Source organism: Gordionus sp. m RMFG-2023, chromosome 4, assembly GCF_954871325.1.
Source record: "Gordionus sp. m RMFG-2023 chromosome 4, tfGorSpeb1-WG-v2, whole genome shotgun sequence".
In the NCBI taxonomy this organism is placed as follows: domain Eukaryota; kingdom Metazoa; phylum Nematomorpha; class Gordioida; order Chordodea; family Parachordodidae; genus Gordionus; species Gordionus sp. m RMFG-2023.
In genome coordinates this window covers 15,357,034-15,429,122 of record NC_088778.1, presented here as the reverse complement: position 1 = coordinate 15,429,122, position 72,089 = coordinate 15,357,034, and the positions used below count along the sequence as shown (strand labels likewise).

General features: G+C 26.7%; 3 protein-coding genes across 6 annotated transcripts; 1 reads left to right on the top strand and 2 right to left on the bottom strand.

Annotated features, from left to right (window-relative positions):
- Window positions 1-26,204: 26,204 nt before the first annotated feature.
- LOC135927867 (adenosine 3'-phospho 5'-phosphosulfate transporter 1-like) lies at window positions 26,205-47,550 on the top strand. 3 transcript variants are annotated; one of them, XM_065464094.1, is made up of 3 exons: window positions 26,205-26,224; window positions 44,658-44,803; window positions 45,353-47,550. In XM_065464094.1, the coding sequence occupies exons 2-3, from the start codon at window positions 44,668-44,670 to the stop codon at window positions 47,161-47,163; spliced, it is 1,947 nt and encodes a 648-aa protein (XP_065320166.1). In that variant the 5' UTR covers window positions 26,205-26,224; window positions 44,658-44,667; the 3' UTR covers window positions 47,164-47,550. The 3 variants fall into 3 exon arrangements, with proteins under 3 accessions (XP_065320166.1, XP_065320165.1, XP_065320164.1); XM_065464093.1 differs by lacking the exon at window positions 26,205-26,224 and adding an exon at window positions 26,268-26,329; XM_065464092.1 differs by lacking the exon at window positions 26,205-26,224 and adding an exon at window positions 27,013-27,167.
- Window positions 47,551-60,682: 13,132 nt separating this feature from the next.
- On the bottom strand, window positions 60,683-62,624 carry LOC135928427 (uncharacterized). The gene is made up of 3 exons (XM_065464887.1): window positions 62,403-62,624; window positions 62,210-62,360; window positions 60,683-61,539 (listed from the first exon to the last, which is right to left on the bottom strand). Exons 1-3 carry the CDS (start codon window positions 62,531-62,533, stop codon window positions 61,318-61,320), a joined length of 504 nt encoding a protein of 167 aa, XP_065320959.1. The 5' UTR covers window positions 62,534-62,624; the 3' UTR covers window positions 60,683-61,317.
- Window positions 62,625-62,815: 191 nt separating this feature from the next.
- Window positions 62,816-70,957, bottom strand: LOC135927869 (deoxycytidylate deaminase-like). 2 transcript variants are annotated; one of them, XM_065464095.1, is made up of 7 exons: window positions 70,923-70,936; window positions 70,799-70,871; window positions 70,413-70,467; window positions 66,717-66,820; window positions 64,327-64,462; window positions 64,059-64,272; window positions 62,816-64,018 (listed from the first exon to the last, which is right to left on the bottom strand). In XM_065464095.1, the coding sequence occupies exons 2-7, from the start codon at window positions 70,865-70,867 to the stop codon at window positions 63,976-63,978; spliced, it is 621 nt and encodes a 206-aa protein (XP_065320167.1). In that variant the 5' UTR covers window positions 70,868-70,871; window positions 70,923-70,936; the 3' UTR covers window positions 62,816-63,975. The 2 variants fall into 2 exon arrangements, with proteins under 2 accessions (XP_065320167.1, XP_065320168.1); XM_065464096.1 differs by lacking the exon at window positions 70,799-70,871 and having other exon boundaries at window positions 70,923-70,957.
- Window positions 70,958-72,089: the final 1,132 nt, after the last annotated feature.

Sequence of the window (72,089 nt, the reverse complement as noted above, 5' to 3'; positions counted from 1 at the left end):
AAATCATTTGATATGTTGAGAGCATCTATATTTTATATAATTAGTTTTTTGTTATAAAAATGTTACTTTGAAAATCAAGAAAATGGGGCGAAATATATGAGCAAAGAGGGGATGTGTAAACTGATTAACTTTGAGTATCACCTATTTTAAAATTTTTGTTTAGATAATGATTTTATAATATGTTGTACCTAAAATCAGGGGTGTCGCTAGCTTTTACAATCTAAGGGGGCTCAACTAAAAAAAAATTTATGGGGGACGAAGACACCCATACTCCTTAATTTGCGGGCCTTCGGTCAGATTTTATATTAATATTTTAAAATTTGCCAACTCTGAACAATTATTCTGAATTTCATATTTCGTCATTTATTATATTTGCATACAAAATAAACTAGCATATAAATAATAAAAACAATACAAGACATTTCTAAAAATAATATTTTTTGATACAACATCTATTTATTACAGTATAAAGTATTTTCGATTGCTGGTATAAAAAAATTTTGCGTCTAAAGAATTACAAGTGATAAAAAAGGTTAATTATTTCATACATATGTCTCAATTGATAATGGTTTCTAAAACCCACATATAATATAATTCTTAGCAACTTACATTGAAAAAAGGTCATGAAACTAATATAACTCTCTGTTACCATTTTAGACAATGTTTTATAGAAAAAATTTATAGGCCTAACCAAATCAACAATTCTTGAAGAAGAGAATATAAACGACCAATCCAAATCATAAAACTATATGGTGGTTAGAGCTTCCTTTTAGATAACATGATGGAAGCTAGATAACTAATCGAGAGAATTATTGTGTGATATATTAAATTTCTAAAAGATTATCTTCTATTTTTAATGATATCTAAACGACTATATAGTTGACTATTATTGCTTATCTAGAATATGCCATATGCTTTCAGCAGCTGTCACGGGCGTCGCTAGCCTTTACAGTCTCAGGGGTAGTGTTGTTAAACGGCTCGTTTTGAGCCGATTTTTAAAAACGGCTAACTCACTATTTTATCCAGAATAATATAACTCAAGCCTGAAGATTTTGCTCGTAGAAGGAACAACGGTCTAGGCATATATTATCGAAATCTCGAGGCTTAGATAATATTTTTCTGCCTAAAAAATAGAGTTAGCCGTTTTAAAAAATCGGCTCAAAACGAGCCGTTTAACAACACTACTCAGGGGGCTCAACTAAAAACTTATGGGGAAAGAAACTCCCCATACACTCAAATTTGCCCAGCCTTCGATTTATATAAATATACTATATTTTTTTTAAATGGACGACAACCTCGTCATAAATCTACCAAAAACATTTTACTAGCCGCCCTCAAAAAAGTTAATATCCCATCTACCCTCGAACCAGTGGGTCTTTCAAACGAATACGCCATACGCCCGGATGGTATTTCTCTCATACCCTGGTCTAATGGTCTTCCGCTAACATGGGATTACACTTGCGTTGATTTTGCAGCCAAGTCTAACCTCTCATTTTCTGCTATCGGAAAGGCAGAAATCCTTAAAAAAAATAAATACGCTGGCCTTATGTTCATTCCTATCGTTACCAATACCCTAGGCATGTTTGTAAACGAGGCCCTCAATTTCATTAAAATCACAGGAAAAAAAATGAGACAGATCTCAGGGCACCCCAATGAAGGATTTTACCTTCGCCAGCAGATTTCCCTGGAAATTTTCCGGTCTAATTTTTTAAGTATTCACTCTTCTCTTGGGTGATATATACTCCGCTTTTTTTAAATATATATTTTTTTTATAGTCCTTTTTAATGTCTTCATAGATTATATATATATTATATATTTATTTTTTTATATTTAATATATCCATTTTATTTTTTAATCCTCTGTAATTTAATGATTATGAATAAATAATAAAGTATTTTCCATTTAAAAAAAAAATCTGCTAACTCTAAACAATTATTCTGTATTTCATATTTTGTCTATTATATTATGCTTACAAAATAAACTAGCATATAAATAATTAGAACAATACAAGACATTTCTAAAAATGATATTTTTTAATATAAAATCTATTTATTACAGTATAAAATATTTTCGATTGCTGATATAAAAAAATTTTGCGTCTAAAGAATTACAAGTATAAAAAAAGGAAATAATTCATACATATGCCTCAATTGATAATGGTTTTTAAAATAATATAATACTTAGCAACTTACTTTGACAAAATGTCATGAAACTAGGCATGTGCGCCGACAGCATTTTCGGCGGCGGCGTTTCTTTTTTTAAAATGATCGGCTGGCGGCGGCGAATCGATTTAGACGCCGCCACAAATTCGGCGGTGGCGCGGCGGCGACAAATATTTTTCTAACTTAAATTTTTTTAATTAAATTTATAAATTCATTGGAAACACTTTTAAAATAAAATTTATACTTTATTATGTTTATAACTATAATTTAATGATTTTATAAAGTTATAATTATCATGAATAAATATTATTTTATTAAGATTTAAAGGACATAATAATGATCTTTTAGAGTTCAGAGTGAGCCCAGCAAAATACAAGCTCGCTGGGTGTGCTCGTAGCTGGAACGCACAGGACCTTTCTACCTAATATTGAGTTTAGGAAGATCCAATGCTCTTATCTTCCAAAAATCTAAGACATCTTTTATCTCCAAATTATAAGGCGAAAATAATGAATAACACTCTTTTTCTAAATTAGTTAAATAGTGTTGTTGTTCCAAGCTATTGTTTTGAATAGATGAATGTTTCGTAGCCAATGACTTAAGATCATCGAGTTTTGAAGCAACTTCCGTCGTTTCACATTCGTTTAATTCGTCCGTGTAAGGCCGTAGAGAGGTAGCGTGTTGACATAAAAATTCAACCGGAGTAATATTTTTTCCTTTAAATATTCATTTACTATGTTTATTGATTGAAAACGAGGATCCAAAAGTGCTCCTAACACCTAAGTAAATTAATAAAAGAAAGAGAAATAATATATAAAAATAATTTATGTATTTTAAAATAGTACCTGAAGATCGAGTATTGGAAATCTATGATCAAATTTAGTAAGCACTATTTTGTTTAAGGGATGCTATGGGAGGACTATCATATTAATTTCACTACGAAATAATAAGGCTAAATTTATAGTTATTCCTTTTTGGCCAGATAAAAATTCAACAGTTTTTTTTGGAGGTTTTAAGAAAATTTAAAAGTTCATGCACCAACTATACCAACGGGCACATTTAATTTTAAGGTTTTTTGTTTTTTCTCATATGATTTTTGATTTACACTATCATCACAAAATGCAAACGATCTTCATAAAAAGAATCATTATCACCCAAATCTAAAATATCCGATATATATGATATCGATTCAAAACATTTTCTATTTTCTATATCGTTTATATTTTCAAAATCCACTGTTTTGAATCTTAAGGCAACTATAACTTCTCTCACTTTTTAATGAGATTTTCTATTTTTATTAACTTTTTTTTATTCCATCGACTGTCACTAGATTATGTAATCCATGCCCCAAACATAAATGATGGTCATATTCTCCTAGACGAACACTTTTCTTTATATTGGGTCCTGCGTCCGTAACCATTTGAATTTTCTTGGACCCTAAATTAAATTCATTTTCAACCTTTTATATCTCGGAAAAAATAGTTTCAGCGGTATGTTTTTGAGTGACATGATGTGTCGCCAATGTATAAAATATAATATTAAAATTATTATCTATTTCGTGAAATGTAAAGGTGATATAATTTCGCCGTCTATATTTGTCGGTCCAAGTATCAAAAGTTATAGCACAAAATTTAGGACCTATATTATGTTGGCATATGTATGCTTTCATTGATAAATACACATCATCTAATCCACTCCGGCTTAGTGTAGTTCTATATGGTAATTTTTGGTATCTGAAATAATGCTATATTTCCATATAATAAAAAGTTAATAATAAAAATATCATGTCGTAAAAAATTCTAAATGAGGGATGTTATAAAATAATTTAATATATTAATAGTTATAATAAAAATTAAGATTGCCCTTGCCCTATAAAAAATTATAGTGATTTTACAAATAACCTTTAGAAAATCTTGCACTCCATTATTATTTATAAAAGAGAATGGCATTAAATCCTTGCAACACATGAGAACATAATTCTTTACCAGAATCCATTTTAGGGTCAGTTGTATCTTATGGGTTTGAAAAATAACTTTAAATTTTGTTTAGGTATTTCTTCTTAACATGATAAATCATGTTTGTCAAGTAAATGTTTTATTATATTTGATGTGCTGATATTTTTTGAAAAAGATTTGATTGGATAACTAATTAAAAAAACAAATATTTTTAAAATAATCAAAAAATTTACTCTGAAAATGAATAATTATTTTCATCCTCACCATCTTTATCAAGTGCTATTTGCAAGCATATATTACAAAAGACTTTATCTGTAGTAACACTGGTACTCTTATTATTTGTGTCAGTTTTTAATATTAAGGATCCAAAATGTTTCCATGCAAAAGAAGGCTTTGCTTGCAAGGATATACTATATTTTGTTACAGGGTATTGCAATGCTGCATCCATTATAATTGATTAAGTCCTGGTTTTTTTTATATATGTTATAATGGCAACAAAATAAAAATCATTAATTAAAATTTCCTATTATGATAAAAAATAAATTTTATATAACGAGTTGTAAATAATTTGAAGCATCAAAAATTAAAAGAATAAAATATAGAACCTTTTCAAATTTAATGTCCTAATCTTATTTTATCTATCAAGTTGGTCACAAACCTGCCCAAAGTGAGCGATATGGAAATCTATAGCAAATAATATTTATTAATTAAAATTGCATTTTTTAATAATTCAAAAAATTTTTAATATTTTTCTTCTAATTACAATTCATAAATAACATATAAAATAAATTAATAATAAAAAATATGTATCACGCCGCCACGCCGCAGAATTTTTACATCGGCGGTGGCGTGTTGAGCGTCGACACTTTTTTGGCGCGTGGCGTCGGCGTGGTCAGAATCACCGGCGGCGGCGCATTTGACCGGCGGCGCACATGTCTAGGTATAAGTAATCAGTAATATTTAACAAATAATATTGGTATTATCAAGTAAATGCTTTAAATTTATTTTTACTCAAACCATAGCACTTAGTTTTAATGGATTATACCTGGCCTGAAGGGATGAGGGGGTAGGAAGAATAAAAATTGGATATTATTTTCAAATAACAGGTAACATGCATAAAAGTAAGAAGAAAATTTTCATTCCCAGTCATTTTTGACAAGCTATTTACTAGTAATATATAAACGACTACACTTGACCATTATTACTCTAAAATATGCAATCATATGCTCTCAGCAGCTGTAGTAATAATCTTAACTTACATTGCCATACAAATAATAGATGCTGGTTAATTTGCAGTCATAGCTATAACACTCACAATGTTAACTCATCATATTTTATTATATTAGATAAATTGATAAAACAAAAACACTAAAAATCTTTAGTAGAAATTATGTAAATATATTGAAGCCTTAAATTATTTACACGGCAAGGATACCATATTGGAAATGAAACATTTTTGAGTGATATAATGAAAGCTATTAAGATTTTATATATTAATGTGCACCACCTCGAGTTGATATATTATATCTTAAAATAATAGTAGTTTGTAATAATATCAAAAATATACTCGTATTAAAAATTTAACTCAAAACTGTTTTTCAAATAAGAAAAAATATCTTTCCTAAAAACACATAAAAAAATCATTAATTGTAGGGTGAATAATAAAGTGTTTAATTTTTAATAAAATTTTTAAATAAATAGATGGCGTTAAAGAATTGGATGTAAATTGTTACTTTTATATTTATTATCAAAAGCATTTATTAGGAAAATTTATTATTAAATGTAATATATTATATAACTGTCAAATACGTCTGTAAAAGTGGCAATTTACCTAATATTTTATAAGCTATTATATATAATAGAGGATTATAAACTTATATGTCTAACTTTTTATTAAAAAATCTTCTATACTTATTTGGACCTTGAAATTATTTTTAGGAAGAGGCATGGTAATTAAATTTAAAAATGAATAATATAGTTGATTAGTGATTTTGAACTCGGCTAATTACAATATTAAATTTTTTAATTTTAAATTAATAAATGATTATATTTATTTAATTAGGGTTATGTAATAAATTAAAATAAAAGTTAATTAAGCTTCAACTGTTAATGCTAAATTAATATTTAGTGAGTGATATTGATATTCTATTTTTAACATAGGATTTGATTGCAAGCTGACAGTGAAAATATAATTTATAAGTATAAATCTAATCTAATAATTAAAATAGTATCATTTATTAAAAATTTAAATAGTCATATTAATTTTTAAATAATAAAATTAAATCTATATATTACTTAATAGAATTATAAAAAATTCGTTCAGGAGGCAATCAAAACAATTTATTTTTACTTCAATAGAATATTAAGAAGCCATTAAAAAAAAATTTTTTGCTTCAGGGAGCTATTCAAATTTTGGGGTCTCGAGCCCCTGCGCGCCCCTTCCTTGTGACGCCACTGTTTTAATTTTATATAAAATTCGTTAATACTTTCGTATAACAAAGGATTAACGAATGTGGTACCTAGCCAAAACCCATTAGCGGAATACAAATGTTCCAGCCTTTATATATTTTGGAATGAAAATTAAATTATATTCATTTCATATAATCAAAAATATAAACCTCTTAATTTTAGCTTAAACTATCATATAACTCCTAAACTAGTGTTCGGCCCAACTTAAAGATTTACAAAATTATTAATTAGTCTAATAAATATTAAATGATTTTTATGGCTTTCCATTTTAAATTTCCGGTTTTTGTTAAAGCTATTTAAAAATTGATCTATATGCCGATTAAAGATTTATATTTTTAATCTATATAAATAAATTTAAATTATGCCTAACTTAATTATACTCGGTGATATATTTATTTTTATTTTTTTATTTTTTTTTCTCTTTAGCTTTCACCTTTTCCGGTGGTAAGCTCCTTCAACATCTCTCTCCACTTTATGTTATTAATACAATATCTTTTATCTAAATTATACTTCTTTATATTGGCTCTAACTTTATGGCCCCATTGAAGTTTTGGCCTTCCTCTTTTACGTTTGCCCATCACTTCCAAACTCTTAACTTTATTCCCTATGTAGTTCATAGGCCTTCTCATTGTGTGCCCATACCACCTAAGTCTGTTTACCATTAACTTAGTCTTAATGGGCACTACCTTTAAACTACTTAGTATTCTTGTACTGCGCACTTTATCCTTTCTTGTTACCCCAGCAATCATCCTCAGCATTCTCATCTCCATGGTTTGTAGACTTCTCTCGTCTGATTCTTTGGTTGGCCATGTTTTCGAACTATGTATAATAGTTGATTGTATTATGGAACTGTAAATTTTTCCCTTTAATTTGTGTGGGATTCTTTTATCAAATAGCACTCCAGATAAAGATCTCCACTTTAGCCACCCTTGATTAATCTTACTCTTTATCTCTTTTTCTATTGTGCCGTTTGTTTGTATAGTGGAGCCCAAATATTTGCAGCTTACAATTGCCGATATCTGTCATTCATTTATATCAATACTCTCTGTTTCATCTCCTCCTATCACCATATACTCCGTCTTTTCTCTATTTACTTTTAATCCGTGCGTTTCTAGGATATTTATCCAACTCACTAGTCTTTCTTTCATTTCATCCTTAGATTCGGCAAGTATCACAATATCATCTGCAAATATCTTATTCCACGGGACTGTTTGAGGTATAGACTGTGCTAATACATCTATTACTGTAATGAAGAGAAGTGGGCTGAGAGCCGACCCTTGATGAACTCCTTCGGCTATTGTGACTGCTGAAGTACCTGTTGTGCTACGGACCATTGTTGTATGGCCCATATACATATCCTGTATTATTCTTATATATTTTTCGGGAACATTTTTGTGGCGTAGCGCCCACCAGATAATTTTTCTTGGGATTCTATCAAAGGCCTTTTCTAGATCGAGAAAGACCATGTGTAGCTTTTAGTTCTTTTCCCTTTTCACTCATTTGCCTAATTGCGTGGATAGCATCGGTTGTTGATCTTCCAGGCATAAAGCCAAACTGAGTCTCTCCTATTTCGATTATATCTCTTAACTTTTTTTCTATTATTTTTTCGTATAGTTTTAGACAGTGTGACATTAGTATTATGCCCCTGTAATTTTGACAATTATGTGGATCCCCTTTATTTTTGAAGATAGGAACTAGATAGCTCTGCCTCCATTTTTGGGGAACCTCTTCATTTCCAGGTATCTTATTGTATATATTTGTGAGGAGATGTATTCCATCATCTCCTAGTGCTTTAAGGCTTTCTATTGAAATATCGTCTGGACCCCTAGCTTTGTTGTTTTTCATATGCTTGAGGCATGTGATTATTTCTTGTTGTGTTATAGGTTGTACAAGGTTTTGACAAGGGGAGTGTTCGTCTAGATGCAGTATATGGGGATTAAAGTTGAGAAGCTCCTGAAAATATTCTCTCCATCTACTCATTATTTCTTTTTCCTTTATTATCAATTTCCCATCTTTATTTTTGATTACTTTCGGAGCTCCGTTTATATCCCTAGAGTTCTTTCTCGCTGTTTGGCTAATCTGTATATTTTATTTTGCCCTTCTTTGGTATGTAGATCTTCGTACATGTCATCGTATGCCATAGATTTGGCTCTAGCCACCGCCTTTGTAGCTAATCTCTTGGATTTTTTGTATCTTGTCTTGTCATCTGCGTTTTTGGATTTGTACCATATTTTATAAAGGGCTTTTTTCTCCTGTATTTAAACGTAGTTAAATTTTCCAACTTTTTTACTTTTATGCAGGGACCCGAGCCGTTATTTTTAACGGTTCAGTATGTTAAAAATTATAATGGTTACGTTTTGGTTACGGTTCATAAGAAAAAATTTACAAAGGTTCGGTTCGGTTCAGCTAATTATAAAGATTCATAATGGTTCATTACGGTTAGAAATTTTTTTATTGAAGCAACACCATCGTCTAATTTATTTTTATTATAAGCATCTATATATTATATATAAAAAAATATATAAGATTCAAAATAACTCATTTTTAAATATATTATAAGTAATATGTTTTCTAATATAAATGGATTCATATTTGTTTGTTGTGACGATAAAACAAACTTTAGCACCGAAAAGTCTCTTTATACAAAAACTTGTGTTGCGGGAACCATCAGTACTATAAGAGCAAGTTTATATAATATAGGATATTCTAATTTTTTTTTGATTCCTATGATATAAAAACTATACAGGTTTGAACCGGTTTAAAGGTTCTTTTTACTCCTTCAAAAAGTAATTATATCGGTTCAGTTACGGTTCTGATATTTATAATGGTTTATAATAGTTTAACGGTTCGTTACGGTTCACTTCGGGTCTCTGCTTTTATGTACCCATATCTCAGCTGCTTGGAGTTGAAACTTTGTTTTTGTTTTAGTGAATAATTTAAAAATGGTGTAGGGTAAAGTGTGAGGATGATTTGGCGTTTAATTTACCAAATATTTTTGTCTATATATTCAAAAAAATTAATTATATTTTTATATAATCATATTTAAAAAAAGTAGTGCTATTTATTTTAATTATATTAACAATAATTTTGATAAATTGAGATTTTACAACTAAATTATTTAATGTAATATGCAAAGTTCAATATTATTATATTAAATGAAAGCCCCTGAAGCCATCCTTATCATTATCCAAAATTTATAATGTTTGAATATCCTAGTATCACGTCATAAATTTTGTTTTAACATTATCATAATATAAAATTATCTGATATATTAGCTATTTTACTAAAAATCTTGACCTATTTCTAACACGGATGCGAATATAAAGTATACCTCAATTTTTTATTAATAATTATTATGTAATAAAAAAATGTTACAATAATCAATTATTTTTGAAATATAAGCTAAAATATAATGAAATATAAGGTTAAGGTATATATAATATGTGATAGATCCTCTTTGAACAATAAAATTTAAAAATTGTTCCAAACCGATATTTATATTATAAATAAATTTTCCTATGATTATAATTTACTTTAAATACTACATTTATGCAATGACAATCATGGGTTTATTGACAAATTCTTTATATTCGGATTACTGTACAAGTGGTAAAAAAATTAAAATGGTATATTATACAAAGATCAGAACCTAAAAAAGAATAAGAACTGGAACTTAAAAATACAAGGCGCTTTGGTGTTTTTTTACAAATTTTTCAACCATTAAATATTGATTTATTAAACAAATTTAATTGATTCAATAAAAATGTAATAATCCTGCCTTATTTAAATTTATTAAATTTTTGTGCCTATATATTTTAAATAAAAAAAACCTGAACACATATTCCGATTTTAGAGTCAGAGCAATCGACGAATGTCGAAATAGAAACGCTATCTTCCATAATTATTTAGAAATATTTCTTAAATAAAAAAAAATGTAGTGCGTGCTTAATTGGTAGATTTTGTGCTTCTATCTATTTGGTACAGAGTATAGATAGAAAAAAGTAATAAGCAAAATAAAAAATTGCCATATCAGAAAGAAAAGAAGCATTAAATATTAGGTTGCAAATTACAGTATACCATAGGCGTCACCAGAATTTTGGTAAAATGCTAATTTGGAAAACTCGATGAGGTGTTTTCCCCATAATTTTATTGATGGTCATTAGACTCACAGGCCTTTGGCTATATTGGATTTTTGTAGAAATAATCTTGTGTCTACACTTTTATTTTTATGAAAATGTTTTTTTCTAAAAATTAATACATTGGAGGGGGGAGGTGTATGGGAAAAAACCTAACCAGTCGCTCAAAATTTTCTATCTAATTTTCGGCCTAGCCCTAAATTATTTTACCCGATCAGGTATGACGTCAATTCGGCGCTGAGAATTAGGCGCGGCGACAATTCGGCTTAGCGTAAATTCGGCGCATCAGTTGCAATTTATTATAAATTTATTAGTATTTAAAAAAAAAGAAAATAGAAGTCATTTTGAATGTTGGTCCTATTAATTATTTAATCTCAATTTTATTTACTAAATGTGTAATATCAATAAAAATTTTAATAATATCAAAAAAAAATTAACAAATCAATATTTATACCGATTTATTTGTGGACCAATTACCATATTATAAGGTATGTTGATTAGTGTTGTTAAACGGCCGATTAAGATTTTAGCCAATATTATGTAAGCCTGGAGATTTTGTGCATAGATGTAAGAATGGACCTCTATCTCGAATCTTACATATTGTTTTAGCTAAAATCATAATCGGCCTTTATAAAAATAGAACCAAATCAGCAGTTTAACAACACTATAGTGATCAATTTTGTGCAGGTGGAAATAAATGCTTAAATAATTTCCATCAATAACTATAATATATTGTTTTTTCTTATGACCCAAGCGATTTGGAGACACATACAAAGTGAGCAAGTTACTAGCAAATTATCTGTTATCATCGTACAATCCCTCTATTTGGAAATTTTTATATGCTCTACGTTTAACAATCGTTAGCCGAAGCAAAAATTGAAAAATATATTTCTGGTACCCAACCCCTGAGATCAAGAAAGATGTATCGGGATACAGCTGAAAATATTATATTAATTGAATCTGATTATGTAAATCGCCCAATTACTGATTATTTAAGGAGGATCGAATATAATTTTAATTTACAAACATATTAAAGTTATCTATTTTTTTTAAAATTCTTTTAAACATATTTTTAGCATGTTTTATGAATATAGTATATTTATATTTTCTAGTCATTTTATAAATAAATAAAAAAATTGCCTAAACATTATATATTTTTTAAAATGATTAATAGAAATATTTTAAGGATTTTTAATAAATCTAAAAAATGAGTCAGTCTTAATTTGACAACAGTAGTGTTGTTAAACTGCCGATTTTGGTCTATCTTTAAAAACGGCCGGTTAAGATTTTAGTCAAAATAATATGTAAGATCGAGATAGGTCCAATTACATCTATGAGCAAAATCTCCAGGCTTAATATTGGCTAAAATCTTAATCGGGCCATTTAACAACACTAACAACATACCTTATAATATGGCAAATTGGTCCACCAAAGAAATCGGTATAAATATTGGTTTATTAATTTTTTTTGATATTATAAAAATTTTTATTGATATTACACATTTAGTAAATAAAATTGAGATTTTGTAAAACTAAAATATGAAGAAATTATTAACAGGACCAACATTCAAAATGACTTTTATTTAATCATCATTTTTTTATACTAATAAATTTATAATAAATTGTAATTGACGCGCCGAATTTACGCTGCACCAAATTGACACTGTGCCGATGTATCCTTGCCGTTGATGCGATACCATTTGGTACAAGCAATCCATAATAATTTTTTATAAAGGAAAACGACATAAATTATAAATTTTCATATTTATTACTTTATTACAAAAGTTTGGCCCTGCCTCAATTCTTAAAAATAATTTTAACTAATTCCGGCAGCCCAAAAAAATTTTTCCCTGCCTGGTCCGCTACCCGGACTTTTACAAAAATGAAATATTCCTGTAGTTTGATAAACTTAAAAGCAGTTTTAAAATACAGAATTTATATTCCGAAAACAAGGCCCCGCCACTGATCCTATCGTATTATCAAGTGTGGATCGAATTAAAGACTTTGCTTTATAAAAATAACTTTTTGGATATTAAGGCATACTAGAAAGAAAAATCCTTGAAATATTACCCTTAATTTAGCAAGAAAAAATAAAGTTGGCATTTGCTTAGTGAGAGAGGTGTGTTAGGTGTTATACGGGATAAAAGAGGATCGATATAACATATATTTTTTGTTAATATTTATGCATTGTGATAATTTAGTTTGCTTATCCTTTGTATTATAATTTATCAATACATTTAGAAAAAAGGCGAGCGCCCGGCTCTAGTTCAACATATGGGAACCCATCTAATCTATTTTGAAAAATTTTGAGGATAACAAGTGTTATAAACTTCAATTAAAAATAGTTTTCTTTTTTACCCTTCTTTTGTTTTGTCTTCATACATAAAAATTAAATAAAGTTTGTTTTTTTTACCCTTCTTTTGTTTTGTTTAATTACATAAAAAGTTTTTCTTTTGTTTTGAGTGAAGTATAAAACATATGGTTTTTGTGTTTTCTTTTTACTTAGGGATTTTTCTTACTTTTAGAGTCCTTATTAGGGTTTTCGGCAAATATAAGTTAGGTATTTAGGCTCGGGAGATAGCCCTGCAACCATAGGTATAATTAAAGTTCCAGAAAGTATAGGGGGGTAGGTTTTATCCCTAATTATGCAAGATAAAACTAACACAACTCCTTTTTGCAAAACTTTTTTTTTTCACTTTGCGCCAATTTTATTTTAATTTATAATTGCTCGTTTTATTTTCCCTATAAAAGGGACAAATTTTTATACTTAAAGATATACTTTATTTTTTGCTTAAAATAATTATTTTCAAGAATAATTTGTAATTTTAATATATTTTTTTTGGCATATAAAATTTTTTTATGTGTAATTAATTATTTTTAATTAAATTTGAAGTAAAGTTTTTACGAGTACTTTATTTATAATAATTTAAATGCCTCTTGCGAGATCCCAGTAAGACGAACCCCCTACCGTTCTAACCCTTACTGAAGCACAGTTTCTTCAACAAGTTTCATAAATTGTTTAATAAAATAAAATGAAATTCTAAAAAAAACAAGTAACGCGTTTAAGCCTTATAAAGGTAACAAAACGAGACATTTTTTTGAGCGACCGAGTTATTATTTATTAAATCATTAATAATCAGTCTGTCCAGCTATAAAATAAACCTTATAAGCGAAATAAAATCTAAGATGTCATGTCTTATGCTTAGAGAGCCAAATCATTGGATGGATTAACTCTCCTTGTTTTAATATATAGTTCTTAATCGGTATGTTTCAATGACTCAACCTCTTTGGCTGATCGAGAATATAAAGGAAAAAATTTAGCAAAATAATAAAATATTGATAAATTTGGCATCAAGAACGAAAATATAAATCCACTAAAGGCAATTATAATAAAACATTTTAAAAAAATATTTGTTCTGAACATGAAAAAAAAATTGATATAATAATTATTTTATCATTTTCAATTCAATAATATGTATAAGGTATATATTAATCAAAATTGATAGTAACTTGATTCAAAAATATGATATCTGTATCTATATAAACTTTTACAAAAGGAATCTATATCTAGATCATTTTGATGTAATTTTATTTTACGTTTATCAATATTAAAAAATATAATATTTGAATTGACTGTCGAGGGTAATGTTAGACATAATTTATATAATCTTTGAGCTTTTAAGATCAGCTCAAATTCCTTCCATTCTTGAACCTCTAGTCTTTTCAGATCTAGTGGGTAACGTCCAGGTGGAATTTCTCAAATTCCTTTAAAGCGAGCTCAATGTTTGGAATTGCTCATTTGATCCATTAACTCCTTCCAATCAAACACTTAACATCGCTAAAAAAAAGGAGCAACAAAAAATAGAAAAATTTCATAATAACACATATTCATTCCTATAATTTCCACCACCTTAACAACCTTTGGGAATCGCGCTTTATCCCTTTTCAAGGAGGCTCTCATTTTAAATTATGCGATTATGTGAAATTTAGTCATTTATATTACTTTATAAAAATTTCATTAAAATGTAAACTTAAAATATAATTTTTTGTTGAATCTAATTTATTAAATATTATGTCAGAATTTATTTAAGTATAAAAACAAACCAGTCAAATGTTATTTTAGACGTCAACATAGTAAAAATATTTAATTTTAAATTTTTTTATATAAATCTGTTCAATATTACAAGCAGGGCCGTAGCCATGAATTTTTACTTAGGAGGGCCAAGTGCTTACTTGGGGGGGGGAGGGCACTATTTTTTTAAAATCAAACAAATAATTACGCATTCATAGAAATTTTTCCCTATTTTTATTAAAAATTTAATAACAAAATAATACTATAATATGAATATACAAAACAAAATAATATACTATAATATGCATATACAAAACAAAATATTACTATAATAGAATACGGCGATTTTTATTTTTAAATTTTAATATAAATGAACTAAAGGATAAATTCTGCGTTATTTTTTTTCATACGCCATTAATACTAAATTTTGTTTACGTTTATCCTTCATAGACTCTCTACTGCTCGATAAAACTCTCTTTAATGTAGAGAACGAGGCCTCACAAAAAGCCGTTGATATCCCAATGATTATCGCTGCTGAGTAGCATTTATATAATTCTTTACATGATTATATTTTTTTATACAAAATATGTAAGATATTTTCAAAATTATGATTATCTATAGCTTCCGAAGCTAGCAATCCTTTTGCTATCTTCATTTCATGATGCAGTGTTTCCATATTTAAGTTTAACAGTGATTTTAATGGGGCCATTTTATTTGATAAAAAATAATCAGGGTCAAGGGGGGACAATGTATTAAAAGATGAAAAAAGATTAAAATCATCTTCTGTAAATCGGTCTAAAAAACGATCCACAAAGTTATCTATAATTTCATAATATATCCTTTTTAAAGAACTCCAATTGGAGTCTTTTTCACAATCGAATTCTAGTTTGCTATCAACTAAAAAATCTTGGAAATTTTTAGGCGTTTTACGTACCCGTGATGATTTTTGGGGAGTAAGATTAAATTTTGATAAAAGTTTTTCAGCCTTAATCATAATCAAAGAAAAAGAATTATCACTTCTTTTATTTTTTAATATATTGATAGTAGAATCAATACAATTTTTAGCATCCACTAGATTAGTACCTACTGATTGTAGATACTTATTTAGTGGATCTATTGTAATTAATATCTCATAAATTATGATGGCTAATATAATTTAATTTATATTAATACATTGAGATAAAAGACCAGAGGTTTTGACTGAATCATGAATTGAAACCTCTGAATTAAGAGTTCTATTAGAAAATTAAAATAATACTTCACCAATAGCCTCAAAATTCTCATAAATAATGCGAGATGTTTCCAAATGACCAGTCCACCTCTGGTCTAAAAGTCTCTTCCTGTATATTTACAGGATACGTTAAAACGCCTGAAAAAATTATACAATGCATTTGATAAATTAAAAAAATTAGAAATATTAACAATATTATTATACCAATTTTGAACCACAAGATGCAACTTGTGGTTGTAGCAATGTATAAAATAAACATTTTTATTAATTTTTTTTTGAAGAAGTGTTTGCACTCCTCTATTTTGGCCAGACATAACGTTTGCACCATCATATGCCTGGCTTATTATATTAACTGAATTAATATTTAGATCATTAAGTTGCTTTAAAATGCAACCTGTAATGCTTTCAGCAGAAAGACACTCTAAATTAATGATTCCCATTAAATTTTCTTGGATTTCTCCAGAAAAAATATAGCGAATTATTATGCTCAGGTTTTCACAACCTGAAGCATCTTTTGTCTCATCAGCCTTAAGACAAAAAAAAGGCATCTCGCTTTTATTATATTTGTCTGAAATATGTTCAAGCACCATATCTGCCATAATGGATATTACTTCGTTTTGAATCTGTGGTGATGTATACTGGGCATTTTGGGGTATAAATTTCATAATTTTATTTAATTCAGAGTCTTTTTGGATGGTGTAGGAAAACATTGCTATAAATAGCCCAGAAGAATAAATTATGTTTTCATCTTTTGCAGCATCCGTAATATTTGTTGAACCAGTCGCACGGAAAGGTAGCTCTTGTGTGCTAAGAAATAGCATCAAATCAAATATTGATTTAATATAATATTGATTACGATTAATTTGATGATCTCCCAACATTTTAGTTATTTATGTACCTTTGTTTATATTTTGATTTTTATCATCCCATATTGTAATTGAATTTAAATGAGCTTTTGAGCTCTCGTGTTTTAACAGTCCCTTCTTGGCAGCTAACGCATTTTTCTAATTTCTGAATCCCGTTTGTCCAAATTCATCATAAGTATTTCCTACATGGAAAACAAAAGGCAGCGTCAGCTCCTACACTATACTCCAACCAGTCTCGGCCTCTATCCCATGATTTTTGAAATGATCTTTGCCTTCCATGGATATCTTTTTTCGCGTAATTGTTTAATTTGATTTGATTTATTCTGGCCAAGGTCACCTGGGATTTTAATTGAACCATTAGAAGACTTTTTTGACACTAAAAATATTATAATTAATAAATTGTAATGAGGGAAAGGGTCATAAATAATAATGGTCATCAGTATGGGCGAAGGAAGGACATGCTGAAAATGAACAAACACAAAATTTATCTTGTATTTAAGATACATGTATTTGCTATACTGTAGTGCACAACCCTGATAAAGATTATCAGTAAAGTTGATCAGTAAAATTATAGATATTCAGTATTAAAAACTAGAAAAAGGTCATAAACATTATATCTTTAAAGATTAACAAAAAAATATAATATTTTTATATTTATAAATCAATTACTAGTTGCCTCTTGACAATGAGAGACTGAGCTGCTAGATGAAGATGATTGAGTCTCTTCTTCGTCTTTATTTGTTTTAAAATCAAAATGTAATAATGAAACACCATAATCTCCTACTCCTATTGATATTGTCATAAAAATATAAATAGAAAAATTTGGGTTAAATTTTAAACTATTTACCATCTTCCTCCTCCTGAGTGTAGTGGGGATCATTTTCTAAATTATTAGCTTCATTCATATCTTGAAATATGAGTGAATATATTTATTTTAATAATTAAAATTATTATACAAAAATGATAATATTAATAATAAATGTCTGTCTCTTATCTTATATAAAATAAATATATATGAAATAATAATATATAGGTATTGCCCTATATCAATATCATATAAGTCATGAAATAATAATATAAATTTATACTAACTATGAGAAGAATCAGTTTCTGAAATTTCTGATGTAGTATTACTAGTAGTTTATAGAGGTGATGTTTCTTGACATTTGTTTAACTTTAACTTAAAATAAGAGTTAATAACTGATTGTTTCTTTATAATTTTAAAATAAACGCTGTAAAATAAAATAACTGGTTATATATTATAATATAAATGTGATACCTATAGAGAATGTTATACACAACAAAAACAAATGAAAAAAAATGAATGAATGATAATTTAATATTGGGTAAAAATAAAAATAAAAATAAAACAGGATAGAAAAAAATTTACAAACTAGACATGTTTGTAGAATAAATATTCAAAATTTATTTTAAAAATATAAAAATAATCAATTCTAAATAGACATGTTTTTTGAATATTTTTGAATAAATATTCAAAATTTATATTAAAAATATAAAAATAATCAATTCTAAAAAAAATTTCAAATTGGGGGGGGGGGGGCAGAAAAATTTTTTGGGGCCACTTTTGGGGGCCAAAGATTTTTTCTGGGGGCCAGGTTTGGGGGCCAAAAAATTTTTTTGGGGAGGCGGGCCCCCCCCCGTGGCTACGGCCCTGCGTGATGATGACGAAACAGAAGAATAATCAACATTATTTTTCTAAATTAATTTTTGGCTCCAGTATTTTCTTTTTTTGGCCTGTATATACTTATGTATTTTTTTTTTGGGGGGGGGGGGGAGATTCGGTGTAGGTGATATGCTTGTGGTTTTTGAGTGAACCAAAAAAATTTTTTCCCAATGCTACAGGATGTGATGGCTATAGCTCAATAACCCTTTAATTTCTGTGGTCTTAGATTTTTGGGTAGTTACTTAGGTAGGATTTGTTCCATCCCACTGCAGTAGTTCTGCTCTCCCATATTTTATTGAAAGAGGGCAAATAGGTAGCGATATTGTTATAGGTGCTATTTTTGGTTTTTCTGCTGTGATATTATCTAATCCCGGAGCTTTGTTTTTTCTTAGTCTTTGACCACTTGATATTTCATTTATGGAGAAACCAGTCGACAGGAAGGTGGCGAGGTTTGTAATTATGTTTGTTGGTAGAGTCTTTCCGTGAGTGATAGATAGACTATCATATAACAATCAAGCCATAATGCCTTTTGTTAATCCTGGCCAACAATTACTTTTCCATTTCCTAAAACTTACGGAGCTGGTTCCTATTTCTGCGTCATAGTTCCTTTCTCTCATATCTATCATTATCAAAGACCTTTTTCGCTATATAATCTATCTATCACTCCATAGAGTATTTTGTTCCTCTGGAAAAAGAAAAAAAAACCTTTGTTGTGTGGTGTTCGTTGCTGGATAGTCATAAACCTATTACTGACTAGTTTTTGCCTATTCACTGGAATTTTCACCTATTTAAACAATTTGCGGTAAACCCATTAGCTTTTTCTTATTTTCATGAATAAATTCTAATCTCAATTGATATGAACATATTCTCAATTATTGATAGTAATTATCAAGGTTTACATTAGATGTTAAACTTAAAATTAGCCACCACCCACCCTTAAAGTAATTAAATTATTTTTACAGTTCTTGAGTATAGGCTTTTGTTTTGCCCATTTCTTTTTGTTTATTAGCCTATAGACGTTTAAGCAACAGTTCTCGGACTGTTGCGCGTACAAGTACGTGCGGCTTGCCCACAAACGTGTGAAGGGCTCCTCATTTTTCTCCCCTTAATTAACTATACAGTTTGATGGATTTTTGAGGAAAACCTAGCGTAGCTCTGTTGTATCCACAACCAGTGGGCGAAAACGCTTTTATCACGTTATCACGTAACATCAAAGTATTCACATATTTAATTACCTTTGCCAATTTATAAAGCCTATTTTGAAATACATTCTTATTTCAAACTTGATTAAACTTAGTAGTGTTGTTAAAGTGCTCAATTTGAGCCAATTTTAAAAATGGCTAACTCAATATTTTAGCCACAAAAATGTTACCTAGGCCTCGAGATTTTTTTAATAGATGTTCAAACTTTTGTGCCATCTATGAGCAAAATTTTAAGTCTTGTATAATATTTTTCTGAATAAAATATTGAGGTAGCTATTTGTAAAAATCGGCTCAAAATAAGCCGTTTAACACTACTAGTACTTAGATATAAATGGAAGAAAATTTAAATTGAAAAAATGCAATTAATTGAGAGTTTATCACTATTTGTAAACAGATAACCTCTGAAAAAAAAATCAAATAACTTAATATGCGATTTTTTCAGCACCCTATAAGAGGATATGATTATAAATAAAAATTATTTTGACGCTAAATTTTGAATAATTTTATAAAAAATGAGTGTTCGACAGGATTTTAGTATATTTAAAGATTATCCTAATATAAAATTTTCATAAATTATAACACCATACATCCGTCAAGTATCCTGACTGATGACGGAAATAATTTTTAGTATGGCTATTTTTACAGATAAATGAAGAAGATGCTATAATGGAGAAAATTTTTTGAATGTTCTATTATTAAAATTTATCAATTACTATTTATAAACATTTAATTATATATCATATGCATGTTAATTAAAACCAACAATTATATTTTATCCTTTAATTGAATTATATAGATGAGATAAACTCAATAATTTTTTAGCTCACTTTAAAATTTGAATGTAACAATATAATACTAAATTAGACACCTTGCATAATTATAATAAAAAATGTGTCTGTATCTAATACAGTTGTAGGATGTATCTGTATCTAGATATATGTTTGAATAATGTATCTGTATCTTGATCCATTTGAAAAGCATTTATTGACACTGATATTGATCATTAACATTAAGTAAATTAATATATAATCAACCAGAAGTTTAATGCACAGATCTTGGGCCTTCTCTATATATAAAAACAAAATTTCTAGAGCTCCTTCTCACAATTTACCCTAATCAGTAAAAATTTGTATTGATCTTATTTGTTCTATGGGGCTTTGCTGGTGTATCTGTTATATTTCTGTAATCTAGCCCTGCATTTCTATAAAAATATAAAATGCTGGGTATTGCATGCATATTCTTATTGAAATCCACAAATATATTTTATAAAATATAGTATAATCAATATAGAATCATAGTTCAAAAAAAATAATTTTATATAAGTTCAATTTCCAAATATAAATATAGTTTATAAAATATAGTATAATCAATATAGAATTATAGTTCAAAAAAAATTATTTTATATAAGTTCAGTTTTTAAATATAAATATTAAGAAAATGATAAAATTCTAATTTATATCCGAAGCTTTAAAAATTGTTATCATTTCAATTTGATAAGTATCGCTCACAATTTTTGTATATTTTACATTTTTAATCATTTACTTTTTTATCTATGAATTTTAAAAAAGCTTGTTAATGCCAAAGATGTGCTATAAATATTATTAGATTGGCGAGTAATGCATTAAATGTATTTAAAAGTGTACATAAGTAGGAGTCAATTGATATTAATGTGCATTAATAGACGACATGCAAGCAAACCCCAAAATGGCGCCAACCGACTGCTATATATGTACACTTTTAATTAATGAATTGGGCAATCTAATAGTATTGCCTAGAGATAAAATAAATCCAATATATGTATTATTTACGTAATGATATATCCAAATGTAAAGTGTGATACATTATGAAAGGCCATGATGGTACAAATATTGAGCGTCACATCAAAATAAGTCATCCTCAAAAACTCTTTACAAAATATAACAACAAATTCGGAATTATATAAATTGACGGATGTTATATTGACAGTGCCGTTTACCTAAGTTAGGCTGAATTCAAAGTGGAGACGGATTCGTTTTTTACATCCGTTCCGTCAAACAGTGTCTACATGAGCGGGAGGGGTAGGAACAGTTTGCATCCTATTTTTTGAGGGGGGTAGGCGGCTTTAATGTGGGTAGGATAAATTTTTGGGGGGATTATCTATTGAATTTTGAGATGAAATAGTACAAAATTTATTGCTGTAAAAATTAATACTTTTATTATAGAACTATTATAATACAATTCATCGATTAAATCTATATATTGCAAACAATTATACATATTGTTTTCCAAATAAAACTTTCTGCTATCCTTTTAAATTACATTTAAAAGGTTTAGATATTTCAGCAAGCTCATAAAATTATAATAATAAATTCATTGTAAATAATGGAGGATTTAATTGAAATTATTATCTAAAAAATAAATCCTTTAGATAATTTTTTAGGGAAGTAGGCAAAAGTTTTTGAAGGGGGTTTGCATCCAGTAAAAATCCTGTCATGTAGACGCTGCCGTCAAAAGTCAATCTCATTAAAAATGATATATATGTTCAAAGTGCGTCCGCTCCAATACCTTCGGTCTTAAAAACGGATCTGACAAATTTTGAAGTCAAAACATTTTGACTTTTTGATCCTACAAATTTTATAGAGCGTTATAACGTTAATTATAATTTTTTAAAAATGAAAATCAATATATATCATTATTAATGAGATTGACTTTTGACGGAACGGATGTAAAAAACGGATCCGTCTCCACTTTGAATGCATTCTTAGTCTAGAGAGATGTTTTTAACAATAAAATTTATACTTTCTCTATATAGAGGTATAAGTTCAATATTTGAGTTAATAATTGATATTTATTTGATATCATTTATAAATTAATTTTATTTACAATGTGCAATTAATAATTAAATAATTTGATGTATATTCTTCTATGAAATAAAAAAAATGTGGTTCTCTATATCTAATTCTTATGTAAATTTATATACAAAAGAGTTCCAGTTTTAAGAGATTTGAAACCAAATTGATATTATTATTTTTATTAACCTAACATGAACCCTGAACGTTATTTTTATCCGAACTCGAACCTGAACCTAACCGTTTTAACGTAGTAAAAAAAAATAGTATTCATCTTTTTTTAAAGTAGGATAAAAATATATTAATTTAATTTAGGAATTTTTCTAAGAATTGACGCTTCATCACTAAGCATTTGAATTAGTGTTACCAAAATTTTGGCATACTGTAATTTATCCTAAAGACGTGATTACATTTTTTATTTTGCTTACAACTTGGTTTCATTTGGGGCCAGCGAGGATAAGAACTAAACAAGTAATAACTATTGAGCGAACTAGATATTTATCGCATCTACATTTTTCGTACTGGCATATTACTATCATAATTAATGCTTTCAAAAGTTTTGCTAGCTTAATTTTGGCAGGACGGCAGTTTTTATTTTGCTTATAAGTTATAATGGATTTTGTGCACAGGCTCAGCAAGGATTTTGCTATGGAGGGGGAGGGGGTACTATTAAATGGGGTTTTTCCTCATACGTTTTATTGATCTGTAGGCCCACTTATTATAGGCTTATGACTATATTATATTTTTATAAAACTAGATTTGGGTTCTCTAAAAATTTTGAATTATAATCACTATTTTTAATATAAACTATTACTAATTTTCTTTTAAATTCTTCTTTGATATCGTTTACATATTTTAAGGTGAGGTAGGTGGGGAACTGATGAGGGAAATTTTTTATTAGCTTAAAATGGTATGTAAGAGAGTAGGCAAATTTTGAAAAGGGGATTTATACTTGTCCCCCTCATCCACTCCCATCTACGCCTATGGTGGCTGGTGAAACTGACTGAAAAACATATTTTTAAAAATAAAAACACGAGAAATAAATTATTTATGGTATATATCACAATTATTGGTTTAGGGCAGTTATTAAATTTAAAATTATCTGATATAAAAATGTATTTATGTGTAGAATACCTATTCCATAAATTTCAGACAATTCTGCGATTAATCTTTTTTGTCATTTTTAATTAGCATATATTGGAAATGCATATACTAACTAAAATATTAATCAGTAATTACTTGTATTGACTTATTACTTTAATTGACTATATTCTTACATATATATTACTATGTTAGAAATTAAAATTAAAATTATATATAAATTTAATTTAACCAAATATAATGTATAGAATATACCAGTAGTATTGTACAAGCACGAGTTTGTACCCCAAACTGCGAACCTGGTTCCACTGACTTATTTGTTAGGATATGTTATGATCCCGATGATAACCTTTGTATATGCCCGAATGGTTATTATGTAGAAAATTTATGCAGATGTGCCTGATTTATAAGAAACAAATATAAATTTAATTTGATTTTATATACTTTAATATATATTTTATTTTATTTGTCAATAAACAATTAATATGTAGAAATAATATTTAAAATAAATTATTTAAAATTGGAAATCAAATAATAAAATTTTTGAATAACTCAATAATGGGTTTAATTTCAATCTGACAAAATAAGGAAGCGTGAAATTATAAGTGCTAAGATATTTATAAAAACATTAGGAAAAAATATAATATTTGCAATGATAATCGGCTAGAGAAAATAGTTGCCCAATTTGAGTTCAATTAAAAGTGTATGATCAAGATAGGATATGACCTAATACAAAAAATTTATAAAATAAAATAAATTTTTCTGTCCTAAATTAATTTACTCACCTTGAAGGTAAGGTACTAGGTGGGGATGTGATGGGGTAAATTTTCCAAATGATATTTAAGAGAATAGGCAAATTTCCGAAAAGGGGATTTCCACCCCCCCCCCTCCTATTCTCATCTAAGCCATGTTGACTGATAAAACTGACTGAAAAACAGCTTTTATAAAATTAAAACATGCTTTCATTCAATATCCAATGTCAATTCATATAATTATTATTCTAAATTATTAAATTTGTATATACATAATCATGATTTACGAATAAAATAAATATATATTATTAAAAAATTTTGCCAAATTTAGTTATTTTAATATCGTAATTAAGGATGGATATTGGATTTATTACTATAGGAAATAATTTTTACGAAAATGAGAAATACATGGGTTATTTTACTGGGGTATTTTTTCCTAGTACTAGTTTACATCAACATCTTGTTTAAGCATTTTTTATGGAGGGTATATTAGTAAACTTTAAATAATGAATTAGGGCCTAAAGATTTAGCTTATTAATAAATAATATTTTTAATAATATTTTCTTCTAAAATACTAATTTGTCTATACCTTATAAATATGAGTATATCCATTATAATCCAAACAAAAATACCTATGCTATTAGGTCTTAAGTAAATTCTATAAATATGGGGGAAAATGGGGGGGGGGGTGGAGAGGTTCCGGGGGGTTTTATTTGGGGTTTTTTTCTGAAGGTTTCCGGGGTTTTTCGCTCCAGGATTCACCATAAATCAATATCAAAAAGGAACGATTCAATAAGCATACCAAAACCGATACAATTTAAATGGACGATTGGATAAATTATATAGCTGGGTCAATGCCACAATACGATAATGGAATAAATCCGAAACTTCATATGGACCAGGAAGAAATAGACACTGGGTATCTGAAGGTTGGCTGTCGCAATTTGCGAACATATAAATTAAATAATCTAAATTAAAAAAGAATATAGGAAATGTCAAACAATTATTGTATATTTATTTTTAATTTTATAATAAATCAGTGGAAGTTTTTTCCCTGAAATTTGATGATGTTTTTGTAATTAACGTGAGTTATTTTTCTGCAAATTATTTTTAGAAATAAAAGCTTGTAGTGTTGAATCAAAGAATCCCTAAAGAGAACTCTAAAGAATCATAAAGCAAAGCACAACTCTTCAAATCTTGATAATTTGCAATACTACTAGATCTATCATCAATTAAAATTGTGCATATGTAAGAGGCCAGCTGTAACGCTGTTTACACGTCGACTAATAGTCTTATATTTATTATTATTTGAATGCACATTAATGCCATTTAATCGACGTGCTAACTACAAAATGGTGCTATAGCTACCTCCTATGGATGGGCACTTTTAATGGATTAAATGAATGAATCACCAATCTAGTAGTATGCAATAATTTTTTATTTTCCATTTTAAATTTTTGGTTCATAAAATAATTTAAGAGTATATATATTTATTGATTTTAATTATAAACAACAATAGTTAACTAATTTTACTTATTAAATAAGTTTATAAGTAATCATATGAAATCTTATTATCTAACATCGCATAAAATAATTATTATCTAACATCGCATAAAATAATTATTATATATAAATTTTTTTAAGAATATTATGAATATATGATTATAATGGTATTTTTTTTCATTTCTATATTAAATATAAAAATCTCATTTAAATATCCAGCATTTTCGCTTTTTATGAAAGTCAGCTGGAAATATTACTCGCCACAATGTAATTTTTTCGTTGATTTTATTTTATATAACTTAAGTATAAATTAGTCCCTAATCATAAGAGTATTTGGTCAATAGTGTTGGAACTTAAAATAATTATAAAAAAGTATAAATGATTTTTTTAAATACAGTTTATGTACTTTTTAGTCTTATTATTTGAGTCAATTTACTATCTTTATATTATTAATATATTCATAAACTAAACTTAATATATCTTTATAAATGGTTTTTTTTATACAATGGCAAATTTAAATATGCATTTCTTATATATAATTATGTGTTTATTTTATAATTTAATCCTTTATTATTTATAAATTTAATAATTATTAATATAATACAATATATTAATTATCTTATAATATTTTTTATTATTGATGATTAATATTTATTCTCTCATTTGAATAGCCAACTCTTATTTTTATTTTCTACTATGAGATGTGTAGTTTAGATTAGAGACCTGTAAGATTGATATTTTAGACAATTCTACCTGATTTATTGGCAAAATTATTTTAAGATCAAAGCCCACCTTGTTGTGTTTTGTTTTGTGGCCTAGATTTAAAAAAAGCTTATAGGGAAAAAAACATTAACTCAAAATATTTATTTTATTCTCTATTTTAATATTATATATTAGAATAACTTTGATAATTTAATAATCTTTATCTATTTATTGCAAACTATAATATGAAAATGAATAATAAATCCACCTCCTGATTTTTTTTACAACTTTTCATATTTTTTATAATTAAGAGCAAAAAAATATATCAAGGAAATATAAAATTAATATTTTTCTACTGGGCCTATATTAATCTTCAATCAACTCTTTGGATTAACAGCTTCTATAGATAGATAGTTATGACTTATGATGTTATACAGGCTGATGGACTGACCCTTCCAAAATGAAGTCTTCCCTCACCTCCCTCATCATTTTGTGGGCCTTAAGCCAGGTTGGTACATATGATATAAAATATTCTGGTATTAATTAGATACAGGATTGGCAAGTTGGTCAACAAAGGGATATTCCATGTTAAATCTATCACCATTTGGCTGACCCCTTTTTAAAATTGTTAAAAATTTCTAGAATTATTTATATAAGTAAAAAAAATGAAAAAACCGTTTATTTTAGCTCGCTAGCACACCTAGTTCTCGAGATATAGGAGATCATAGGTACAAAAAAGAGCCACTTTGGAATCTGCAAAATTTTTAAAATGCTTATACCTCAAAAACTATTTACAGTAAAAAAATATAATATATCATATTGTAGGTAAAAAAATCACTAAAGGACTATCAAAAAAGTAAAAAATGGCGCTAATTTGAGTCTTTGGCTTCCTGTTTACCTATATTGCTTTACCTGTATTTTTAAGCAAAAAAAGGAAGTTTGATTTTGAAATTTTTTTTTACTTTTTATTTAGACACCTTTTTAAATATATATATACAATGTCAAAACCGTGGCAAGACTATCAACTCTTCCAAAATAAACATTTTTACCAAAAATTGAAAAAAATAGATGAGGCTTTATGAAATTGCTGATTATTATTAAAATTTTGTTGCTAATTTACCAATGATAGGATATTTTCATTTTTTATACTAAAGAATTTCTTCTATTAAATATACTATTAACTGAAGGGCAGTGTGGGCAAATGCCCATTAGACGTTCTATATTCTAACAAATTTCCAATAATAAATATATTTCGTATAATTTTTTTATTATTCATTTATTAATAATATAGATAGATAATCATATTCATTTCATAATTTAAAATATATTTGAAACAAAATTTAGTTAGATATAAATAATTAATATTTTAAGATAATAAATTAAAAAGATGAATAGTTTAATTGTCTCATTCTTATGTAAAGTATATGTTCGTCCGGTAGCAATTGAAGGACTGACCACATGTAAAATTTGTGATTTATGTATCCACAATTTGTTAATCAAGGATGGATATGTATAAGAATTTGAGGGTCCTTGAGGATGCAAAAAATTAACTAATACCTCTTTTTCGATTTTTTTTCTAAAACATAGATAACCCACCATTTTTCCCATGTTTTATATCCATTTTTTTTATAGTAAATTCGCATTAATATTCGAGTGAAATGTATTATTTAATATTTGCGATTCTGTTGAGTATGAATAAAATTTAGCTTCAATTTTATCCTGAGAAATTGGATGAAAAGTATGAAATTTTTGCGTTCCTGGTATTGTACTCGCTTTATTGAATCTCTCTTCTAAAATTATTTGCTCTTTTTTATATTCGTCTTTTATAATATAGAAGAAATCTATTTAATATATATATTAATAAATTATAAATCTTTTACCTTTATTATTTTTCTTACAATAAGCAAAAAACTCTTTAGGATAAGTTATTTGTTCTGAAACAGGTCTGGTAAATTAATTAAAATTAATTTTTTTTGACTTGAATTTTTTCACCATTTTTTATTGTAGAAACAAAATCCCTTATCCCAGGCATCGGTCTAATTTATTCATCATTGCTATAAAAATTTTGACAATAGTAACGGTGGCGGCATCTATTATCTTACCAGGTTTAGGATTCGTTGTTGAAAAAAACTTCTTTTCTTCTATTAAACCTTTTGATTTTAACGCCATTTGTTATGAAATATTAAATTCTTTTACATTCTTACTATCCAGATGGTAATAATGTTAATAATCTATATTTATTTGTAATCGACAGCTGTGGAAAATTGATTTTTAAGGTATCTAGAATTTAATCTAATTTTTCATCATTTGATGAAATAATAGTATAATTTTAGTCTTTAAAACTTTTTTACTCTAGATATTTTTTTCTTTTGATATTTCTTTTCACATAAGCGTTTTATTTTAATGGGAGATTCCCTTATTGCTTGTAGGGATATATTAATGTTATCAATAGTCTCTTGATTTATTATATGAGGGGGTGGGGGAATCAATATCTACATTGTCATTTGAAGTATAAGGAATGTTTGCTAATTTTTGTCGCATGAAGAGCAAATTAACCTATCTAAATTTATTAGTAAATTTTTTGGGTCATCCAGGGTAGAATCTTTCTTAGATTCTTGCGATAATGAGCATGTCTTTGTAGATTAAATGTAACATATTGATATTTTAACATTTGGTACGTCCGTGATATAGAATAAAATTTTAATTGATCTGCACCTAAAATATATGTTTTTGCAATCTCCAAATCCCGAATGTTATTGGTAGACAGACGATAAAATAATAAGCTGCAGACGGGTTGACTTTTAAAATTAATCTGAACGGGCAAGTTAAAAATATTAGGCAGAAAGAGAGATCGTTTTAAAGTTTATTTTGTAAAATAATATGCTAGTAAAATATAACCGACAATATGCATAATAAAATATTCCTTTAATGCAGCTGTCATTATCGAGCTAATAAGTCATTCGCTATAGTAGCAAAGTATCTAAAAAAATGTAAAACTTTTTAAGGATTGTGGGGGGGGGGGTCAGAACTGGAAAATTTTATCACATTTCTTATAAACATATCAATATTTTCATTTTCCTAAAGAATAATATTTTTCAACCATTAGCGCTATCTATTTTTTTATAATGTATATTTCGGAAGAGTCGATAGCGTCGCCAAGGTTTTGACATCCTATATATATTTATAAAAGGTGTCTAAATAAAAACAAAAAAAATCAAAAACAAACTCCCTTTTTTGCTTAAAAACACAGGTAAAGCAATATAGGTAAACCGAAAGTTAAAAGCTCAAATTGGCGCCAATTTTTATTGTTTTTTGATAGCCCTATTTCTTTTACCTACAATATGATATATTATATATTTTTTACTATAAATAGTTTTTGTAAGCATTTAAAAAATTTTATGGCTCTTCTTTACACCTATGAGCCCCTATATCTCGGGAACCAGGTGTGCTAGCGAGCTAAAATAAACAGCGTTCTCCTATATAATTAATTCCAGAAATTTTTAACAATTTTAAAAGGGGTCGGCCAAAAATGCGCTTTTTTTGATCGATTTGACATGGAATATCCCCAAATTTAATCAAATAATTCTATTATTCTCATTCGATTTGAAATTTTGAATAGAATAATTGTGTTATTCGATTCACATACAAATAATAAAATCAATTTGATTCGATTTGACGAATATTATATTCGAAAATTAAATTTCTAAGTTCATAAAAAATAGATTATATTTCATTAAAAAATATGAATAGATGTGGATATGATATGTTTTAAAATGACACTTTTTAGTATTCTTCTAAAGCTAAATTAATTGTCATCAAATATATCAAAATTTACAGAAAATAATAATCAAAATAAAACCCTAAGATTACCCATATAAATTTAGCCAAAAACACCGGATTTTTAGAATTGCTTATAAAAATGTTTAGCCACAACTTTTCTATTATTTCTTCTAGTTATCGTTTAAGTTTAAATCTTTTAACATGATCAAATTCATTAAATGCAATAAATGTTTATATTTTATTAAAATTTTAAGATGCACAATATGATATCATTATAACATTAAATAATACTGAATTCAAAATTTTTAAACAAAATATAAAAGGTTTTCATGCATTGTGAATTTTAAAATAATATTTTAAATAGGTTATATTCAATTCTAAATATTAGCAATTTGTTGAAATTAATTTAAATATTTATTCCTTATATATTAATATCTTATCGCACGAAGATTAAAGTTTATTTTCTTACATTTTTTAAACCTTAAATAGTGATATGGATATAGAAAATTTTATCAACCAGAAAAATATTATTATCTTTGAGACTTATTGTGCTAAAGGAAGAAAGAAACTTCAAAAAGCATACCGCCAAGATGAGTGCTCTTGGAGAAATATCAGAATGGCCTGAAACCGATATTATATTTTAAGCTGATAAATCATGATATACAATATTTTACAAAAAAATTATCTGGATTTGGCTGAAATTATGAGAATCGCTAATATTATTATTATATTAAAACTTAGAAAACTAAGAGTTAATATCGACCAATAATTTCTTGAGATTTGTGATTTCTGAGGCTAAAGTGAAATGATATGATTTGGAGATTCGCCAGACTCGACTTTCACTGACAACCATATGGTTCCAATATTAACGAAAATTCAATTGTTATTACTATAAAATCATCGTTTTTATTCTACTTTACACATTTTTGGTTCAAATCAATGAATTTATGATTCATCAAATGGTTCTATTATTTACAAATATCTTATAACTCTATCAAGGATATATTAAATATAGATATCGAAAAAATTATTTAGCTAAATTTTATTTATAGGATATAAATGTGAAGGCCAATTAATTTCAGAATTTAAATCTTGGTATGAAAGATTAATTTTAATAGATAAAATCCTCCAAGAAATATTGCATACTTTAAAATATATTTTATGAGTTTTTCCAAATATATTAAAATTAGTGTATATTTTGTCAATGATACCAGTTAGTACAAATCAAATAAGAAAAGACATTTTTTCATTACAAAGAATAAAAACCTTCAAAAGTTTGACATCTTAAAATCGATTGAATGGACTAACTTTACTTAATATTAGTGCTGTGAACATTTCTAAAAAAAAGGAATGCGTTCACATTCGTTCAAAATTTTATGATAAATTTTTTTTAAAATTAAATTTAATATAAATAAATGTTATATTTTTTAACACAATATATTAATTAGACATGTTAAAAAATAATGTAGTTTTATTTTGATAATATAATTATAAATAAAATATAATATAATAGCAAATAAAAAGATATTTTTATTTATAAAAAATTTTTCTTATTAATTTTTATTAACAATTGTTTTAAAAATTTTCATCTGAATAGAGAGAAACGCTTGGCAGTTAATACGCCATTAGCTATACTAAAAACGCGCTCTACCCGAGCAGATAAGGGGATTGCGGTATTATATTTAAGAAACAGCTCTTTTAACGTCGGGAATTTATTAAAAACATTTATTGTTTTGTCCTTTGCTTCAAAAAATTGAGATAAGTTATCTCCTCCAATCCATCCTCTACTTCTTCGTCAAAAAAAGGATACTTCGAAATTAACAGTTCTTGCATTATCATTTCTAGGGTTTTCAATGAATTTTTTCAATTTACGCTTATTTTTTATAGGTTCGTTCTGTGTAAGTTTTATCCATGGCCATTGAAGCTTGAATATTGGATGTATAATTGCAGAAAGAACATATTTCTTCATAAATATATGTTCAAATCTTTAAAAAAATAAAATATATATAATTAATTTGATAGTGATAGGTTTACTACTTTTTTATTAATCCCATTTAATAATGCGTCTATCAATAGTTGACCATAATTTAGGCCACTAATTTTAAAATAACTATCGTTATTGTTGCGGTCAAATAAACCTAAAAAATTTTCAAATTTAATGATTTTACTTAGTTATATTAAATAAAATAAAATAATTAATATTGCAATCAAATGTCGGTTTAAATTGGAATTTTAAGATTTTGAACTGATATAATACTTTTTGGGCCTATTTTACATTTGGTAAGTATTGAATTAGTTCCTTCAATATAGATAGGATGTTACTGTAAAATATTTATCATATATGGTAATGTTAATTCATCTGATTTTGAATTTTCAGAATCAGATAATGATGATGAGATGATGAAATAATAATATTCATGCTTATGTTATCTATTAAATTAAAATAAATTAAATAAACTATTTGTGTGTTAAAAAAGATTGAAATTTGATAAGGAAAAGCAGTTGATTATAAAATATAAGATTTTTATCTTATTAAATTCGGATTAATATTAAATTTTTTCAAATAAATATAATAAAAGGTGTTTTTAAAATTGAACGAACGTTAAATTCGAACGCGTTCGTCATAAAAAAGGAAGTTCAAAGTTCGTCAAAAATAAAAGGAACGCCGTTCAACATTTTTTTTCAAAAAAACGAACTGTTACAACACTACTTAATATACATTGAGATCTAATCCCCAACAAGAACATTAAAAAATTGATGCATTTTTTTCAAAAAAACGAACTTTGTTACAACACTACTTAATGTACATTGAGATCTAATCCCCAACAAGAACATTAAAAAATTGATGCAATCGCAAAGATGATTAAATTTTCATTTATAAGATCTTGATTAACTTTTCATTTATAATTGATTAACTTTTTAAATCATTATCAAATTAAGTACAATATTTTATTATTTGTATTCGAAATTATCATATTTAAATTTTATATATGATTAGTTCTAATAAGTTTTTATTGCTCCAAAAAAATCATTTCAATATAAAAAAATTATCACCCCCCCCCCCCCCCCGTAGAAAATTCTTGGATACACGCCTGGCTCTATAACGTTTTTCTATATATTTTTATAATATTTTTTACTTGTTTGTTTATAATATATACTTGAATTTAATCTGTAACAGATAATATTTATATTTTTCGTTAGGATAATATTTATATTTTTCGTTAATTAAATTAATTTCACCTAGAAAAATTTTAATCAACTCTATAGCAAGATCTATTTATATTCATTTTAGGCGATGAATTTAAATATTGATCGATGAATGTTATTGATTGGTTGGACTATTAATATTAACAAATACTAAAAAAATTTTAAACATTTAAAAAATGAATTGTCAAATGTGCGAAAACATGAGTGAGTCAAAAAAAAGAACACTTAAGAGCACAAATCGTGAGAACTGACAACCTTGTCCTCCCACACCCTCCAAAAAAAGAAGAGGGAAATCAATTGATTTTTGTTATCGTGATATTTTTTGAACGTTACTATGATATCTGTAACAAAAAAATATTACGAGTCAGATCGGGAAACAAATGTAAAATATTTAACTGACCAGGCTGCCCCATAATTTATTTTTTAAAAAATTGAGGAGGTCTCGCTGAAACTCTTGTTGATTTGTAGTAGAATTCACCATATTTATTTTTGTATTCGAAAATAATTTACTTAACCAATTTTTTGGCGATTCATATTATATTACTAATATCTTATTTGCTTTGAAATTTACGTCATTTTAAATATTGGATATTAGTTTAAAATATTATACAAACATTTTTTATTTTTAAAAAAAATCTAATATATAAACAAACATAAGATATATTCACTTTAATAAAGAAAAGATTATACGGGAAAAAGTGTTTATTTTTTGGCAGATTTTAAATTTCAATAATTCCTATTCAGTTAAAAATATAAAGGTAAAATTTTTTATTTTAAAATCAAGCATATCAGCTCTATGAAATATTAACAAATTTATTTGCTAGTATCAGAGGCATAGAAAGTTCCGGACGGAAAAATTATGCAACAAGAACTGAACCGGAACAATTATTCCAGAAACGTTCAAAAATTAATAAAAATTTTAATTTATGACAATTATAAATATAATATTTATGAATAATGTTATCTAAAAATATTAATTTTCCCTTTAATTCCAATATGCTTCACCATTATTTCATATTAAAACATTTTTTTAATGATTTAAAAAAAAATTATTTACTCTTTTGCTATAAAATTAATATAATATATTATGATAAAAGTCAGGGGCGTCACTAACCTTTACAATTCCAGGGGGCTCAACTAAAAAAATTTTGCGGGGCTTCGGCCGGGTTATTTTAAGATATATTATATTTATACTTTTTAAATTAAAATTTATAAAATGTGAAATAATATTCAAGTTTCATATTTTTTCATTAATTACGTATATATCTTATTGGGATATGGAATCATGTGGGATTCGGAATCCCCACGTTTTATTCGGAAAAAATATTTAAAAAATATTCCGAATCCCCATGAATAAATAATAAAATAATATAATTACTTTTTCTTCTCTTTTTTTGCGGCTGGTACCATATAATTAAAAGGCCAAAATAAGGGATTTAAAAAGAGAATTTAAAAAAAAGTAAATAGTATAAAATTAAGGCATATAATTAGTGTTGTTAATCGGCTTAGCCGAGTCGGCTCGAACAGAGCTCAACCAAATTTTGGGTCGTTTTTTTCGACTCCAACTCAAAGTATTGGTCGTTTTTTACGACTTCGACCCGAGTTCAAGCCGAAAAAAACGACTTCGACCCAAAATATGGGTCGTTTTTTTCGACTCCGACCCAAGTCCAAGCCGAAAAAAACGACCTCGACCCAAAATATGGGTCGTTTTTTACGACTCCGACTCAAAATTTGGGTTGTATTTTTCGACTCAAACTTGAAATTTGGGTCGTATTTTTCGACTCAAACTTGAAGTTTAGATCGTATTTTTCGACTCCAACTCAAAGTTTGGGTCGTTTTTCTGACTCAGACTCAAACATCGGGTCGTTTCATTCAATCAGACCCAAAATATGGATCTATTTTTTAAAGACGACTTAAAGTTAGGGTTGCTTTTTTTCACCCCTAACCCAATATCTAGATCATTTTTTTCGACCAAAAGTCAAATAACATTTAGTATATATTAATATTATAGGCGGGAAAGTTACTTAAAGCTTCTTTAAATTATAATGCTCTGATTAACTATTCATCATAGTTATATTTTAAAATTTTTAAGTGAAGATGTACCATAGAAAAGTGCCATTTGTCATGATGGTTATTTTTGAACTTTTTTAAATGAAATAGATAAAAATATATATTGTAGACATGTTAAATCAAAATTTCAGTGATGATGTACCATAGATAAGTGGTAATTGTCATAATCGCTATTTTTGAACTTTTTTGAGTTTTTTTAAAGCAAATTGCTAAAAATATATATTCTAAACATGTTAAATTAAAAATTCAGTGAGGATGTATCATAGATAGGTGACAATTGTCATAATCGCTATTTTTGAACTTTTCCAAATTTTTTTAAAGGAAATATCTAAAAATATATATTCTAAACATGTTAAATTAAAAATTCATTGGGGATGTATCATAGATAGGTGACAATTGTCATAATCGCTATTTTTGAACTTTTTCAAATTTTTTTAAAGGAAATAGCTAAAAATATATATTCTAAACATGTTAAATTAAAAATTCAGTGAGGATGTATCATAGATAGGTGACAATTGTCATAATCGCTATTTTTTAACTTTTTTGAGTTTTTTAAAGCAAATTGCTAAAAATATATATTCTAAACATGTTTAAAAATTCAGTGAGGATGTATCATAGATAGGTGACAATTGTCATAATCACTATTTTTGAACTTTTCAAATTTTTAAAGGAAATAGCTAAAAATATATATTCTAAACATGTTAAATTAAAAATTCAGTGAGGATGTATCATAGATAGGTGACAATTGTCATAATCGTTATTTTTGAACTATTTTCAATTTTTTTAAAGCAAATAGCTAAAAATATATATTCTAAACATGTTAAATTAAAAATTCAGTGAGGATGTATCATATATAGGTGACAATTGTCATAATCGCTACTTTTGAACTTTTTCAAATTTTTTTAAAGGAAATATCTAAAAATATATATTCTAAACATGTTAAATTTAAAATTCAGTGAGGATGTATCATAGATAGGTGACAATTGTCATAATCGCTATTTTTGAACTTTTTCAAATTTTTTTAAAGGAAATATCTAAAAATATATATTCTAAACATGTTAAATTAAAAATTCAGTGATCTATGGTACATCATCACTGAAATTTTGATTTAACATGTCTACAATATATATTTTTATCTATTTCGTTTAAGAAAGTTCATAAATAACCATCATGACAAATTGCACTTTTCTATGGTACATCTTCATTTAAAAATTTAAAAATATAACTATGATGAATAGTTAATCAGAGCATTATAATTTAAAGAAGCTTTAAGTTACTTTCCCGCCTATAATATTAATATATACTAAATGTTATTTGACTTTTGGTCGAAAAAAATAGTTCAAAAATAGCGATTATGACAATTGTCACCTATCTATGATACATCCTCACTGAATTTTTAATTTAATGTTTAGAATATATATTTTTAGCTATTTCCTTTAAAAAAAATTGAAAAAGTTTAAAAATAGTGATTATGACAATTGTCACCTATCTATCATACATCCTCACTGAATTTTTAATTTAACATGTTTAGAATATTTTATTTTTAGATATTTCTTTTAAAAAAAATTGAAAAAGTTCAAAAATAGGGATTATGACAATTGTCACCTATCTATGATACATCCTCACTGAATTTTTAATTTAACATGTTTAGAATATATATTTTTAGCTATTTCCTTTAAAAAAATTTGAAAAAGTTCAAAAATAGCGATTATGACAATTGTCACCTATCTATGATACATCCTCACTGAATTTTTAATTTAACATGTTTAGAATATATATTTTTAGATATTTCCTTTAAAAAAATTTGAAAAAGTTCAAAAATAGCGATAAAAATAGCGATTATGACAATTGTCACCTATCTATGATACATCCTCACTGAATTTTTAATTTAACATGTTTAGAATATATATTTTTAGCAATTTGCTTTAAAAAACTCAAAAAAGTTCAAAAATAGCGATTATGACAATTACCACTTATCTATGGTACATCATCACTGAAATTTTGATTTAACATGTCTACAATATATATTTTTATCTATTTCATTTAAAAAAGTTCAAAAATAACCATCATGACACAAATGGCACTTTTCTATGGTACATCTTCACTTAAAAATTTTAAAATATAACTATGATGAATAGTTAATCAGAGCATTATAATTTAAAGAAGCTTTAAGTAACTTTCCCGCCTATAATATTAATATATACTAAATGTTATTTGACTTTTGGTCGAAAAAAATGATCTAGATATTGGGTTAGGGGTGAAAAAAAGCAACCCTAGTCGTCTTTAAAAAAAAAGATCCATATTTTGGGTCGGATTGAATGAAACGACCCGATGTTTGAGTCTGAGTCAGAAAAACGACCCAAACTTTGAGTTGGAGTCGAAAAATAGGACCCAAACTTTAAGTTTGAGTCGAAAAATACGACCCAAATTTCAAGTTTGAGTCGAAAAATACGACCCAAATTTCAAGTTTGAGTCGAAAAATACAACCAAAATTTTGAGTCGGAGTCGTAAAAAACGACCCATATTTTGGGTCGAGGTCGTTTTTTTCGGCTTGGACTTGTGTCGGAGTCGAAAAAAACGACCCATATTTTGGGTTGAAGTCGTTTTTTTCGGCTTGAACTCGGGTCGAAGTCGAAAAAAACGACCCAAACATTGAGTCGGAGTCGAATAAAACGACCCGAGCTTTAGGTCGGGGTCGCGACTCGCGGCGTTTTAACAACACTACATATAATGAATGAAAAGGGATGAGGTTAAGACTTTTTTGTTTTAAAAAATATATTTATAAAAAATACGAATTATTGCAACAATTATTCAATGCAATATGGCATTTCATTGAACATTTATAACGGTTTAGTTTGGTTCCGGTTCAGTATATAAAAATAATGGTTTATTTTTCTGGATGTAATATTGAGTTAGCCGTTTTTAAAAATTAATTATGAATAAGGAAAAATACTATGTATCTTTTGGTTGAGCCAAATAAGGTCAGACTCATTTAGAGATTGTTAAAACTAAATTATTTATAACAACGAACAAATTTTAAGTTGAGATTATCAAAATATTTTTTTAAAAAAAGGCTAAGGACCAATATATATTTTTATTTAGCAATTTCATATATTTTTACATATTTCTATATAGTTTTAATATTTTAGTGTTTTATCATTTTTTTTTAAATTATACCAATATCAATATTAACAAAATAAAATTTAAAAAATAAAACAAATAACAATGGCAATATTTTGAAGTTTTGGAAGCAGGAAAATTTATTTTCTTTTTTGAGAAAATTGGAGAGTAAAATTTTGTAAGCCCTGGCAAATTCGGCATCTAGTGAAGGGTTATTTTCTGTAGCCAATCGCCTATTAGAGGAAAGGCGTACACAATTGAAATAAAAAAAATAGACATTCTTCTTTTTCTAAGTAAAAATTTGGATTTATAATATATATTTATTTTTTGTTATTATGGATTATGGAATTAAAGAAATAAATAGAATAAATTCAAAAAAGTGTAGAAAATTTTGAAAAATTTAAAAACCGTGAATTTTCGGGCGTGAAACAAAATATTGCCTTCGAGTATTTAATGATTTAAAGCATAAAAGTAATACATATTAATTATCTCTAAAAAATAAAATTTTCTGGTGCCAGCCAGGCAGCAAAAAAATATAATTTAATTGTTTTTTTTAAAAAAAAGATTCCGAATCCCCTTATTTTTGTTATAAATATCTGAACCGTAACCGAACCGATATAATTATTTTTTGAAGGAATAAAAAGAACCTTTATAAAAAAACGGTTAAACCGGTTCAGTTAAATAATTTAAATATCCAGAATTATATAAACGTGCTCTTATAGTACTGTCGGTTCCCGCAACACAAGTTTCTGTAGAAAGGGCTTTTTGTGTTATTCACAACGAACAAAAAGGAATCCATTTATACTTGAAAATATATTACTTATAAGTTTAAATAATATATTTAAAAATGAGTTATTTTGAATCTTATATATTTTTTTTATATATAATTCATAGATGCTTATAATAAAAATAAATTAGAAGATGGTGTTGCTTCAATAAAAAAAAATTTATAACCGTAATGAACCTTTATAATTAGCTGAACCGAACGGAACCTTTATATAAATTTCTTCTCAAGAACCGTAACCAAAACGTAACCATTATAATTTTTTATACACTGAACCGTATCGTAACCAAACTGAACCGTTATAAATAACGATACGGGTCCCTGCTTAAATGTTTAACGAAATGCCATATTGCATTGAATAATTGTTGCAATAATTCGGATTTTTTATAAATATATTTTTTAAAACAAAAAAGTCTTAACCTCATCCCTTTTCATTCATTATATTTCTTAATTTTATACTATTTTTGGCATTTTAATTATATGGTGCCAGCTGCAAAAAAAGAGAAGAAAAGTAATTAATATTTTTTAAAAAAATGTCTTAACCTCATCCCTTTTCATTTATTATATGCCTTAATTTTATACTATTTACTTTTTTTTAAATTTTCTTTTTAAATCCCTTATTTTGGCCTTTTAAATATATGGTGCCAGCCGCATAAAAGAGAAGAAAAAGTAATTATATTTTATTTATTTTTTTCATGGGGATTCGGAATATTTTTTAAATATTTAGAAAAAAGATCTCGAATAAAACGTGGGGATTCAAGTACACAAATTAATTTTATTTCACTCAAACTTTTAGCTTTCAATGTTTATACCTCAGAGTTATAATTACTCCTCTTTTATTATCTAAATCATAGTTTGAAATTGAAAAACTATTTTAAGTGTACTTTGCTCAGCCCCAACTCTTTCATCGCCTCATTTTCCTTTGTCTAAAATATCAACATCGATATTGCTTCTATTCCATTATTTAAAGCATTCATCTCAAAGTCAAAAGCTCTTCTATTTTCATTATCTAATAAATATAAAATAAATGAGTAAAAAATGTTTTTATTATATATACTTTAACTCCAATCGTTCATTGCCTCCTCTTTTGTCTAAAACATTATCAATATTGCTTCCATTTCCATTATTTAAAGCATTCTTCTCAAAATAAATTTCTTCTTTCTTCATTATCTAATATAAAATAAATAAGTAAAAGATGTTTTACTTTAATATACTAGAGTTTTAAAAAAGTAGTTTCGTGTACTGGTTTGGATCTTAAAAATTTTCATAGGAAGTGGTATGCTAAATTAAATTTAAAAATGAGTAATATAGTTGATTAGTGATTTTGAACTCGGCCATAAGGAATCTTTTATTTGTCATATAATATATTATATTTAATATCAAATTTCAAAAGCTAATAATTCTTTTGAAATATAGTGAAAATATAATTTATAGTATTAATCTAATAATTAAAATTGCACTCATTTAATAAAAATTTATAGGCTTATTAATCTTTTTAAAATAATGTAAAATCTATGTGTAATACATAATAGAATTTAAAAAAAAGTTGTTCAGGGGTCTATCAAATTTTTTTATTTCGTTCATGGGGCTATTAGGGAATTTAAAAAAATTTCGTTCAGAGGGCTATTCAATTTTTGAGGGGGCTCGAGCCCCTGCATTTACCCCCCCCCCCAATGACACTACTGATAAAAGTAGTTTTAAACTAGTGTCAAATGATTTTTTGGGAAGTTGAATAATCAAAATAGGCATTATTTTTATTGTCAAAATTATTCTTTTAGGCAGTATTTATAAATTTTTGGACAATAAATTAATTAAAAAGGGCCGTATTTTTATTATCAAAAAAAATAATAATTTGAACAGTATTTATAAAATATAGAGCAGAAAAAATAAATAAAGTTGACTTGTAAACTAAAATTATTCAGTATTTATTTAAAAACCAATTTGTTTAAATATTTATGCTTAATATAAGTTATCGTAGTATATTATATGAAAATTAACATATCAAATAAGTGAACATTGTGCCATTGAGCCAATCTAAATGAAAATAAATGTCAAATGATTACACATAAATAATTTAAATAAGATAGGGCAATCGCAGATTCCTTTCCCCAAATCATCTATATTTTTGGTAGTTTTATAAACTAGATTTAATTAATAACAAATTTATTTCTTATTGATTAATTGCTTTCAATTTATGTGCAGGTTCTTGTTTTATTGGATATGCAGTAAATTATTTTTGCTCCATAAAGATTGACACTTTTGAAATTAGCTTGTATATACTTTTTTATAGTCTTCTCCGTATCGACTGTGGCCACTAAATTGAGATCGTGAGACACAGCATGAATGTTATGATAGAAAGTCATAGCGTTCTGCTGTTGATCAGGATATCCATATCCATAAGTTGAAAATCTTTATCCATTTAAAAAACTTTAATCTTTAAATATTCTACCTCTTTTACAAGAGAAATATCTATTATAGGATGGAAATATAACTTTTATTTCACCCATCTCAATATCTTCTACCTGTTATAACCCGATATTGTTTTTATGTTTATAATTTGAGTTTAAAAATGGCGAGAAATAAAATATATAAATAGTAACTCGGCGCAACTTAAAATATAATTAAATAGTTTCATAAATTAAATAAATATATATTGTTTTTATTGTAATCAACAAATACATTAATTAATTTTTAGCCAATTTATACTATAATTATAGGAGCTAACTCCTGCTCCCGAGTTTTGAAAAATAACGGCGCTCCAGGTGTTTTTGAAAATTTTTAACACTATTTAAATGTAAATTAGATTATATTCAATGGTAGTTTTGCTAATCGGCTAAGCCGAGTCGGCTTATCTGTGACTCGAGTCTAGTTTCTAGTCGGAAAACGACTACTCCGACTTGAGTCGACTACCGAGGCTATTTTATATATAAAAATAAAAATGTTACATAATCATAACTTTTTAATATATATATCAGACCTACAGAGATACGATTATTAGATCCTTTTTAATTAAATCTCTTAACTTTATCCCTTTTCATTCAATATGTATATGACTTATTTTATTTTTATACTATTTACTTTTTTAGGCATTCTCTTTTCAAATCCCTATTTTGGCATTTTAATTATACCCTTAGAAAATAATTTAGAAAATTAAATTTTCTGGTGCCTACTAGACGGCAAAAAAAGAAATTTTATTATTATTTTATTTTTTGGAAATAAATAAAATTTTTGCATATTTCATTTGTATATTATATAATAAAAATTGTATGTTATTCATATTAATAAAGTTTATGTACATTTATTTAGTAAAAAAAATAGGTCCTTATTTAAATTAGTATTATCCAAGCCAGCTTAAAATAGATATTTTAACTAATGCCCCTTAATAAAGAAAATTATATGTACTAAGATTCTGTAATGAACTAAACTCTAGCAGTGAATACTGTTTTCTAATTTTATTTTTTTTGAGTCAGATGTTTTTCCTTCAAAACTTGAAAGATTAATCGTGTAAGATATTACAAGGAAGGTCGGTTCAGAAATTTTAAATTGTTTGGTTGGGCATCTTGAGATCAGAGACTGATCTATGGGTAACCCATCGAACCCGGGGTAATATGAATCGGGTAGGGTTCCAACCTCTTTTAGAAAATAAGTTTTCGATTAAGTTCATGTTATTAAAATTTCCACCAAATATAGTCTAAAATTCCTAAACTCGATTACGGGTCCAGAATCCTTTTTAGTTTCGAGATAAATATTCTTAAAATAAAATGGAAATAATGTCTTTTTATAATTTTCGTTCACATTAATCAGTAACCCATAATTTAGCAATTTATCAGACATTTGAGTTAGCCGTTTATAAAAATCAACTCGAATGGAGTCGTTTTACAAACTACATATAAAAAAAATAAATATCAAAAATTATAATTTACACAAATAAATAAATTAAAAAATTGTGTCGGAGCCGTTTTTTACCATTACGACTGGAGTTCTGAGTCTTAAGAACTCGATTATTTAACAAAACTACTCATTAGGTTGTCCCGACAAGGAAATAATACTTAACAAAATTATCACCTATCAAAATAGTACTGTGCAAATCCACAAATTTTTCACCGATCCGATATTACTAAAAAACCAATCCGTTATTTATATTGATTTTAATTTACCATCTATCTTTTTATCAATGTCATAAATATATCAATATTTTTTGCTTTAAAAAAAGCCAACTAATTCACGAATGATTAAATGTATTTTATTTTTTACAAATTATAATTCTCATTTAAAATATTTGCAATGTTTATGGGTGATTGTAGTGTTGTTAAACAGCTCCGTTTAGTAAAATTTAAAAAAGGGCCAAAAAATTTTAACCAAAATATTATTGCCTATGCCTCAAAATTTAGAAGTCCAAACCTTTCTGATATCTATGGGAAAAAAATCAAAAAGCATGGGTAATTTACTCTTAAAATTTTGAGTTATTCGTTTTTAAAATTAGCTAAATCGAGCCGTTTAGCAACACTAATATAATGTGCTCGATAGATGTTTAAAAATCATTTTCTTTTCAGATAATATAACAAAAAATAGTGTAATAAAATTTTAAACTATTTCTAACATAACAAAATTCTATATTAGTTCCTTTCATTAATTTATTATGAATTTATTTATAAAATAAAAAAATTTATATGATTATATATATACATTTATAAAATAACCCTAAACAATAAAAAAATCGGATCGTTTTTTAAAAAGACCAGCTCAATCCTATATTTTTGAAGACGCTAAATATCGGTGCCGATCCGACCTGAATCGGCACAGCCCTATATCAAATTAACCTCGTCATCTCATCATATGATCATACAGTATATGTGGCATAAAATCGGATAATATACCTGAGGGAAAAATTGATTATAATATAAATATTTTAATTTTTTTTTCTATTAAAATTTTTATTGATTTTCTAGGATAATAAAATAATTTTTAACATTTATATATTTTTTTAAAGCATTAATTCAATATATTATAATCTTTACTTTTTTAAAATAACGATAGATATTTAGCTATGGGAAGCTTACCAATGATCAATTCGGAGTTTTTGACTTCTGAATTTTTTATTAATATATTGAGCTATGGCTGTCTTTTAATACCAGCCGCAATTCTCATTCACTATATCAAACGCAAATATGGAGACTGCCCAGGTATCTACTTAAAAATTACAATATAATCCATATTACTTATTTTTAATTGATTGTACCAAATATTACATTTAATCAAATTTCAATAAATTATTTTCGATAAACTGATTTTCAGGCCATACCAGACAGAGCATTTTAGCATCATTAGTCATAATTAAAAAAAAAATTAAAACCATAAATAATATATAGGGTAAGTTATACAGGGTGGGTAGTTTAAAATATATATTATATATATATATATATACCTATTATAATTATGTTTAAATATGGAAATTATTTAAGTCATTATTAAAAAAAATTAAAATTATAAATAACAATAGTTATAAATTACAAAGGATAGCTAAAATATATTATATCAATTAGTATTACTTTAAAATATGGAAATTATTTAGATATAACTAGTACGCATATGATAAAATGCGCAAACGCTCGAAATACCACAAATTTTTTTGCAACGCTCGATTTTCAGCTTGCTATTTTTTAACATTATGAATTCTTACGATAGAACTCTCTCATATGGCCTTAGCATAAAATTAATTTTATTTAATTTAGATGCTGCTCCTTTTTTACTGCGTGTATTTGCTCTCGATCATCCATCTTGTACTACAGAACCAATATTTTCTTATATAATTCAATGGCTTAAAAAATTTGTGATGAGTAAAGAATCAAATCATAATGCTAGTTTATATTCTTATTCCCCGATTAAACCAAATAAAGCACTAGATACTCATAATGACGCCCATAGAAAGTTTTCAACCAATGGTCATTTGATAGTCGAAAATTCCACTGAAACGAATAAAAATGAAAATTCGAGTCAATTACCACCATCCGATAAAAGTTATTACCCGACCCTGATATTATGCTTTCTAGGACTCCAGGGAGTATTTTTGACTTGGGGCATCGTTCAAGAAAAAATTATAACAAAACCTTATCGACGTATTCTAGATATCGATGCTGAAGCTCTCGACTCTCCGATCATGGATAAATTTACGGACTCGCAATTTTTAGTCTTCACAAACAAACTCGCAGGGTTTATATTGGCGGGCCTTTGGCTATCTTCGAGAAGTTACATCTTTAACATATTCAAATCCATTTTTTATCGCAGGCCTTCTAAATATTATGACCCCTATCCCAAATACGATTTTAATATCCATTCACTAAATAATAATATATGTGATAATCTCATATTAAAACCTGCCCTTTATCGTTATTCTTACGCATCCCTATCGAATATTCTTAGTAGTTGGTGCCAATACGAGGCTCTTAAATATGTTTCATTCCCTACTCAGGTCCTTTTTAAATCCGGAAAAATCATTCCCGTCATGATTATGAGTAAACTTATGTCGAATCAAAAAAAACATTATGCTTGGCACGAATATTTTTGTGCTGGGTTAGTTTCCATTGGTATAGGTGCCTTCTTGATATCCAGAAGTCATTCCAAAAAAAATTCTTCGTTGTCACCCGATTTAGATATCTGGAAATGGGTTTCTGGTTTGAGCGACATATCTATTTCTACGCTCTCCGGCATTTTATTACTTATCGGTTACGTTATGTTCGATAGTTTTACCTCTAATTGGCAGGCTCAGTTATTCGAAAGATACAATTCAAAGCCAATAAATCAGAGCAATAAAAAAAAAAGTTTTTACAAAGAAGTAACCTCTATAAAAGATGACGCTTCTAAAGAATCATTCCATAAAATATCCTATGATAACGAACGCATGGAGAGTTTGGAAGATTTTAAAGAAAATTCTAAGTTATTGGGGGAACCCGAAATTTTACCCAAAAGGGTTACTAAAAGTTGCATCAAAGGAGCCAGTCTCTCTTCTTGGGACATGATGTGTTACGTCAATTTTTTTTCGACTATTTTCACGGGGTTAAGTTTGGTGTTGCGAGACCTTAAAATTGGACACGGGGATGGCCTGATGCAATCCATTTTTTTTGCACGCACCCACGAAATTAGTTTTTTGAGAGACCTAGCAGCACTTTCATTATGTTCGGCATTAGGCCAGATATTCATATTTATGACTATATCCAAATTCGGAGCGGTAACTTTCATTACAACTATGACGATCCGTCAGGGCTTTGCTGTTTTGTTATCTTGCCTCATTTATGGCCACCGAGTGGGGCCCTTAGGTATCTTAGGTATTATGCTGGTATTTTCTTCTCTCTTTGCCAAAATATATATTTCTTCTCGCCTTAAAAACATTAACAGAAATAAAGGGGGTATTAGCTCTCTCAAGGAACTAGAAAGTCAAAATAATTTAGAATTCAAGCATCTTCACCTATCGTCTCGGCTTTTCAGATGGTTCACTAACTTGCACGTTTTTAATAAAAATAAAATAAGGAAAAGATTATTTTTATAGATTTGAATTTTAGAACTTTTTAATCGCAAAGTATTTTACACGATTTTTAATGTATAATTTTTTTACAATACAATTTAAGTATCGTTTACCGAAGAATTTACTTAACAGATACCTTTTAATTATTATATAGTTTAAAATATACTGCAATAACATTTTTCATGCACCAAATAATACAACGTGATAATTTTTTTAAATATATTATTAATTTTATAAAATTTACACAAAATCTGCACTTAATTTTACATCCCCTTATCTATTTTTTTTTGTTGTTCATTAATATTTAAAAAATCATTCAAAGACTATAATGGCTTGTCGAATTATTTTATTTATTTATTTCGTCAAACAAATTTTTAAATCGTATAAAAATGTTAATATTAAACTATATGAATACTTCATTTCCTGCATAATATATAGCAAATGTAAAATATCACTTTTTAAAATTGTCGGTAATTCTCTCTTTTTATATGTAAATTTTTAGGGGATGCTTCACCTTTGGAAATAAAAATTCGTTTAATCGTACACTTAAATATGATATGATTTTTTTCTAAGTCGTTTTAATATTTTAGTGGCTAAAAAGTGTGGCCTTTAATTTAAATATTTTTTTTGCGTATTAATATTTATGCTGCGAAAACTTAACGTATAAATCCTTACATTTTTTTAAACTTCTGGTATAAGAAAATTTTATCAACAAAAAAAAATTATATTTCAACATTTCTAGAATGCATAAAATGTCCAGATATCCAAAGACATAGAATTATTCCCAACTTGTATTACAAGCAGTAAAAAACTGCAAAAAGCATGCCCGACAAACTGTTACAAAATTTTTGGATCTACAAGTCTATTTTAAGTTCCCTTGGAAAAATATGAGCCTAAAGTTTTGAAACGAAGAGCCTTAAGATTAATTTGACATATCTAAAATTCTCATTTATATGTTACAGTCGAAATTGGCGTCGTATACACTAGTGGGACAGGAATAAATTTTTAAAATACCTTGTATTTGGGAACTTTTTGGGTCTCCGAAATCTAGCTTTTCGTTAAATTTTTATCATTATATTTTAAATTAGTGAACGAGAGATATCTTGTTGCATATTTAGTAGCGTTAATATTAATTCATAAACATATTTCCATTTTACATTTATAATAATAATATAAATGGATTTCAATGACAAATCAACAAAAAACAAGATTTCTGGACAAGCCTCTTTAACATTAACGAAGCTTGACACGATGGTTCTGTACAGGGCTGTGCCGATCCATATCCATTTTTTCGTCAATCCCATCTGATATTTTCCAATGCAAAACCGATCTGATATTTATATTAATTTTTATTTACCATCTATCTTTGAACCAATGCTTTAAAAATTCAATATTTTCTATTAAAAAAAAACCAACCAACTTTCATGAATGATTAAGTGTATATTGTTTTTTTTCTTCAAAAGTTAATCATCTTATTTAAAATATGGGCAATTTATAATCTAGCAGAGTTTATAAATTAAAAACACTATAACTTATGAATTATCCACTTTTATGAAATATCAGAATTCTCTAATATATTTTTTAAAAAATTATTGCCCGGACCGACCCAAAAAAATTTTCAGACATATATATTGAACAAGTGCAATTATTTTCTGACAAATCAGAAAAATTTTCAATTATTATGTTGCATTCTATAATACTTATGACCAAATCTTCCTGAAGAAAAAAGTTTAATCGGATTAGTAAAACAAATATTTAAAAAAATCTTTCGTGCCTAAAAAAAATATAGATCCGATGTAAAGCTATGGTTTAACGCTGATTAGGATTTGGTCAGGTGAACAGGTTAAGTCCGTACAATAATACTATACCAAAAAAAACCCATTACACTTTTCTATTAAATATTTTTATTAAATAATAATTAGATTAAAAAAAGTAATGTAGTTATCTATTTTTAAAAATTATACAGTTAAATATAAAGGTAATCATTCCAAGCATGTTCTTGCACCTAAAAATTCCCTTCTCTAAATTTTTCAACTTTATCAAAAATAATAACACATGATTTCTTACGTAGAATTTTAAACGCTATAAAATTATACAGCATAAATATTTTTTTTAAGTGAGATTTAATCATGATTTGCACTAAACCTAAAACGAAATACTCTTTATTTAATTTGTATTATTATTTATAATGGGAATTTTTCGTAAATATTTTATTTTTCATTCGTATTCGTAAATAAATATAAAAATTAGAAGAAATTTATTTTCCTAGTGGATAAAATTTCTAAACTTTATTTCCTTCTGCATGTTTTTAATAATTTCATTTGGCGAACTTTGATTTATTATAAAGATTAAAAAGAATGGACAAAGTAAAACATATTGAATGAATATGCATAATTATTTGATTATTTCAAAGTGTAAGATATATAGTAAGTTTATCAAACACAAATGTAGATAAATATTTTTATAAGCAATTCTAAACATCGGGTAAGTTTTTGGCCAAGTTATATCTGGATAATGTTATGAAATATTCAGATTTTATTTTGATTGTTTTTTTCTGCAAATTTTGATTCACTCACGACAATTAGTTAAATTTTGGCAGAACATTTTAAATATCTATTCATAATTTTTTTGCAAAATACATTCTACTTTTTATAAACTTCATAAATTTAATAATTTATAATTCCTATGAATACGAAATAATTCTATTCGTACAAATATGAAATAGCACAATTATTTTATTCGAATACGAATAATAGAATTATTCAAACTTTTTTGTATGCCAAATTTATAGAGAAGTACAGATATTTTCATCGGATCGGGTCGATTATTCATCTTTTTTTAAAATTTCGGTTATCGGCTGATATTAAATTTGCCGATACGATTCGATAAAATGGCGTCTTAATTTTTAAAAAATTTCCAGTTTGTTTTATTAGCAATTCAGCGATTATAAAAGAAATTAGTGGAGAAAATACATCAATTAATATGTTATACCATTCGTATACTTAAAAAGAAATTGCTGATCATGGTGAGCACGATATATTTGTTACGACTATGAAGGATGATGCGAATGTGATGTATAAAAATCACTATATGTTTTTCGTATATTTGTAATGAATTTTAAGAAAATGTTCGATGATTATAAAATAAAATATGATGTATCAATCAGTCAACCATTAATGCAATCAAATATCGACGTAATTTTTAAACAAAATGTCTTGCCAATTTCTGAAGTTGAACATATTTAAACGAAGCGTGAATCAAGTCGAATAAAAACCCACTAGAATGGTGGAAACTACACGGAGATCGTTTTCCCGTTTATCTAAACGAGAGATATATTATCAATACAGGATCTTCAACCCCATGAGCGACTCTTTTCTGTTGGAGCGCATATTGTTACCAAATATAGAATGTCGTTAAAAGAGGATACAATCCGAAAAACTTTGTGTTTAAAAAATTGGTTGTTGTTGTAGTAATACCAACTACTAATTTATAAACAATACGACTACTAATTTATATTTCAATTTATTTTTAACATCAAATTTATATTTATTGTTTTTCGAATGTTCGATTCTATTTTAATATACAATATCTATAAATAATGATTTATTAATTTATTACATTTCCTTCAAACAATTTAAAGTTAGATTTCTTCAATAAACCTCTTTGTAGGTTTACGGTTTCTTGATGAGTAACGTAATGTGGTATTTGTGTTTGTATTTGCTTCATTCACTGGCACAACCATTTCTGTAACTTCCAAAGAACTTTCATGATTTGGGATAACTAAACGATTTCTTAACTGATCTGCATGCTTCCGTAATGTTTTCCCGGAAGATTCAACAGTATAAGAATAAAGTCCTATTCTTTCTTTAATTACTCCCTCTCTCCAACCATTGGTATTTTCATTATTTAACCATATAGGTTGTGAGATTTCAAATTCTCTTTCCTTTGAATGTAAATCATGATGAAGGCTTTGTTTATCATTGGCCCTTACTATTTCGTGTTCGGCATTTGGTCGGATCCAATCCAGACTTGTTTTCAATTGCTTCCCAAACATAATTTTAGCAGGAGATCTCCCTGTGGAACTATGCTCTCCCAATCGGTAGATTGTTAAAACCTGTGTCATAGCTTCTTCGGGATCGCTAATTGAATCTCTCGTTGCATAATACCGACCTTTCAAAGTTCGTACTGTACGTTCAGCTAATCCATTAGTTTTTGGATGATAGGGTGCCGAACGTATATGACGTATGTTATTTAAATCACAATACCTACGGAATTCCCCTGATAAGAATTATGGTCCTTTGTCTGACACACTGTACTTGGGTATTCCAAACCTAGCAAACCATTTATTTAGTCGTTTTATCATAGCATCAGCAGAGGTATTCTGCATTAGATCAACTTCTAACCATGGTCTATTTTTCTGGCATCCAGAACATATTTTGATAAAATTTTCTATATCAACATCACATCTGGGCCACCAACAATACAATCTAAAAATAGATTTCATTACATTTTCCCCAGGATGTCCCCAGTGAATCATTCCTAACACTGCATTTCTTAATTTATTAGGAATAACCAATCTCCCATTCCATTCTATAATATTACTATTGACAGAAAGCTCTTCCCGTCGATTATAAAAATTAACTATTTCTTTATCTTTATGACGATCAAAGTTTCGCCAACTTTGCTGAATATGTATTGCTACTTTTTTTAATATTAAATCTTGCTTCGACTCTTTTCGCAGAATATTTTCTGACAATTGCATATCATCCAAATTAATACTTCGAATATCCAAAGCATGTTTAGAATCTTGATTCTCTTCCGAAATTTCTTGGTGTTTATTAATCAAATCTCGAATTCTAGAATCTAGTGTTATGCAACATTTTTCTTTTTCAATATTGTTGACCAAATTGCGTACTTGTTTAATCATAACCTGACGAGGCATTTCTAAATTGAATGCTATAATCCATGGTAATCCGAAAAGAGGCACCCCAGTTGTATTCATTATTACCACTGGTAGAGTCCTTGTCTGTGATCCAATCCTAACATTGACTTGGGTCTCGCCCTTGACGTCTAACGGATGATCACCATATGCAGTCAATGGACTGGTTGGCCTAATTTTTGGTCGCCCAATACTTGTCCATATATCAATTCCTATCAACGCTTGTGCACCAGTGACAAAATCAAATTCAACATCTAACCCATTTATCTCTGCAGTTAGTTTTGCTCGATTCTCTCGATTTTGTTGAATCTTCCAAATATTATAAATAGAATCACTTGATGACACTCTTATATAATTTAAATTCTTTGATTTACAGCAAACTGCAAAATGACCAATTTTTTTACATTTATTACATGCCGCATTTGTAGCTGGACATCTCACTTCTCGGTTATGAATAAAACCACATTTATAACATTTAAGTTTATTATAATCTTTATCATTATTATATTTGTATTTATTATTCTCTTTATCAAATGTATTATTATACTTGACTTTATTATAGCCTTTATCAAATGTAGTCGTCGTTTTAATTGGATGTTTATAATTATTATCATTATCATTTCTTTTGTTATTATCATTTATCTTATTAACAACAGGCATATTTTTATTTGCCATTTCTTTATCTGCTCGCTCAGAAGCTAATGCCAGATCAAGAATAAATTGAAAAGTCAGTACATTATTATCTCTATCAAGACCGTCGGGATATAGAGCTCTAAGATCTCTTTCCAATCCCGGTATTTCCATGCCAACCATAAACTGATCACGTAAACGCTCGTCAATATCATTAAGATAATGACAACGCTTGCCAATTGTTCTAATTTTATCTGCAAATTCAGTTATGGTTTCAGTTGTTCTCCGTAATCTAACGAAATCAAATCTAGAAGCAAAAGCTGTTGACGTCGGTTTAAATAGTTTAAAACATATTGACTTAATTTCCTTAAAAGATAAAGTTTCGATCGAATCAGGATAACAAAAACGGTCCACCAACTCAATATTCTTATTGCCAAAAAATGTTAAAAATATATCTTTATATTGACATTCAGATGGGCTTACGTTTTTTAACCGAAAACTGGCTTCCCATTGAGAAAAATATCTGTGGATAGAAGTGTCCAACTCGAATTTATCAAATTTAATCGTAGATAAATCCGCTATTTTTTTTTTGAATCTCCATTTAAAAAATTATTTTCTCCATTTAAAGAATTATTATCTCCATTTAAGGAATTATTTTCTCCATTTATCGTCGCCATTGTAGTAATACCAACTACTAATTTATAAACAATACGACTACTAATTTATAAACAATACGACTACTAATTTATATTTCAATTTATTTTTAACATCAAATTTATATTTATTGTTTTTCGAATGTTCGATTCTATTTTAATATACAATATCTATAAATAATCATTTATTAATTTATTACAGTTGTGTTGTCATATTTGCCTTCTACATGATATGAATATTATATTGATTTTTCTACATTATATATAAATATACTATATATGTAGGGGAGACCGGAGATAGTGTATTCCCGGGGTAGGTATTTTCTTCTCTAATATTTTAAAAATTAATATACTTTGAGATTTGATGTATTCTAATAAGGTGCTTAAGTAGGTCTAAAAATGTTTCCGATAAAATTGCTCATGAAAAATTTTAAATGCAAATTTTAATTTTAAAAAGTAACTTTATAAAATTTTACATTTTCACTAATAACTTTTTTATAAAAGTTGTTCAGACTTAATATTAAATCTAAATGATAAAAAAAATTTCATTTTATGATATATAAAAATATTGACAATCATTATGTTAATTTAAAATTCTAAATTTAATTTTTAAATGATCCTGAGGACCTGAGGAAGGTACGGGGTGCATCTTATCTTTTAACATACATTCATTAAATTACTTGTTCTGATTTTGCAAAATGGTTCGAACAATATGTCAGAAAAACAAACAAGAAAATAATGATAACAAAAGGCAATCATTCTTCAAATGATGAAAGATAAGGTTCCTATGACAGCTATAGCTTTTAATACGAATTTTTAATATATGAAACCATTAAGAGGTATAAATTTTTCAAATGAAGATTTTTAAGAGCGATATGTTCACAGATCAATATTTACTCCATTTCTAGAAGCTAAATTAACAGAATATTTAATTAAAGGTCAAGATCATTATCAGGATAATTCCATAATCAATTATATTAATTCTTTATTATTATATAAATTCTCTGTAAAATGAATTTTGGTATAATCTTTAAAATTGTGCCATGGTATTTCGTCTGTTAAATAATAATAAACTCGAAATATAAATTTTTTTAATTATTAAATACATTATATGCTAATAAAACATCTTTATCAATATTAAAATACTTTAAAGTAAAAATTTAACTTAGGCATTAGAATGATATGTAATTATGTGTGTATGATATATATTTAAATAAAATAATGCTGCCATGTATGTTTAGTAATTTTAAAATGATGTTGCCATGTATATATATATATATATATATATAAATTTTAAAATGATTTATACATTGATTTAACATTCTATTATGTCATGTATTAAATCATATTTAGGTTCTTACCTATACATTAAAGATTTAATTATGTATGTATCTGTATGATATATATTTAAATAAAATGATGCTGCCATGTATGTATAGAATTTTAAAATATTACCTTGGCAATTGCTGTTAATGCCTTAGGAAATTCTATTCCACCTATGTTTATATATCCCAGAAAAAAATCCATGATCATTATTTAAGAGATGGCCCTGTATGACGCATTGGCGTGTTCAATGGTTCTGGTTGAAGATTTTATACATTTTTTAAAACATATTATAGAATATGCTAAGTCCAGTCCTGAAAAAAAGTTTTACTTATTCTACATAATCATACATCTCATCAATGTATTGAAATCATTGAGCTGTGCTCTGACAGTGACATTATTTAAGTGATTCTCCCTTCCCATTGCACCCATAAACTCCAACCATTTGATAGAACCGCTTTTGGACCTCTTAATTACAATAGTGCCTTGGTTGCATGGATGAGGATGCACCCAGGGCAAAGTTTTACTATTTATGATATCCCTGAAGTGGTAAAAGAGATTCTTGCAAAAGTCACCTCGGCTTTAAATATTCAGAAGGGTTTTCAATCCTTGAGTATTTGGCCTCTAAATACTTTGATTTTTAATGATGAAATCCATTATATTTTAATAATAATAAAGATCCTAATGAGATTCAACTAAATGTATCTGAAATTACTTCGCAACCATCTTTCAATGTTAGCCCAAGTCCAAATTTATCTTTCAGATGAAAATGTATTTTACTCTATTATTTCCCATCCCATAATATTTAAAAAAAACCCACTCGTAATCAAATTACATCATCTATTTTCGTTATCTCCATATAAAAAATGGCCAGAGCTAAGGCCACTAATCGGGAAAACACCATAAGCCAAAAATAGAAAAGTAAATAAAAGCTTAAATATGAATATAGAAAAAAATAGTGTTGCTTAGTATGCGGCAAAAATTATCAGGTACACTATCAGAATGAAGATTGGTTCCAATGCCGAGATTGTCATTTATTGGCATATGGATCTTGTTGCGATTCTAATCCATTTTTTAAATAAATGTGATTAAATATGTAATGAATTATAATTGTATATTAATATTATATTTGTTGTTTTTATATGAAAAAATGAATATGCATAGAAAATGATATGCTAAAACATGTCCCACAAAATATATATGTGCCCTGCCCCCCCCCCACTGTCTTCTTCATAAATAAAAAATTTCCATTTTTTTTAAACTTAGATTTTAAAAAATATATGGAATGAAACTTTGAGTAAATTTATGAAACGGAACCGGAACGTGTATTCCGGAAAGGTCTGAATATAAATTTCTTATTTATAATTAAAAAATAAATTTTTTTAGTCCAACCAGGTGCATATATTAAGTTCTTTTTATTTTCTAAATCTTTACAAATGGTACACCCTGAAATTTTTTCTCCGATGAAGTGGAAAACTGTATAAAAATGGTGGCCTCACTAGAGCCGTTAAAGGAAGCGAGCTTAATGTTCCAAAAAGAGACCATTTTTCCAAATGACTTTGTAGGTCAATGGACCAAATGTAAATTAAAGCTTCAAAGTGTATTTCCTGATCACTTGATTTCAGCTCTCAACAAAAGGGAAAAATGCTAATGACTTACTTTGTTCTGCCTTATATCTAGATCTTAGTTTAAATCTCTTTTGAACGAAGAGGAAAATAATATAGCTATAAATCATTTATTGGCGACATGAGAAAATATTAAAAATTTTAAAAATGAAGATTTAGATATAATAAGTAATTCGGATAAACCTTATGAAAAAGGATAAGAATATGATAAATTAGAAATGTGTTTAAAGTCCAAGAATAAAAAAGAAAAACATAGCAAAACTTACAAAAAGGATGATTTTGATAGAATACTGGGAATCCAATAAAATAAAAAATTATATCCTAGATGAATTGTCCCAAATCGTATTAGCAACTCCATGAAACCAGGTAAGTGTTGAAAGTTGTTTTTCGATGCTCACATCACAAAGAACCAATATAAATGATAATCTTGTAGAAAATATACAATTGCTTCGATGTAATAATTGATTCATTTAATGATTAAATAAAAGTTAATTAAAATGTGTAGATTTAAAAAATATATTAAGATACATTTCTAGGCTTCCGAAAGGTGGAACGGAACTAGAACTGGACAAATTTTTTTTAACCGGAACGGAATGGGAACGCAAAAATGTCCTTGTTCCATGTCCCTAATAACCAATTCATATTAGTTTGGCACTTGACTTTTTTTAATGATACCGTTGCTAAATTATAAAAGTATCAAGGCTAAAGCCATTAAGCAATTTTTTTTATATATTTCGTTTAATAATCTTGTTATAATTGCTTTAGTGCTTCAATATTTTTCGTTTTATCTTCAATCATGATACCAATTTCCTTATTTTGTTATAACCTTTTATATATGCTTTCAAAAGTTTGGCAAACTTCATGCTTAGGACTGCATCAACTTTTTATATATTCTTTCAAAAGTTTGGCAAACTTCATGCTTAGGACTGCATCTTAATATGAGATTCAGATTACATCAAATTTTTAAAAAATAATTGTTTCAATTTCAAAATATGAGATTTTAAAGATTTAGAGTCATTAGATTCAAAAATATTTTGAATAGTTAGAAACCTTAATTGTATTTTATCTTTTCGCAATTTTGATTATTTAAGGCTCAGGCTAAATTAATATGCTTATAACTGGTTTCTGTTCATTGATTGGAACAAATTGATGAATTAAGTACTAATCAGCATCATATAATGGCACGCAAAGATATATCAATTTCGTTCTACAGGATTCTAATCTTGTTATTTTCTTATTTTGCCAATTCGTTATTTTAAATTAAACTATCTACGAGTTGAACACTAATTGTATAGGTATCTAATTATTTATAAGGTAATGTATTGTCATTTCAATACATTTGAAAACGATTGTCTAACTTACGATTTTCTATTATATTTAGATTACCATATGAAATAAATATTAAGGTTAGGCAGTAATTATAAAATTGCTACACTTTTAAAGGGGAAATAATTGACTTGAAGATTGGGTTAACTTTAAAGATTTTAAAAAATTTTTCACTTTCATCTATTACCATATTTAACCGAAAACTTATATTATTGATTTACCAAGCTCTAACATTATAGTTTAAATGTCTTTAGTTTTATTGTGATATTCTATATTGTATTCTATAAAATTTTAATTATAATGAAAGATATTCTAAAATTAATAATATGGATTATTCAACAAAATAAAATTTGTTTTGGCTCATTAGAAGAATTCAAGGCTGTATTTAATGATATCTTTAAAGATAAAAATTTGGTAAGTTTTAAAATATTTATTAATATTGATCTTAAATTTAAGCTTTTATCTGGTTCGGCTAATTACAAATTAAGATATTTCTTTTTAATTTTTACTACTATTTATAAACACATTATGATAGTTTCCGATATCTTGGGAAGAATCAGGATTAGATGAATACGAAGAGATAGTTTACCCATCTTATTACAATAAGTATAAAATATCTAATTTTCAAATATATTCAGTGTTGTTAAACGGTCCAAATTAGGTCGATTTTTTAAAACGGCCCGATTAAGATTTTAACCAAAATAATATTATTTAAGCATCAGGATTTGGATAGAGGTCCAAACCTTATTGCCACCTATGAGAAAAATCCTTGGCCAAAATCATAATCTGACTGTTTTTAGAAATCGAACCCGGCCGTAACAACACTATAAATTGAATAGTATCGTAAAAGATTAGTAATGGTATATCTTTATAAATTTTAGGAAATCGATTCTGGCGGGCGTTAGTTTGATCTAATGTCCTTTTTTGAAAATAAATCTATTAAATTATTTGTGCAAAAATATATTTAAGTAAAAAATTGTCGTTAAATATTAGTCAATAGCATTAAAAAAAATTAATAAAATATTTACAATTTAAAAATTATTTCTTCCCAAGATAAAGGCACTAATTAACAATATACTAATATTTTTGTAGAATAGATTATTCTGAATTGTCTGACATATGCAACAAAAATAGCCCTCAAACGTTTGACGTGAATGCTTGTTGGTATATTAAAATATTATCGTATTTTAAAAATCATAAAAACAAAAGGTGTACAAACTTGTATGTTTCATTAAACAAGACTAAGGAAATTATGATACAATGTGAATATACAAATAAAGTCATTATCACTAACAAATTAAATCAGCTGCTATGGGAGTATAATTATGATAAATCATGAAATAATTTATTTTTTAGAATGAATATTATAGTTTTCGAATCCCAAGCATATCAACTATATTGAGATATCATAACATTACCTATTTTTATATTACAATGATCCCACTTGATAAAAACATTGAAAGCGTTGTATCTTTTGCCTGGAAAATTGAATGCAAGTCACAGTAAAACATAATATATCCATATTATATGTATACTAGAAGAATTTAAAAGTGATAGAAACTTTGATGTTACATTATTACCAAATCAATATGAAGTTATGAAGGATGCATACAGTCTAGAATTACCGGTTGATATAAAATATTGGGTGAGTCCTAACAATATTTCGGCCAATGCCCAAATATATATCAATAATTTTATAGCAGTTGATCATAATACTACAAATGTTTGCGATTATATCAATTTTAATAGATTATATACAAAAACCGCGAATCATGATAATCTCATTAAAAGAATCGCAAAAAATTCGAAGCTTAGATCGGCACAAAATAATGCTTCATATGTAAATCTTAATAAAAAAAGAGTGGATATCGCTAATAACTTGACGATGGGTAACAGTTTTAACGATACTACTGATGTGAATGTTAGAAGCATAAAATATAACTCTTTAGAAGTTGCGGAAGTTATCGGTATTTTACATATACTATATCCTTTACTAACAAATACCCGTCAAGAATGATGGGTCATATTTAATGAGGGATGACTTATATATTTGTCCTTATTTAGGAGAAACATTAATTTTAACTACTATTTTTAAGATATCGAATGTGAATTTGTATTTTTAAAAAAATGTCTTAGCATACACAATATAAATATTTTCATTTGTATTACACATTTGTAATTTATGATTTAAACATGCTAAAAAATTTCAAATTACAAATGTTCAAATAAAATATATATATTGTTGCATGTGTAGAAAATATTTTTAGGAGTATATCAATATCTTAGATATATGGTTATACTTATATTCAAAATAATTTTGGCATAGTTGAGACTTGAGAGTACTAAAACTTATCTATTTTTTGTTTTTATTAGTTTTTTTACATATAATTGGGCTCTTGTAAAGTATACTAATTATGCTCCTACTAGAAATCATAAATAATTCAAAAGCCTTGCTAACATTTTGTGCTGAAAAGCTTTTATTTGTTAAGCATGAAAATAAATTAGGCAAGTTCAAATCTCGAATAACTTGAACGTTCGTATATTATTAATTATAGGTGTACCGATCAATTATCATACACCACAATTTTTAAATATATTTAGCGTCCCCTTCTCTTATTTGTAAAACTAAGGACATAAAAAGTAAAAAATCATTAAATTTAACATAAAAATTAATTTTCTTATATTTTTAATAAATTTGATAAAACAAAATGGGCGAGTTACAAAATGATTGTAATAATGAAAATTTTTCAATAAAATATTGATAGATTGTATTTACTATAGTAGGGAGACCGGGGTTATATTGTCCATAAAAAATTGAGAGGCTGTGAAAAGGAGGAGAAATAATTTATCAAAATAATTTTGATGTTATTTTATTCTTTATATAATTATCTACGGTAGAAATTAATATCTAATAAAAAAATATTATATATTTTTTTAAATTTAAATTTTAAAAAAATGAATTTTTGAGTCATGAAAGACGGGGGACGTATTATCCTTCTGTGGGGCATGTTTTAGACTATCATTTTCTAAGCATTTTATTCATTTTTTTCATACAAAAATCATAACAAACATATGATATTAACATACAACACATTTATTACATATAAAAAATGGATTAAAATCACAACATGATCCATGTGCCCATAAATGACAATTACGGCATTGGAACCAATCTTCATTATGGTGGTGAGTTTGATAGTTTTTGTGGCACACTAAACAAAATTCTTTTTTGCCAGCATTCATATTTAAACTTTTTTTATTATTGGTTTGATTTTTTTTTCAGATTATTAGCCCTAGATCTGGCTATTTTTCTGTAAGGTGAAGAGGTTAAAATGGCTGAGGTCATTTGATTACGTGTTGTTTTTTTAAATATTGTTGGATGGGGACTAATAATTTCTGGAGCAAAATCTTTTTCCACGTGAGAAGATGATGGAACAGGACTATCACTGACAGATGGTTGCGAAATAATTTCAGATAAATTTAAATTCTCATTTAGGATCGTTATTATTATTATAATATAAAGGATTATAATTTTCGTCATTAAAAATTAAAGGATTTAGGAGCCATATACCTGAGGATTCAAAACCCTTTTGGATATTTGAAGCTGAGGTGGCTTTTGGAAGGACATCCTTTACTACTCTAGAGATATCATATATAGTAAAACTTTTCCCTGGATGCATTCTCATTCAAGTATCCAAGGCACTGTTGTAATATTTTTTAGAGGTCCAAAAACAGTTCTATCCAATGTGGCTATACTTGTAGCCTCTGGTGTTCTCAAAGAAATAGTTGGATTTCTTTTAATAAATGCCTTAAACCAGTCTTCACCAGCTGATTGAGTTATTTCCCAAGATTTTGGTACTTGTAAACTATACCTCTTGGCCATTTGATAAGCTAAAACTCTAACCTAAATTTAAACATAAGACATTAAATTATTTATATATTAAGGCAATCTAATTAAAATCCTAATTCTTAAATTTTATTCTGAATTTATTTTATAATTAATATAATAAAATATATCATACATAATTAAACCTCTAATGTATAGGTAAGAACCAAAATATGTTTTAATGTATGATATAATTTAATGCTAAATCAATGAATAAATCATTTTAAAATTAATATACATGGCAGCATCATTTTATTTTAAATATATATCATACACACATAATTAAATCTTTAATATATAGGTAAGATATGATTTAATGCATGATATAATATATATAATGCTACAATTAATAAATCATTTTAAAATTAATATTAATACATGGCAGCATCATTTTAAAATTTATATATATACATGGCAGCATCATTTTATACATAAATGGCAGCATCATTTTATTTACATATATATCATACACACTTAAATAAATATCATTCTAATGTATAAGTTAAATTCTTACTTTAAAGTATTTTAAAATTAATAAAGATGTTTCATTTACATATAATGTAAATAATTTAAAAAATTTTTCTCAAGTTTATTATTATTTAACTAAAGAAATACCATGGCATAAATTTAAAGATTATAAAAAAATTCATTTTACAGAGATATATGATATAACAAAGGATTAAAATACTTGCTTAGGGCATAATCCTGAAAATAATCTTGATCCTTTAATTAAATAATCTGTTAATTTAGCTTCTTGAATAGGAGAAAATACTGATCTATGAAGATATAGCTCTTGAAAATCTTCATTCCTTTTGAACAATTTATTATACCTCTTAATGCTTAGTTTCTTTAATATATACTATTTAAATATATAAATATACCTCCCATAACTTAAATTCGCGTTCATGGTTATAACTGTCAAAGGTATCTTATCTTTCAGCATTTGAAGAATACTTGCCTTTTGATTATCATTATTTTCTTTGTTAGTTTTTCTAATATATGTTCGACACATTTTACAAAATCAGAACCAATATTTTAATGAATGTATGTAAAAGGAAAAGACGCACCCCGCTAATACCTTCCCCAGGTCCACAGGATCACTTAAAAATTAAATTTAGAATATTAAATTAACATAATGATTGTCAATATTTTTGTATATGATAAAATGGAGATTTTTTTATCATTTAGAATTTATATTAAGTCTGAACAACTTTTATAAAAAAAGTTATTCGTGAAAATGTAAAAAAGTTACTTTGGGTATGTTGAAACTTAAATTTGCATTTAAAAATTTTCATAAGCAATTTTGTCCGAAACAATTTTGGACCTACTTAAGCACCTTATTATAATACATATTTGGCTTAAATTTCAAATCTTAAACTTTATTAATTTTTAAATTATTTGAGAAGGAAATACCTACCCCGGGAACACACTATCCCCGGTCTCCCCTAAATAGATTTGAAATTTTGTTTTTACCTGAAAAACCTAAGATTTTTTATTCCTAGGGATAACACATAAGAAGCTAATACTATTGTATTATTTTTTTCGCAAAACTTGCTCTTATCTTAAGCCCATATTGTTTCTATTAATTTTATAATTTAATAAAGAAAAATGATTTCGAAGCAACAAAAAAAACATTTTCATTGAAACTGGTATCTGATATAAAATTCAGAAGAAGTTTCCGCTATTGAAAAAATTAATATTATTAAAATGAATATATTTGTCCTAGGTTCCATATTTATAAACATTGATAATAAATATTTATCAAACATATAGCCCCGGCCGCTAAAAATGGTATGATTTTAAAAATCCGGGCCGGGCTTAAAAATATTAATGAAAAAATGGGTCGGGTAGAATTTATAAAATAATATAATGGAACTATATTCATTTACTGCTCGGACCTTCGAAACAATTTGCAAAATTATTAATGGTTAGATTTTAAAAATTTCGGTTCGGACCTGAAATTTTGACCTCTGCACAGGTCTCTAATGATTATTATATAAGAAATTACCACAACTTTAGGCTAGGTTGAATTTTTATTTTCAAACCTTGCCTGCTAATTTGGATCATATAACTTTAGATTAACAAATTGAGCACCAGTGGCTAGTATTAGTGGCATAGGGCCTCAGTCAAAAAAGTGGCATCGGCACACCTGTTATAAATTGTATCTTAATTTGGATATTTTTTAAAATAATTTTAACTCTTAAATTTTTTTGCATATTTTAATTTTTCTTAAAACCAAATAATAAGTTTGCATAACACACCCCAAAATGATATTTTATTATTAAATTTTTTTATATATAAATTATTTAGTTGGAATTCTAATTTCGCTTATAGTAGTATCAATAGCTTTGAATATATATCACACTATAAGATCAAGATGAAGATATGAAAATCAATCTGTACTTATATAATTTGTAAAAAAAACATTATTTTTGGATTGTTTTATTTTAAATGCTAAAAATTTATCACAATTTGCTTGCGGCTTGTTTCGAATTTCCTATATTTACAAAATTAAAAATAATTTTTATAATAATTACGTGTATTTAATGAAAGCCATATCGAGTAATCTTTTTGAAGCAATATTAGGCGGGGTCTGGTCGTACTTATCAGAAAGATATATAATCCTTTTAACACCCGCCTGAATGATCAATTTGGCGCATTCGTTACAAGGGAACAATGTAATGTACATAGTTGAATTTTTAGAGTCATTAGAGTTTTTGTTCAAAATACAATTGAGTTCTGCGTGACACACTATTATAGGTTTATTTTAAATGACTAATAAATAAGATCGAGCAATTTTTTTACCGTACATATATTTTGTATCAAGGACATTTGTGGCCTCTCTTGCCCAGGGTAAGTCGTCGTCACTACAACCAGTGGGCATACCGTTATAACCTATACCTATGATCTTTTTATCCATATTGATCAAACACGCGCCAACCTAAACATTTTAAGAAATATTATATAAAAAAAAAGGATTAATAAAAATTTTCTAATAGTTAAATATCGAACATCTGTATAATTTCAGTATATAATCTGTAATGTAAATCTTATAAATGGGAGGGGGCATAAATTGTTTTGAAATGAAGTTATCAAAATTTAAAAGAGCTTTCTTTATTGCTGGAAAACATTTAATATGTGGTGTTAATATATAATCAGCTGAAAGCCAGTTATTTTTTCATTAAATCAAACTGAATCTTCTAAAATTAGTTATTCTATTAGATAACCTTTTTTAATATTATTTGTAGTATTTTTATAATTATAATTTTCCCATATTAACTGGTCGAAGTTGATGAATTTAAGCGATGAAAAGGGCCACCATTTGAAATTTTTTCAGGGGGAACATATGTCGGTATGAGTGCCATAGAGGTTTATATATATCGTAGAATTAAGTGCGATAGTGGAAAAATACTTATTTTGGGCAAGGTTAAGAGTACGTTATCAATTTTCATATCAATGTACTTTTCCTTCATATTTACAATGTAATAGACCAAAAAATTTTTTTCAAATTCATAAAACATTTAGAAATTTTTTTTCATATTAAATAGGTTGACACATTGCACTATATTTTTATATCATTTAATTTAAAAATCGGTGAATAAAATATGAGAAATTACTTTGTTTGAAATTAATTTTTCATTTGAGTTTACTCTATCATTTTCAGGAAAAGGATATATAATATGTCATTTTTTTTCTATTTCCACATCTAGAGAAATTTTTGTCTATTTATTGTTTTCAGTGACATTTTTAAATTTAAAAAATAAATCCTAGCTCTTAACCCTTTGATAATAGGATGACCCTTTTTCCAAATTACTTTCCTGTAAATGAGGGGAATAATATAATTCTCAGCCAATGACCGATATTTGGTTTGAATTTTTTTTTACAATTTGCATATTTATATCTTGGTTAGAAAAATAACAGACATATTGTATATATAACATTTAATAATTATAAAATTCAAGGATGTATATAAAAAAATATTAAATTTTTTAAAAAAATCTCCCATTAAATATGTGTTTTTTTGATAGAAAGGTTTTGTCAGAAATCAAAATCCTAATAACGAGGAGGAATTAAATCGTTATAGAGGAAGGAGAGAGATGAATATTTGAGGAGAATGCAAAGAATTATATTAGAAACAAGGAGACCTATATTCCAAAATGTAGAAGAGAGGAAATTATAATATTACTTTTTGCTTTTGTAATGAAATAATTTAATATGCAAAAAATATTCTTAAAAAATTTTTTTGCCAGAGTAGTATTGTTAAACGGCTCCATTTGAGCCGATTTTTAAAAACGGCTAACTCAATATTTTATCCAGATAAACATTACGCAAACCTGAAGATTTTTCTCATATATGGCCCGAAGGCCTAAACATCTAATATCAAAATCTCTGGCTAAAATATTGAGTTAGCCGTTTAAAATTTGGCTCAAAACGAGCGGTTTAACAATACTACCAAAGAGAAAAATAAAAATTAAGAGAAAAAAATTATAAAAAGTGAAAAAATTGTTATAAAAAAAGAAAAAGGAGTTAAAAAACATAAAAATAGAGGAAGAAATATAATAGAGAAAATAAATAAATTATTTTTAAAAAGACTAAAAAAGAATGATTAAAAATGAGAAGAAAAAATTGAGAAAAGATTTAAAAAAAATAAAGATAATTTTTATTTAAATATTTTTAAAAATAACGATTTTTCCTTTTCTTAAGACTTTGCAACTTTTCCTTTCTTAATTAAACTTTTTTCCTTTTTTGATTGACACTTCATTTTAAGATCGGACCTTTTTCTTTTATGATTGACACTTTTTCTTTTTTAATTGAGACTTTTCCTTATTAGGATGGTAAACTCTGTAAATATAGTTAATAATTTTTGTTGTATTAAAAAATGATAATTTGTATCAACATAATCAAAATTTTTTATTATAAATATAAATTTTTTTAATAAAAAAATAGATAATAAAAGTCTGCAAAATTTCAAAATGATAGCATTTACCGAATTTAAATATTTAGATTTCAATTTTTGGTAAACACCATAAGGCACTTTTAAATATTTTTCAACTGGTTAAAGAATGGTTAAAAGAAACTTTTAATTAGGTTACAAATATTGGTATAAATATATAAATTTAAATATAATTCTAATAATAGATAATATATCAAATGTATTATATAAAGATTATATATTTTGAGTTATTTTGTTATACCTGAGTATTTGGATCTTTACTTCTTTGAGCAGAAAGTAATGCAATTGACATAAAATATTCATCCCATGATAAGTATCCTTGTCTCTTAGTATTACCAAATTTATCTATTTTAAAAAAAAGAATTAATGTGAAAAAATACCTATTTTAAAAGTGCTTCTAAATTGTGAGATTTAAAAAAAATAAAATGATTAGTTACATTTTTTGGAATGTAACGATAAAAGTAACTAGTTAAGACATGTTAAATATTTATATATATCACATTATATTTTTACGATTAATTTTTAAACTATCTAAAATGTAATTATTAAATATCTCATTTATACTAAGCGCTTCTATTGAAGGTTTGTTAAGCTTATTTTTGAAGAAAAATGAGCATGTTAAGCACCAATTTTAAAAATAGTTTAAAAATATATTGCCCAAATTTTTATGAAAAGTTTTATCGTTATTTATTTTAATTATGTAAGATAACTTTTGGAGGATTTATCAAAGAAACCAACGATAGAATACGAATTTCCCATATATAAAATTATAGAAATATTGCTTATTTAAATATTTACAAATATCAAATATTTTATCAATTTAAGATTAATGCCTTGGCGATACCCTATAATTAATTTTCAATTATTTTCTCTTCTCTTCCTTTTATTTTTTAAAATCAAATATAACATAAAAATCAAGAAGTAATCATTACAATTTCTTATAAATAAATCAGCTCTTTTGAAATTAATACATCTGTTAAAAGAAATAAATTAATCAAAATAGGTGGTAATACAAACATTGAGGAATCTATGGGCTCTGTGAGTAGCCAGAATAATTTTTTGGAAGTGGGTCCAGCCTTTATCAGTAGACAGTTCAAGGTCTTCTCTGACGAAACTGGAGTAAAAAACATTTTTGGCATTGCCGTATCACCTGAGTTAGAATGGTCAGATGTAAATGGTAGCAGTGGTCAAGAACTGGCTGAGAAAAACAAGAGATGGGGGCAGAGAGATTTGGGTGGCAGTGGGGTATTACAATGACAGTCAAAAGAGGGATGAACAATCGTCAGCGGAGAAGTTCTTAGCGATGGATGGGATGAGGGAAAAGAGATAACTGAAATAGAGTTCATGGTGGGTCAGACCGTATGGGCTAGAAAATTTGGGGGAACCAAGAAATGGGAGTCAGGTAATTGATAATATTGAATCCAAATTCGATTAAGTCTAACTAGGCACAAATTAATATAGGACGTGCCAACCCGTTGGAATTCTACCTATTAGATGCTCGAAAGATTGATAGAACAAAAAAGGGCGGTACAGCTGTTCATTATCGATAATCCTAATTTGGGAAATCTCTCATTATGAGTTGGAATTAGCAGAAAAGGTAATTGATGTTCTGGAACCAATTCAGAGGGTAACAAAAGGAATAAGTATGGAATCATGTTCAATTAGCAATGTTATACTCTTTGCTGCAATTCTGAAAGTGAATTAACGATTAATGGGGACACAAATAAAGTGTGCAGACCATGAAGGATACCATTAATAATCAATTAACAACTCGGTTTTTTGTGATGACAATTATCTTATCGCAACATTACTTGATCCTTGTTATAAGGATTTCTTTTTACCAAAAGGCATTTCATATATTGAAAAGCTCAAGACTACATGTGAGCATTTTATTAAAGGTGATATTAATGTTAAACTTCCAACTCCCAATAAAGATTAGCCATGTTTTATATTTTTTATAATAAATTTAGATTTTATTGTTAACTTAGGTAAAAACAATGAGAAAAATGTTCCACAAAACATTAAAAAATGCAAATTTTATTTAAGGAATGCTTATATATTAAAAATCAAAGAGAAACTAGTAGTAAATAATCAAAATCGATAGTAATGTAGATAAACTTATTTGATAAAAATCAAGGAACATTTGAAAAAATCTTTATATCTAGAGGGCATAATAACATATTTAATCAAGTATTGCTTGGTTGGGTTATGATTGACCCATTTGTTTGGGTGATATCTGATTATTTTTCCAAATCAACAAAAGATTGGCTTTGTATTAAATCTACTATTTTATAAATGCTAATTTTATATTTGTGTTATTTATTTAGATAACTCGAATAACATTGATATTATATCCCCTGTGGATCCACTTGAATATTGAAGAATTAGTTGAAAGTATCATACTTTGTCAAAACTTGCATGTATATATTTAGAGCCTCCTGCAACAAGTGAGTCTGCCTTCAGTATGGCATATAGATAGTCCACATTGTAGAAGCTTATTGCCAGAAAATCTAGAGGCTCTCATATTTATTAAAAAATAGAATATATTATAATTTTATAATTTATACCAAGATAAAATGTATATATTATTAAATGTATTTTTTTTATCTATTATAATATATATATTTTTTAATTATAGTCTTAATTGAGAAAAAAAATTAATCAAATGCATAATTCGATTTTTTGCATAAAAAATATTGATTTCTTAATTACATTTGATTTAGGGGAGGGGGTAAAAAATCATTATAAATATTGGATTGGTTTTGAACCAATATTGGATTGGATCAATGAAAATATGTGGATCAACAAAGCCCTAATTAATACCCGCCATTGATAGGATTTTAAAATATTATGAGCTTCTAAAAAGATATTTTTAAATGGAATTTTAAAAGCTGTTCAAATATTTTGTAAGAATTTTTTGAAAATGAATTGGCTGAAGCATATGTATGCATGGTTTGACATTTAGAAAATCTACATGCTGCTAATATGCAATTGCAATCAGATGAATCTTTGTTAATACAGATTCACAATTATGTTACAGCTATATTAATCTTTACTGTATGTAATATATTTTAAGGCTCTATTGTTAAAAATGTCATTTTGAGCTTTAAATGCCTAATTAATTTGTTTTTAAATAAAGTGGATTTATCTAATAAATTTTTTTTAGAATATTAACAGTCAAAATTTGATTTTAATAATTCTATTTAACAAAACCATCTATTAATGGATTATGTAATTTGATAAAAATAAATACCACTAGATATTAATGAGATTATTATTCATTTATTTTTTTATGATTCTCTAGAATACATCAAATAAAAGGTCCAAATGAATTGGAGAAATGGGTATAATTTTTTTGTAATAAAGATCCCCACACTTGGGAAAAATATGCAGGCATGTATTCTCTATTACCTATTTTGAAAAATATTACAATGTTACTGACTTGTTATTATCTATATAAAGTAAAAATCAGGATTAATGGGAGGGGGGGGGGGTTACAACAATTACAGAAATTTGTCCAAAGGCCAGCATTTTGCAGGCCATTTTCCTGTAATTTTCATAATTCTTCTATAGAATAAAAACATTTACCAAATTTCTCCTGCAATTTGAATTTTGACCTGGCAACCCATGCAAAGCCCAATGATTGAGCTTTTGAGGCCAGGTTTTGCAGATCTCTAATATAAATATTTAATTTATATTTATGGAAGTATATTCAACATAAATATATTAGATACAGTATCACAATACTTTAACAACTCTGATATCTAACATGATTATAAAAATTGATCATTTTTAAAATAAGTTTTATAATACAGTCAAGTTTTATAAACCTTTCAAAAATTTTATTAGTTCATTAATATAAAAATGGATTAAGCATATGTTTAATATCTTTCTCAGGTTATAAATTTATTCTTTGGTATTTTCTCTATATTATAACCTGTTCCCATGCTCTTTATGGTTGCCAATGCTATTGAGAGGGGGGAAATGTTTGTCTATAATAAGGAATAAATAATATCCATTTTATAATATTGTACGATTTTTTTAATAACTTAAACATGAAAAATATATTAATTCATAAAGTATAGTTTTTCTATAACTCTGGTTATTAATAAACTTATCTACTAATTTATTCTAAAAATATAACGTTTTAACATTAAAATTTCTTATTTTAAAACAAAATATTATACTACTCATTAGATTAAATCCAAAATCTATCTTAAAAATATCAAAAAAACCTAATAAGATTTTAATTCCCTTTGTACCCTATTTAAATTTTTAAGACTTTTTAGTGTTTTTCAATAGTATTAAAAGTTTTAGAATTACATTTTTTATTTTTGGACAAGAACTTATCAACTGGCAAACTATTTTTTTAAAAATATTATTGAAAATCATGGAACTATTATAATTTTAATATTTTTAAATATAATTTTAATATTTTTAAAATTACCAATTATTTATCAGAATTTAAGATATTTAAATAAGATAGATAGCTGTCAATTCCCATTTTATCTGTCATATTCATATGCGGTAATCGAGGGATTATTATCAAATATTGAATAGCAAAATACAAATAGGTTATTACTAGTGTTGTAAAGATATTCTTGAAATAAAATTTGTTATAGTTAATACCTAAAGGGCAAATATTGAAAGTAATGATAGCGTCTACCTGAGGATATTTACTGTAGTAAACCCTCATCAAAAGCCTTTTCACCCAAAAAAAATTCTCACATTATTAATTACACGTTTTTAATTATAATGGCACCTTCATATATCTTAAAAGGAATAACAAATTATCAATACTCTACTAAAAATTATAAAGAAATTATGAACGTAAAAGCAGTATCGTCATATGGGAAAGGCGCGCAGGAGCTTGAGCCCTCTGAAGCAAAAAATTTTTTTTAATAGCTCCTTAATATCAAACTAAACTAAAAATAAATTTTTTTAATAGCCCACTGAACGATTTTTATTATAAATATTAAGTATTATATATAGATTTGATTTTATTATTTAAAAAATAATTAGAATACTAAATTTTTATTAAATAAATGCTATTTTAATTATTAGATTAAATTAATGTTGTAGCAGTTGAAAAAAAGAAGAAATAAATTTAATATAATATATAAAATATCAGTTATTTTCTGACAGGGGAATTAATGTTTCCTTGTGGATGGGAATAAAACAAAGTGATCATCACATGGGTTTTTGGTAAAGAACAAAAAAGGTTTCTTTGTGTGCGGTTTGGAGTGAAAAGACATTATATGGGATGAAGACGAGATTAATCAGGAAGATTTAGCAATTTAATGATTATCGTTTATGATATTTATATATTTTTAGATATTTGTATGAATAAATTAGATTTTTAAACTATATGGGAACTTGGACAATTTCTAGATGTCTATTGTTGATATTAATTTAATTATTAGAAAAGGATTGTTTTTGATTGTTAAATTATTTTTAGAGGGAAGAATTGAGAGTAAGAGGGGCATTCTTCTATAATTAATACTTTGTTGATTGATTTAAATTTGAATATTATTTATTTTATATGTTGATTGATTTAAATTTGAATATTATTTATTTTGTATATTAACTATTTAAGTTGTTCAATTAACTTGTA

What these genes read in the sequence shown, in the direction of transcription:
- LOC135927867 (XM_065464094.1), top strand. Translation starts at nt 44,668, where the DNA reads ATGGGAAGCTTACCAATGATCAATTCGGAGTTTTTGACTTCTGAATTT. An exon ending in CAAATATGGAGACTGCCCAG is followed by an intron (nt 44,804 to 45,352) that starts GTATCTACTTAA and finishes TATTTAATTTAG; the next exon opens with ATGCTGCTCCTTTTTTACTG.
- LOC135927869 (XM_065464095.1), bottom strand. Translation starts at nt 70,867, where the DNA reads ATGATTTTCAATAATATTTTTAAAAAAATAGTTTGCCAGTTGATAAGT. An exon ending in CATAAAGAGCATGGGAACAG is followed by an intron (nt 66,821 to 70,412) that starts GTTATAATATAG and finishes TTTTTAAAATAG; the next exon opens with ATAAATTTGGTAATACTAAG. An exon ending in TGATACAAAATATATGTACG is followed by an intron (nt 64,273 to 64,326) that starts GTAAAAAAATTG and finishes AACCTATAATAG; the next exon opens with TGTGTCACGCAGAACTCAAT.
- LOC135928427 (XM_065464887.1), bottom strand. Translation starts at nt 62,533, where the DNA reads ATGTGTCGAACATATATTAGAAAAACTAACAAAGAAAATAATGATAAT. An exon ending in GCGAATTTAAGTTATGGGAG is followed by an intron (nt 62,361 to 62,402) that starts GTATATTTATAT and finishes AAAGAAACTAAG; the next exon opens with CATTAAGAGGTATAATAAAT. An exon ending in CAGGATTATGCCCTAAGCAA is followed by an intron (nt 61,540 to 62,209) that starts GTATTTTAATCC and finishes GTTTAAATTTAG; the next exon opens with GTTAGAGTTTTAGCTTATCA.